General features: G+C 35.2%; 1 protein-coding gene across 1 annotated transcript; it reads right to left on the reverse strand.

Annotated features, from left to right (window-relative positions):
- Positions 1-16,042: 16,042 nt before the first annotated feature.
- On the reverse strand, positions 16,043-50,494 carry LOC128231062 (uncharacterized). The gene is made up of 6 exons (XM_052943483.1): positions 50,478-50,494; positions 48,395-48,496; positions 48,018-48,110; positions 35,196-35,354; positions 31,909-31,990; positions 16,043-16,311 (listed from the first exon to the last, which is right to left on the reverse strand). Exons 2-6 carry the CDS (start codon positions 48,491-48,493, stop codon positions 16,043-16,045), a joined length of 702 nt encoding a protein of 233 aa, XP_052799443.1. The 5' UTR covers positions 48,494-48,496; positions 50,478-50,494.
- Positions 50,495-54,540: the final 4,046 nt, after the last annotated feature.

Raw genomic sequence — 54,540 nt, forward strand, 5'->3', positions numbered from 1 at the left:
AGTCCAACTAATTCTGTAAACACTGAAAGTGCCATTCGCTCCCCTTGAATATAAAACAGGTTTGAAAACCAACCACAATTAAAACACAGACCTGTGGATAGGACATATTCCCGTTAATGGTGTCGGTAAACCCGTAACAATCGTTATCGATAGTGTACGGATAGTGGTTCAGTAGTTGATTAATTATATTTCCAACTGTAGGATCGGACGCATTCCCTTCATAAAAAATATATATTCATTGAATAAAAAAACAAAGAAACTACTTAAAACTACATTATGACATCCAGGTATGGCAGGACAGTAAATATTTCAGCTTTTAACGATTTGAAAAATGTATAGCTACAAATAAAAAATAAATAATATTTATTGTCAGATTACATTTATAATTTAGCTGACAACGCGACTGTCTGAACATGTACATTACGATTTTTACAATGTTTATCTGGTCCAAAAGCACAACTCAAACGCTGGGTGTTGTTAATATACAATGCAGAAACACACACACATCCATTTTGAACGATTCTTTAGTATATATTTAAAGTTACAGGTGTGAAGTTTCATTTGATATGTGAGTTTCATAGCAATGACTGTACGCAGTACGCAAAATCAAAATGTTTGGTATTCGGTACGCAATATTTTATATGATTTACTTCTTATTTGTATCCTATCCATGAACAAAAACATCGGTTTGAGTCCACTTTACATAACTGTTAACATTTTATTTCATATTTTCTCAAAGGTAGCAGCTGATGCAATCGTTTTGTTATTTGATTTTTAACCCAGAAGAGAACATTCTAAGACTAGTTATAAGAGAAGAAAAATGAGAACCGTTTTTCAATTTCGCATATATTTTTTTTATTTTATTGGTTTGAACGTGATGTGAGATCAAATCCTTCAGTATGCATGTATAGTGCTAAGGTTTAAGTTCTGAACGCGCACTATGTTTATTCATTTGATATACATGAGTTTCTATTTAAGACTCTTTTTACAAAATCACTCGGATATTGTTACATTTCATGGCGGATCCATGATTTGGCGTTAACGGCGGCGCACTCGAGGGCCCGCCATCCCCCTTCCCCTCAGATCCACTAGTGCAAAAAGAATAGAATCAGCTAAACAGTATAATCCGACATTTAAAATATTTTGTTAGATAAATATCCTATTCCTGGCAAAAATATTAGCAGCGTACCAAGTGGCTATTTAGTATCTTAAAATACCTACCGATGTTCGCCCTAGTTTTAAAGAGTTGTATAGCTGCAATCCTAGTTACAGTTGCAAGTAAGTTATTATAGAAAATATGGCTGCATATGGAAAATACTGTAAATAACATGGCATCATTGTCCATTTCCGTTTCCCATTCCCCCTGACCCCTACCCCGCTTCTTTGCTCACATACCTTGTCAATGCGCTATTATAAGTGCAAATTCCACACTTTGTCACCATAAACTAGGAGAACATCACGATGTTAAACTCATAAATAAAATAAAATACACATTTCAATTACACTAAACTGAGATGAAATTATGTATAAGTCCATCATATTTAATATAAGATTATGACCCGATTGTTCAGAACTTTGTTAAAGTTGACAACGTGATTAACGTCACCGTTGGTAACTTATAAAGTTGATAAAGTTTATGATATGCTCACGTATTTAAATAAAACAAAACATACAGCTGGAACAGTTGTCTCAAAGCTTGTAATGAATACTGCACATCATAAGTGCATCTGTAAAATTTCCAGAGCAAAATCGATTTGAAAGTGCACAACGATGGTAAATATGTATTTACTAAAGAGACAATGGTAGAGATACGATTGATATTTTTGTTGCATCAAATTGACGACTAAAGTAATTTAAGACATACCGGAAAGTACCTTACCACTAGGATTAGTATCTAGGGACGTCACTTAGCGATCGTTCAACCAGCCGAGTTTGATCTTTCCGTTTTGTTAATGGAAAGTCAAATATGAAATAATGAATACTAATATGTAAAATTGGTTCTTTCTGATAATTTTCCAGCGTTTGTTTCGAAAATGTTATGTTAATTAAAAACGAAATGACATTTACCGTAATTTAAAATGAATGCTACCTTGTGTATTTTACATTGTTTGAACCATTTCTTGAGAAGCTTCTTCGGCTACCAATTATTTAACATCACAGGAAATATCAATCTTGCGAGATGTTCAGAGCGGTATGTGTTTTTTTTAGTAATTGGCATGTCACGTAACAATTCTTTGACTATAAAAAGGCGTTTTACTAAGTATGAACCTTGGTAGTGAGTGTCAGTTTTAACGACGCTAATGCTTTCATCAAACAAATAACACATTCAAACCTTATTTTATATTTGTGTAGGTAATAGTGGTAGACATAGGCAGCAACCATCGCGAAGACGTTTAAATCGCTCTGACCGGTTGTGGAGCGTCTTCATGTGTCATACATTCTCCAGATCCGCCCTCGTCGACGATGGCAGCTGAGGTTTCTTCAAAAATGATTTAACTGATTCAACACATAACAATATAATGTACATGTGCGACAATAATGCTCAAATGTATGAATTGCAAAACGTTCACCTGGTACTCTCTTCATGCTGCAGGCATGCACTCTGTGTAGGTTTTTATAATAAATGAAATAGCGCATCTGGTGGGATATAAACATTAATATGGATCGACGTTGAACGTTATCAATGTCTGCGTCAACAGACGTGTTTTATGGAAACAAAACAAGTTTAATTTCTCCAAGCATAAACATTCCAGTCCATACTTACAGATACTTCAACTATTTAAAATAAACGAAGGTATTATTGAGATAAAGGAATGTTCATTTGTACTAGAGGTATCTTGAGAAAACAAAACAATATAACATATTTGATAAAGACAAAGGAACAGTTGAGTGCATACATGTATGTTTAGTTCTGGTCACTCAGTAAGATTTAAATAATTGATACAAATTTGAAAATTATGAAAATGCATGTACGAAGTATTAGAAGTATTGTTGATAGTGTATGAAATTTCGCGTCGATGTGATAAAACCATAGCCCTTCATGGTCGGTGGTGGTGGTATACGTACATGTTTTAGTTTAGCTTTTGTGTCAAGATATTAAAAACTCACAACTCGAAAAAAAGAAACGATATTTTCATTTAAATGCGTATCTGTCGGTTCCTTTTTTTCGTAAGCAGAATGATGTTAAATACGGAGCCATATACACTTTCTTCCAGAATGTTGTGAGCCAAACTTTCATATAACGTTCAGGAATTATGGTCAAGCAGTAACTCAACGATATGCATGACAGATGTTAGAGACCATTTTTCATTTTTCAACTTATCTTATTTAAAGTTTAAATCTTTGCAAAAAATCAGTTGCCGATGAATTATATACGAACATTTCTGGTCGACATTGTTATGGAATGGTAATTATGCCTTTACAAAATACATCATGACTAGTGTGTGATTCATCAACGTAAAACATATCAGAGCTAATTCATATGCACAAGCAAGCGAAATGTATCAGAACGACAGACAAATAAATCTTAAGAAATTCGTCTACAAACATTGGAGACAGTGTATGGTAAGTGACGGGCATTAGCTAGAACTCAATACAGATGACATTAAAAAGTGTGTTTTGTCAAAGTTGCAATAGTCCAGTCGATTATAAACTAAATGTTAGACAATATTAAAGAAAAAATAACTGATGTACTTATTCAGTTAATATTAAACGAACTGGCTGTCTAATAGCTTCGATAAGGCTATAATTACTTGAGTATACCTACATGTATTTGGATTCAAATGGTATAATCGGGTAGTGTATTAGTGAGGAATAACTATATAAGAAAAAGGGAGGATAAAGGGAAGAGTAAGGTGGGCTGTAAGGTTTAATCTTGGGGAAGCGAGTTCAAGAAAATGTAGAGTTGATGGTAGAGAGAGATGTTGTTACAGGAAGTACATTTTATATATTTGAGGAATTTCCCAGTGCTGGATAGCCGCTTGTTTCACCGACGCTGGTTGGTAAGGTACTTCGTTATTGAGTTAACGCGAATCCTTTTACCATTTTGAAGAATAAAATAAGTTTGTGTCCGCGTGTTTTCGAACGAAGCGATTGCCATCCAACTTTTGCATACAGGTAATCTTTAGAGACGAGCTGTACAGAAAATCCATGTTCCACAGACCGTTCCAATGCGGAAATCGCATCATGTAACTGAACGTAATTTTGATGAGGTTGTGGTTTGTTTGTTTGTTTGTGGTGTTTGTATTTGCGCATGCGGTGAAAGTTTTTTTTTTGGTATGTGTGTATGTAATGTAAATTTGTTTGTGTCTATAGTTCATTGTCGTTAGGGCCCTGGCCTTTTGCGACTAAATTGGATTAGTTTTAAATTTTCGAATATTGGGCTTATTCCTGTAGTAATCATTGTACTATTGTACATCCTGCTGCCTCATTTTTTCCTATCAAGGATAAGCTTGAGTATCCTTAGAACGTTTATTCTGGTCCAGGCGTGTAGTTTCCTGCAATTGATCAGCTCATGTCAACACCCATGGAGAGGAAGACATCAAGGTGTCTGTGGGTATTCACAATTGGAATTTGAACGCTAGAGGATGAATTGGTTTATTAACTTTACTTGAGATAAGAAGAGACTCTGATTTTGAGTGCTTGAACTTAATTAGCCATTTAGAAGCGCAACCTGAACTTTTATCAATATCTGACTGGCTTTGAGCCTCGATAATACCTGGTGATTTGACAACGAAGAGAACGCATTATATTAGCAAAAAGATTTATGTGATAATACATTTCGATCCGTTTGAGTGTAAAGCATGATTACAACACAGTTATTTTGACACATGATTGCATAAAGGTAATGATAACGGGTAAAATATTTATATTTAATTCACATAAAGCATTTTTCTAATCATAAATGTATTATACGTTTATGTACAATGCTTCGATGAAAAATAGAATTATACATAAACACAAAACATTTATCTTCAACATCTTGGTTATAATTTTAATATCCTCTTTAATTTATAGTTCACATAAAACAGCAATTTCTTAAATGCTAAAGTGATCTGATATAATACATTATTGGAGAAAACACTCGTTACGAAGTGCGTTCGAATGCCAGAAGTAATTAAACTTTGTATAATCTCCAGTACTATGATATCAGTTTTCTGTCCAACATTAGAACGATTAACAAAGGGCTTTATTTTACCCCGGTCATCAAGTTTTGCTTTTACATACAGAAAGCTTTTAGCGCATTCTGAGAGAAATATTGTAAATTATATCCGGCATTCATTTTTTGCAATATTACTTCCTTCAAAGAACAATTTTCGTAAAAGAAAATGATACTTGAGCTTCTTAAAGCTGGCAAGGTATGATGCAGGGAGGTTCGTGCTTTGATGCATAAAACAATGAGGGACCCGTTTCAACAAAGATCTTGGAGACGATTTTTATCGTCAGGTGGAATTATTTTTGTGTCATAACTTTTGGTTACATTGCTACATATATGTGATAATTTACCAATAGCCAGCATTTGAAATAAACTTAAAGTTGAAAAATTTACCAAAATGAGCTTTTTGACATTAGTGACGTTTGTACAGAATTAAGATTAGTGACATGACGACGAAGATTCTTTTGTGAAACTTGCTTTAGATCCTTTAGATTCAGTTTGGAAATTCGCTCATTTCTTGATCCACAGATAACATCCTTTAAGGGAAACGGTTATACTTGGGAACAATGAACCAAAGAGCTCAGTAAACTTGGAAAGTTCGTGAAATAATAAAATGCTGTCAATACTTAATATTTGGTTAAGGACGTGTATTCTTTTAAAGATGTTTTACAATTACTTGGACATGTCTAACAGTCGTTCTGCTATTATTGAATATGATGTTCGTAAATAAGTTCAAGACAAATAGTTCAAGAGTCAGCGTTCATAAAGCCGTTACTTTAGTTGCCACGTCCTGTCATACTACATGTATATACATATAATGAAAGTCATATGATTCGAAAGAAATATGTACACAACCTGGAAATTTGACATCTTGCTTGATGTGTTTTGTCCGACGGGGACTACGGATTGCCTTTCAATTTAAAATATTTTTTCTTCGCTTTTTCGAGAAACAATCGTTCGACAGAACCTCTATGCGATTGTGAGCAAGTATTACAGACCTCCAAAATGTCATTTCCATTAAATATATATTTATCCTGAGATTCTCATGCAATATCGAATAAAAGTAAAATTAAAAAACCGATCAATTAAAAAGTTTAAGATAGTTGGTACCCTACTTCTATAATTTTTACCAGTGGGCAAAATCCATGGATAAGCATTTTATGCATTTGAATTGTCAGTGGGCCCCTGAATAAAATCCAGGCATGCGTTTGTTGATATTAATTGAGAAATTGATAAATGGTGCTAACTTTCCTTCTTCAAGCACTATCAATGATGAACAGAATGTGTTTTTCTCTCTATGATATCTCAGTTGGCCTAGCTTGAATCCGATGTATCGATAGAAGATTGCTATTCGCTTGAATAAATATATTAAACATTTACGTGAATAAGTTAGCTGACCCTGTTGTAATGTTATATGTAATTGCTCACCTTAAATGATATTTCTTTGCCTTCAGCACCGCCACTGCATCCATACCATGCATTTTTTTCAGTATTTTTGTGAAACCACAGTCTGGTGGAATTTAATTGACTTTTTTTGCAGGTTGGTTGCAGTACCAATACGCCTCAACTGTTGCCTGCCGTCTTTTCCACTGCGCTAGCAAAATATCATAGTGGAAATTTTCTATTAGGAATATAAATTTTATTTTACAATTTTTACAATCTAAAGTGGTTTATGTTGACAATATCAAAAGACTGCATAATAACATCGAAGCATTATTGCTTTATAGAGAAAAATACAATTCAGTGTTAATGCTGGATGTTACCACAGTATAAAACAACGATTTGATATTACATGCAATATCTTTAACAATGGTGAGTGTTAATGAACGCTGAGATCGGGTATCTCCGTCAGCAGATAATCAAGTTACTTGTTTGCCTGATTGACTAATTTTATAATATGAGAAGTATCTGTCCATCCATTTATTGAATTACATTCGGAGAGGCAATCAATACTGGCGTTTATTTCAACATATCAGACATACCCACTCTAATCGAGATGATTCATATTCAGCTGTTTTCGAGGTTCCTTTTGTGATATAAATGGTTTTACTGTTTTATGAACTACGTAATATGAAAAAAGGCACTCAACAATGATGATGCTGGTGATGCTGTTTCTACTGCTGGTGGTGCTGATGATGATAATGATGCTGATGCTGCTGCTGCTGCTGCTGATGATGATGAACAAGATAAAAAAAAAACTACAAAGTACGGAAATACGCTGTGTACAGATTCGTTCTGGGTCGTGTGTAAAAATTATGGAATAAGAAACAAACTTATCATCTTTGTTAATTTTTTTTCAAACGGACTTCATACTATCAACGTTTATTCAGCCTAAACAATGTTCTTTCTTCTGTAAAATCTTATCGTTTTAATTCAAATTTGAAATGTTTATACGAAACCCATGTTTGAGCAAGAATAAACTGCATATAAGTAAAAGGGTAACATATATAAGCCGCTTTTCAGGTGGTGCTATGTATACATATCATTTAAATAATGTCTCATATTCATGACGTTTTATTCATTATATTATATTTATTCATTATAATATTGTTGAGATTGGCCTGTTATTGCAATAAAGAATAACGATTTATTTTGTATAGAAATAACATCACTAATATCAACAAGGAGTTAAAGTGCTAGAGAAGCAAAGGCAGGAGTAGACATAAAAGAAGTTTTTTAAGTAGGTTGGTTGTCCCCTGAAACAAAAGCCATTGCCACTGAGAGACGATGATCCAAGTGGAGTGAGATTATCGCAAGCACAAAATATGACATTCGGCACATTAAAACAGCATTATTTGTTTGATTGAAAATATCATTATTTGATAGGAGAAACAATATGCCCCTAAGCACAAGCCCCACTCAAACTCCTCAGAATATCATCCGTTACTTCAAACAGTTTATACTGGTCTTGACACTAGTTAACATAACTGTATTGCACTAAACAATTTACAAAAGACCTGACTTAAATATTTTCCATACGTTAGGTCCAACTCTTTAGAATGGAGACTAAACGGAAAAGTTTTACTGCGAATAAAAGGGACATTAATTGAGTATTCAAGGAAACTGTTTTACATCATATGAAGATGAAATTGTGTAATGCACTTGATCGCTTGCGTGACAGATCAGAAATAGGCGAGAAAAACATTCACGCAAGGAACTTAAACAGATGAAACAAACACGAAAAACATGATGACAAGGCAAAGACGAAAGAAAAGTGATATGATAAATATCACTCAAAATAATCAAACATTAAATGAATCTTTAACCTCAATGTATGAGGTTAAATGATACTTTATAACATTAGTCTGGCAGAGTTGGTAACGCGTGTCTATTACTAAACCCAAAGGAGCTGATCAGTAAAACTAATCAGACAATTATTCGACATACAGTCATGAAAGATTAGTATCAAAATACAGATATGCTTTATTTAGGAAAAAACGTGTTTATGATCTATGAAGGAAACAGGTCTAATGGGCATTGAATCAATGACGTTTATTTATGCCTTTATGTCAGACACAATTCCTATAAGCTTTCTGCTCGATTCTGTCAGTGACATATGCAAATTAGGATGCATTTTGTTAACCAGAATGTTGGATGATTGACAATTGTATGATGAAAATGTTTAATACACGTTATAATTACGTACATACATAAATATGTGATATGTTTTACCATTACTGTGTTTTAATTATGCTTCACACTCTGACTGACCCAAATACATTCTGCATAGACAAAGTTGCCATGGTTGTACCGAAAATGTTTTATAAAAAAGTACTTGTTAATCTATATGTAACTCGTGGGCTGTAGCATATGGTCTAATACCAAAGTATGCTTCTATTTTGAAGTTAATAGACGCCCTACTATTTGAAAGGACACCCGACACAGGTGTACGACCAAGTGCTGAAACATGAAGCATACGTTGACTGGTTATGTCTGTGAATTATTATAGACAACTTGTACACATATCCATGATGGAATACGTTATCGTAACTGGTTTCCAAGCGCTCAGTTATGTTCTCGGTTGACAGATATTGAATGGTCAATTCATATGCCGACTGTGACTATATTTACGATCGAACATTGTCTGCTATAACAGTGTGTATACCACGTGATAAATTGCGTCGTAAATGCTACGTCGGAAGGCAATATTTTGCTTCGAATGAAGACTTCAAACAAAGATAACTTTCCTATTTTCTCAACATTTTAAATGAAACATAGCACAGTCTATGACGCTTAGGGAGGCCCGCCTTCGGTCTTTTACCAGAGTTTGATTGAGAGTGTAGTTTTTTATAACACTTCGACTAATTTTTTCACAATACGGCCGTCTGACGGAGCACTGTCAAATCATTATTTATGAAACAGGATTGTCGAAGTGTTTGATGAAACTAATCCCCTTATCAAACTCCGGTAATAAAACGAAGGCGTGGCTCTTTAAGCGACATAGACTGCCATTTGTTTTATTTAAAATGGTGTAGTAAAGAAAGTTATCTTTGATTTAGGTATTTTTTAAGGAAATTATTGCCTTCCGACCTATCATATATGACGTAATTTTAAGTATTCACTTAGCTAAGTCCTTAGTCCATAATCACTTACAACTAAGTTCTGGGCCCATGTTAACTTAGAGCTAAGTCCTGAGCCCATTATCACTAAGAACTAAGTCCTGGGCACATATTCACTTAGAACTTAGTCCTGGGGGGCAATAATCACTAAGAACTAAGTCATGTGCCTATATTCACTCAGAACTAAGTCCTTGGTCCCATAATCACTTACAACTAAGTTCTGGACCAATATTCACTTAGAGCTAAGTCCTGGACCCATACTCACTTAGAACTGAGTCCTTGGCCCATATTCACTTAGAGTTAAGTCATGGGCCCATATTCATTTAAAGCTAAGTCCTAGGCCCATATTCACTTAGAGCTAAATCCTTGGCCTATATTCACTTATAGTTAAGTCATGGGCTCATATTCATTTAAAGCTTAGTCCTGGGCCCATATTCACTTAGAGCTAAGTCTTGGCTCATATTCACTTAGAGCTAAATCCTTGGCCCATTCCCGTCTAGAGCTACGTCCTGGGCCTATATTCACTCATGGCTAAGTCCTTGGCCCATAATCAGTTAGAGCCAAGTCCTTGGCCTATAATCACTTAGAGCTAAGTCCTTGGCTCATAATCTCTTAGAACTAAGTCAAGGGGCCATGATTACGAACAGTCTCAGGTCCAAGTCTAGACTCAGACTCAGAAAAGCATTTTTATAAAGGAACAAAAAAATCATATTTATTCCTTTTTGTGTCGCCTGAATGGGCGACATATAAGCGTTACTTTTGTCGGCGGCGTCGGCGGCGGCGGTCGCGTCCGGTTTTCACTTGCCCGGGGCATATCTCGTTAACTATTAGTGGTATCAATTTGAAATTTCATATGTAGTTAGATGTCTTTGAAAGCAAGCGCAGAGCACAAGAACTGTTACTCTTGTTTCGATAGTTTTAGAGTTATTGCCCTTTGTTATTTTCATGCTTAAAGTTTTGTCCGGTGCATATCTTAAGAATATAAGTGGTATCAACTTGAAACTTCATAGCTAGATAGATCTCATTGAGGGCAAGTGCAGCGCACAAGAACCGTTACTCTTGCTTCCATATTTTAGAGTTATTGCCCTTTGTTGGCGTCCACATCCCGTTTTCACTTGCCCGAGGCATATCTCGTCAACTATTAGTGATATGAGCTTGAAATTTCATATGTTGATAAATCTCATTGAGGGCAAGTGCAGGGCACAATAACAGTAACTCTTGCTTCCAAATTTTCAGAGTTATTGCCCTTTGTTAATGTTCATGCTTAAAGTTTTGTCCGGGGCATATCTTGTAGAATATAAAAGTTGTCAACTTCATATGTAGAAAGATCTCATGGAGGACAAGTGCAGTGCATAATAACAGTTACTCTTGCTTACTTAGTTTTAGAGTAATAGATCTTTGTAAATTTTCATGCTTAAAGTTTTGTCCGGGGCATATCTTGAAGAATGTAAGAGGTATCAACTTAAAACTTCATACATGTAGCTAGATAGATCTTATTAAGGGCAAGTGCAGTGCACAAGAACCGTAACTCTTGCGTCTATATGTTTAGAGTTATTGCCTTTTGTTAATTTCAAGCTTAAATTCTGTCAGGGGCATAAGAGGTATCAACCTGAAACTAAATAGGTATATAAATCTCATTGAGGGCAAGTGCAGTGCACAATAACCGTAACTCTTGCTTCCATATCTTAGAGTTATCGCCCTTTGTTAATTTTCCTTGTTATTTTTTGTCCTGTTTAACATTTTAACACTCAGTTCAAATGCCACCTACCCTTGACAGTTAAATGTTAACACCAGTGTCTATAAATGAATAAAATGCCAATCCAACAGCTATAATGCAGACAGAAAATAATTCGTCAGGCGACTCATCCGTCGCGGAGTTCTAGTCTTATACAAAAATGTACGTTAATAATAGTAAAACATTCAAATATTAATGTATTCCAGCAAATATTACAATCAATGCTCTAAAAGAATGAAAATTACAATGAAATGAAGTTTTTCTATAATGAGTCTTGAGTCTGAACTTTGACTTGAGACTGTTCGTAATCACTGACCCTGGGCGCATATTCACTTAGAGCTAAGTCCTGGGCCCATATTCACTTAGAGCTAAGTCCTGGGCTAATTCTCACTTAGAACTAAGTCCTAGGCCCTATAATTATTTAGAGCTACGTCATGGGCCCATAATCACTTAGAGCTAAGTCCTGGGCCCATATTCCCTTAGAACTCAGACCGTGGCCCATATTCACTTAGAGCTAAGTCCAGAGCCCATATTCATTTAGAACTAAGTCATTGGCCCATATTAACTTAGAGCTAAGTCCTGGGCCAATTCTCATTTAGAAGTAAGTCCTGGGCCCATACTCACTAAGAGCTAAGTCCTAGGCCCATAATCACTAAGCAATTAGCGCCAAAAATCGGCCCATAAAATGAGAGCTTCGAATTTTGTAACCCTTCTCACTTTATAGTTACATTGGTTACAGGCAAATAAATAGAGCATATTTGTTTATTTCAGTGTAAGATCGTATTTTATTTCACGAGTGTCATAGAAAAACATATTTTCACGAGAGGCGAAGCCACGAGTGAAAATGTAGTTTTTTATGATCACGAGTGAAATTAAATACGATCTTACACTGAAATAAAGACATTTTCTGTTTCTTTTATGCTTATTTTCGGAGTTTTATTTGCTTTTTATTTATTTCTGAATTACCCCCTTTTTTGAAAAGGGTAGGTTTTACGCCGCTACCTGTTGGGGCCCCTCATGCATAATTATAGCTGTCAACTTTTCTATTTTCGGTTTGCTGAGAAATAGTTCTCTTCTATTCATTCTTATAGCTTAATATTCGCTCGTTTTTTATGTCTAAACTTTATGAACAGTAAACATAGAAGTTTTATTAGTGCACATGATGTTCCAAAAAATAATGAAAACACTTTTATTTTAAGATGGGCATGAATACATAACCGAATTACTACGCCGCTATTTAAAGAATGAAAATTTGGAAGGTCAAATGTGTTAGCAAAACAAATGTGGATACTCATTGGATTTTAAACATTCTTCTTAGTTTAAGACTGCATGTGTTTCATAGTAAATTAATATTCAGTCATCTTACTGTCAGAGACCAGTCTGTTTCGCTTTAAAACATGTTTTTTTTCCAGATAAAAAGTAAATGCCACGCTAGTTTGTTGACACATTTTGAGGTGTGGGTGGGGTAAAAAAACATCGGATCTATCTGTAAATTGTTGTGTGAATTTTCCAGGAAGCTCATTTTACGTACTTCAACGGCAAACAGTTCAAAATACAATGAAAGATGATATAAATTTTTATTTATGTTCGAACAGTTGTTTTTGTCTGTAATGTGTTTGGAATGTTTGGTATGAAAGCAAATGTTCGAACATTCAGCTTCAAAGATCAGGAAAATGTTTGAAAAACGGGATAACCGGTAATAAACGGTAAATTGTTAATTTCCAATTATATATTTATTTAAATTTATAAAACATTTCTTTAATTTTTAAACATTTTTTGACATAATTTACTGAAGTCCAGTGTTCTGTTTTGATCAAGGCAAGTACATGTAACAGCAAAGGAATTTAAAAGTAGTTCTGAATGTTGATATTTTCATTCCTTATTTTGCAGTGAAAATATCAAATTTATATTTTCACTGTTGTTATTTCACTGTTAAAACCCCATATTTCATCGTAAAGCATGAAAGAAACAAAACATATTATATACAATGAAAACAAAGTCAAAGTTCAACCACAAAACATCGAGTTTTCAGGTCGACATATGATCAGAGTTATGCGGTTACAATAGTTACAAAGTTTTACAGCAAATTTTTTGAAAAAGTGTTTTTTTCTATCTCAAATAGCGGGTTACGCCGTTACATTGGTTAAAACCGGTTACATCTAACATTTTCATCCAAAATCGAGTTTTCAGGTCGACATATGATCAGAGTTATGCGGTTACATTAGTTACAATGAGTTACAGCACAGTTTTTTGAAAAGTTTGAAAACGTTTTTTTTTCTATCTCAAATAGCGGGTTACGCGGTTACATTGGTTACATCGGTTACATCGAACATTTTCAAAGTTCAACATCAAAAATCGAGTTTTCAGGTCGACATCTTATCAGAGTTATGCGGTTACATTAGTTACAATGAGTTACAGCACAGTTTTTGAAAAAAATGAAAAAGTGTTTTTTTTTCTATCTCAAATAGCGGGTTACGCGGTTACATTGGTTACAACCGGTTACATCGGTTGCATTGAAAATTTTCATCCAGAATCGAGTTTTCAGGTCGACATATGATCAGAGTTATGCGGTAACATTAGTTACAATGAGTTACAGCACAGTATTTGAAAAAGTGTTTTTTCTATCTCAAATAGAAGGTTACGCGGTTACATTTAGAACTAAGTCCTGGGTCCATATTCAATAAGGGCTAAGTCCTGGGCCCATTCCCATTGAGAGCTTAGGGCCCATAAACACTAAGAACTAAGTCATGGGCCAATATTCACCTAGAGCTAAGTCCTGGGCCCATATTCAATAAGAGCTAAGTCCTGGGCCAATACTCACTAAGAACTCAGTCCTAGGGCCAATATTCACTTAGAGCTAAGTCACGAGCCCATATTTAATAAGAGCTAAGTGATAGGCCCATAATCACTTAGAGCTAAGTCCTGGGGCCATATTAACTGAAAACTTAGGGGTCCATATTCACTTAGAACTAATGCCTGGGCCCATTTTCTCTTAGAACCAATTCCTCCGCCCGAATTTACTCAGAACTAAGTAACTGACTTAGAACTAAAACCGGGGAGCCCATTTTCACTAAGAACTAAATCCGGGGGGGGGGGGGGGGGGCAAAGTACTGCCTTAATCATAAATTAGCTCCATGTTTGTTATAATGTTGTCTTCTTCATACTCTCGATTTGTTTGGATTGCTGTGTTGTATATATGTGTAATATATTTTGGTTAAACAAAGAAACAAAGAAACTTCGTTCGTGCCGTTGTAGGAAGACATAACATAAAATGAATGACGTATATACGATTGACTTATTAATTATCTTTTGAACCTGATTAATGTCAGTTGTGTAATTTCGATTTTGCAAGGGGCAAGTATCGCAGAAGAAACTCAAGCGAGAGTTATGGAACCATGTGTTCAGTTTAAAAGTTGATTAATATCGACATAAGTGCGTTGTTTTAGTCTCAATGTTGAAGGAAAGTGTACATGTAGGCATCCCTAGAGAGCTGCAATGCTACAAAGAGACAGACATGTGTCTGCATCAAATAAATCAAAAAAATTAATTTGCTTCTGCCATCATTAAAAGATACGCAATTTAACCTGATTGTTACTGTTTCATTTCTGAAAAGCTCACTGTTTTCACTGAAAAGGCATTGAACAACAACTTCGAGACTGTTTTGTTAGGTTGATGCTTAAAGAATCCCTTTTACTTGATTCTGAAAAGTTTTTTTTCGCATCTGTAGCCTGAACGTGCAAAGCTTTTACAGAAAAAAAACCATTGACTAAGTACACGTGCAGCTGCTATACGTCACATACGAATTGGCCGCTGTCGAGCTTACTCTACAGCTGCTCGCCAACGATAATATATCTAGACTGTAGGGTCGACCACAAAACTCACACGTTCCTGAAGCGAATTGGTGTTCTCCACCCACCAAAACTTTTATGCTGCTTTACATTCTTCATAGCGTTGCACTTCAATTTGTTCGTATTTCAATGAAATGCTACATAAAGAATGAATCAAACAACCTTTTGAACATAATACCACCAGCTCAACTTAATAACGCAGGAAGCTGATAGCAAAAGTGTAACTGTTAGGTGTCGCGCCAAAGCAGTAGCCATTTTATTGCACGTGTTTGTATAACGTCACGGTGTACGCCGTCACATAAATATTGTCGTAGAAGCGAAGCTTATTTTTTTTGTTGAGACTATAAAAAATATTGCGTGCAGTCACTGGGTAAGTTATATTACAACAAACATTTATTAAAAACACCCCTATCTGTTGATGTGTATAACTTTACTTAGAACTGAACGATGCCAATATGCGTATTTATACGAGTGTGCATCTTCTGAAATTGTACATGAAATCAAAGTGTTGAAAATACATAATGGAGGTATATTTTTATTTTCAACCAACGCTAAAATCGAATGGTGGGAAAGAGGCTCGTGCTTTTTATTTTCTTAGCATCGCATGATGAATTCAATCAATATTAAACATTAGCCTAGAATCCTCTATTTCCAGTCTGGATAGACCCTGGCCGTACCTATGTTTTTAATTATCCATCGAATTCAATAGATTGATAACATATTCTTCAAACACTACACTTACTTTTTAAAGCTGAAATTTTCGTCCAACACTGTGGACATCATCAGAGCAACTGGCCTGACTATCGCTCACTCGCAGCTCTGACACTCGGGACTTCCCGCCGAATTTCCGTAATCCGGCGAAAAGTGGGTTGTAAATCCCAGAAAGGAAGGCCCCCTCGTCCCGGTTCATAACTGCCCCCTCAGTCTCGGAAGTCCCGAGTGTCAGAGCTGCGAGTGAGCGATAGTCAGGCCAGTTGCTCTGATGATGTCCACAGTGTTGGACGAAAATTTCAGCTTTAAAAAGTAAGTGTAGTGTTTGAAGAATATGTTATCAATCTGTTGGATTTACCTACACAATGAACTCATTCAAGAATATCCATCGAATTCAGCTGAAGATTATTATATTATAGGCTAACTTCACAGACATTGCTTTATGTATTGGTGTTGAGAGTCAACATGATATCAGGATAAAAACTACTAATTTTCCACATACATGTACTTCCAATTATCCCGACAGTTGCTGTTCGCATTTGAATTTAAGATGTTGTCTTATTTATAACATTAAATGAAACAACGCAGAAGATTCAGCAATCAATGAATCAAAAGCAGTCAAAATAAATATAATACATTGCTATTGACACACCAGCATCATACAACGCTTGCCCCAACCACATGAGGGTATTGACTCTAACGCCCGTCCACAAGATACACGCAATTGTAAAATAGTCTGATATATCTTATTAAAGAATACATCAAAATGTAAATTAATATGTCTCTTCGTTACATTAAATCAACAACTTAGTTGCTAAAGAACTGTTGTATATTTGCTAGAGGTTTCCTGGTCAGAGGCTCTGACACCACTTTCGATAAATGATGAAATGATGCGATAAAACTGCGACCTAAAATGATATTTTTCTATCTTATTACTATCGAAACATAGGGCAATTTAGACACGTCTCTTCGTAATATTATGAACTTATTTATTGATGATGCGTGTTTTCTTGCTATGGCTGTTTTTTTTTTTCATTCCCTAAAATCTTTCCAACCGATCCAGCCCACTGTAACCCGAATGATCTTAAGATCCTTATTATACGATCAATTCATTTTTAAGAATTTCACGATAATTTTTGTTTGTTTTGAAACATAAGTTTAAAATCTATCAAAATGAAATGAGATACCTAAGCCTGTTACGCCAAAGAATTTTCGAGAAATTGGACCCAGATGTGATCAATTGATGGCTGTTTAGGCGTTGCACTCTTGTAAGTCCGGAAGCGTCGTGAAATATTGCATCACTCATAGCGTGTCGTTGAATGTACGAGGGTTGTCCGGAAAGTTTTGAGACTGCGTTCATAAAAAAACATACGACTCATAGGATGCATTAAAAATCATCAGCTGTCAATTGTATCTAATATAAACAAATCCTGAAAGTTTTAACATTATACTACGAAGTGAACGTATACAACAAACATTACAAGAAAAAAACAGGTTACAAGCCACGGAGCACTTCGTTGTCTCATTGTGTAACGTCATTTACAGTTTCTCAAAATATGCTCCTTCTGCACGTACACACTTACGGTGACGTTCAATCCATTGCTTGAATATCTGTCCGTACCACTCTTTTATGATACCATGAACATCTGTCCTCGTAGTTATCATAAAGCAGAATTATTAACGGTCTAGCAAATTTAACGTTCGAGTACACCTCAGACATTAGATTTAGCTAATTGCTAAAAATATATAATAATAATTCTTTAAAGTAGATTTATATTAGTAATTTGTTACATATAGAAATTTTAATTCATAACCTTGAATATTAATCAAGGATCAGCTTCAGCTGTATTTCATACCGAATGCCTCATCGTAACAGTGTATATTCAGTTCACGATTAGCGAGAAAATGGAAGTATTGAAATAATATTTCACTTGACGGTTTTATTTCAGATTGAAATTATTTCAATAAATTGAGAACGAGTATAGTGTAACTATCTATGGGAACATTATTACAATTTCGATTGCTATATCAATTGCCTCCATACATTTCTTAATATTAATACAACACAAACTACTGGAGCATTTTCGAGCAATTTGTTCGTTTTTGTTTTGCCTATATGTAACATGTATGGTCATCATTTACACCTGAGATGCCTATATGTAACATGTATGGGCACTCATTTTACACCTGAGATGCCTATATGTAACATGTATGGGCCTCATTTTACACCTGAGATGCCTATATGTAACATGTATGGCACTTATTTACACCTGAGTGCATATGTAACATGTATGGGCACTCATTTTACACTTGAGATCATATAATGTAACATGTATGGGCACTCATTTTACACTTGAGATGCCATATATTATGTAACATGTATGGTCACTCATTTTACATTTCTGAGATATCAATATATGTAACCTGTATGGGCACTCATTTTACACTTGAGATGCCTATATAAGTAACATGTATGGGCACTCATTTTACACCTGAGATGCCTATATGTAACATGTATGGCACTCATTTTACACCTGAGATGCATATATTGTAACATGTAAGGCTCTCATTTTACACCTGAGATCCTATATGTAACATGTATGGTCACTCATTTTACACTTTGATATCATATATGTAACATGTATGGGCTCTCATTTTACACCTGAGATGCCTAATGTAACATGTATGGTCACTCATTTTACACTTGAGATGCCTATATGTAACATGTATGGTCACTCATTTTACACCTGAGATGCCTATATGTAACATGTATGGGCTCTCATTTTACACTGAGATGCCTATATGTAACATGTATGGGCTCTCATTTTACACCTGAGATGCCTATATGTAACATGTATGGCACTCATTTTACACCTGAGATGCCTATATGTAACATGTATGGGCAACTCATTTTACACTTGAGATCCATATATGTAACATGTATGGGCACTCATTTTACACCTGATCCTATATGTAACATGTATGGTCACTCATTTTACCATTTGGATATCAATATATGTAACATGTATAGGGCACTCATTTTACACCTGAGATGCCTATATGTAACATGTATGGGCTCTCATTTTACACTTGAGATGCCTATAAGTAACATGTATGGGCACTCATTTTACACTTGAGATGCCTATATGTAACATGTATGGGCACTCATTTTACACCTGAGATGCCTATATGTAACATGTAAAGGCTCTCATTTTACACCTGAGATCCCTATATGTAACATGTATGGGCACTCATTTTACACCTGAGATGCCTATATGTAACATGTATGGGCACTCATTTTACACCTGAGATGCCTATATGCAACATGTATGGGCACTCATTTTACACCTGAGATGCCTATATGCAACATGTATGGGCACTCATTTTACACCTGAGATGCCTATATGTAACATGTATGGGCTTTCATTTTACACCTGAGATGCCTATATGTAACATGAATGGGCACTCATTTTACACCTGAGATGCCTATATGTAACATGTATGGGCTCTCATTTTACACCTGAGATGCCTATATGTAACATGTATGGGCACTCATTTTACACTTGAGATCTATATATGTAACATGTATGGGCACTCATTTTACACCTGAGATCCATATATGTAACATGTATGGTCACTCATTTTACATTTGATATCAATATATGTAACATGTATGGGCACTCATTTTACACCTGAGATGCCTATATGTAACATGTATGGGCACTCATTTTACACTTGAGATCCATATAATTATGTAACATGTATGGTCACTCATTTTACATTTGATATCAATATATGTAACATGTATGGGCACTCATTTTACACTTGAGATGCCTATATGTAACATGTATGGGCACTCATTTTACACCTGAGATGCCTATATGTAACATGTATGGGCACTCATTTTACACCTGAGATGCCTATATGTAACATGTATGGTCACTCATTTTACACCTGAGATGCCTATATGTAACATGTATGGGCACTCATTTTACACCTGAGATGCCTATATGTAACATGAATGGGCACTCATTTTACACCTGAGATGCCTATATGTAACATGTATGGGCACTCATTTTACACCTGAGATGCCTATATGTAACATGTATGGGCACTCATTTTACACTTGAGATGCCTATATGTAACATGTATGGGCACTCATTTTACACCTGAGATGCCTATATGTAACATGTATGGTCACTCATTTTACACCTGAGATGCCTATATGTAACATGTATGGGCTCTCATTTTACACCTGAGATGCCTATATGTAACATGTATGGGCTCTCATTTTACACCTGAGATGCCTATATGTAACATGTATGGGCACTCATTTTACACCTGAGATGCCTATATGTAACATGTATGGGCACTCATTTTACACTTGAGATCCATATATGTAACATGTATGGGCACTCATTTTACACCTGAGATCCATATATGTAACATGTATGGTCACTCATTTTACATTTGATATCAATATATGTAACATGTATGGGCACTCATTTTACACCTGAGATGCCTATATGTAACATGTATGGGCACTCATTTTACACTTGAGATCCATATAATTATGTAACATGTATGGTCACTCATTTTACATTTGATATCAATATATGTAACATGTATGGGCACTCATTTTACACTTGAGATGCCTATAAGTAACATGTATGGGCACTCATTTTACACCTGAGATGCCTATATGTAACATGTATGGGCACTCATTTTACACCTGAGATGCCTATATGTAACATGTAAAGGCTCTCATTTTACACCTGAGATCCCTATATGTAACATGTATGGGCACTCATTTTACACCTGAGATGCCTATATGTAACATGTATGGGCACTCATTTTACACCTGAGATGCCTATATGTAACATGTATGGGCTTTCATTTTACACCTGAGATGCCTATATGTAACATGAATGGGCACTCATTTTACACCTGAGATGCCTATATGTAACATGTATGGGCTCTCATTTTACACCTAAGATGCCTATATGTAACATGTATGGGCACTCATTTTACACTTGAGATCTATATATGTAACATGTATGGGCACTCATTTTACACTTGAGATCCATATAATTATGTAACATGTATGGTCACTCATTTTACATTTGATATCAATATATGTAACATGTATGGGCACTCATTTTACACTTGAGATGCCTATAAGTAACATGTATGGGCACTCATTTTACACCTGAGATGCCTATATGTAACATGTATGGGCACTCATTTTACACCTGAGATGCCTATATGTAACATGTAAAGGCTCTCATTTTACACCTGAGATCCCTATATGTAACATGTATGGTCACTCATTTTACATTTGATATCAATATATGTAACATGTATGGGCTCTCATTTTACACCTGAGATGCCTATATGTAACATGTATGGTCACTCATTTTACACCTGAGATGCCTATATGTAACATGTATGGTCACTCATTTTACACCTGAGATGCCTATATGTAACATGTATGGGCTCTCATTTTACACCTGAGATGCCTATATGTAACATGTATGGGCTCTCATTTTACACCTGAGATGCCTATATGTAACATGTATGGGCACTCATTTTACACCTGAGATGCCTATATGTTACATGTATGGGCACTCATTTTACACTTGAGATCCATATATGTAACATGTATGGGCACTCATTTTACACCTGAGATCCATATATGTAACATGTATGGTCACTCATTTTACATTTGATATCAATATATGTAACATGTATGGGCACTCATTTTACACCTGAGATGCCTATATGTAACATGTATGGGCACTCATTTTACACTTGAGATCCATATAATTATGTAACATGTATGGTCACTCATTTTACATTTGATATCAATATATGTAACATGTATGGGCTCTCATTTTACACTTGAGATGCCTATAAGTAACATGTATGGGCACTCATTTTACACTTGAGATGCCTATATGTAACATGTATGGGCACTCATTTTACACCTGAGATGCCTATATGTAACATGTAAAGGCTCTCATTTTACACCTGAGATCCCTATATGTAACATGTATGGGCACTCATTTTACACCTGAGATGCCTATATGTAACATGTATGGGCACTCATTTTACACCTGAGATGCCTATATGCAACATGTATGGGCACTCATTTTACACCTGAGATGCCTATATGCAACATGTATGGGCACTCATTTTACACCTGAGATGCCTATATGTAACATGTATGGGCTTTCATTTTACACCTGAGATGCCTATATGTAACATGAATGGGCACTCATTTTACACCTGAGATGCCTATATGTAACATGTATGGGCTCTCATTTTACACCTGAGATGCCTATATGTAACATGTATGGGCACTCATTTTACACTTGAGATCTATATATGTAACATGTATGGGCACTCATTTTACACCTGAGATCCATATATGTAACATGTATGGTCACTCATTTTACATTTGATATCAATATATGTAACATGTATGGGCACTCATTTTACACCTGAGATGCCTATATGTAACATGTATGGGCACTCATTTTACACTTGAGATCCATATAATTATGTAACATGTATGGTCACTCATTTTACATTTGATATCAATATATGTAACATGTATGGGCACTCATTTTACACTTGAGATGCCTATATGTAACATGTATGGGCACTCATTTTACACCTGAGATGCCTATATGTAACATGTATGGGCACTCATTTTACACCTGAGATGCCTATATGTAACATGTATGGTCACTCATTTTACACCTGAGATGCCTATATGTAACATGTATGGGCACTCATTTTACACCTGAGATGCCTATATGTAACATGTATGGGCTCTCATTTTACACCTGAGATGCCTATATGTAACATGTATGGGCACTTATTTAACACCTGAGATGCCTATATGTAACATGTATGGGCACTCATTTTACACTTGAGATCTATATATGTAACATGTATGGGCACTCATTTTACACTTGAGATCCATATAATTATGTAACATGTATGGTCACTCATTTTACATTTGATATCAATATATGTAACATGTATGGGCACTCATTTTACACTTGAGATGCCTATAAGTAACATGTATGGGCACTCATTTTACACCTGAGATGCCTATATGTAACATGTATGGGCACTCATTTTACACCTGAGATGCCTATATGTAACATGTAAAGGCTCTCATTTTACACCTGAGATCCCTATATGTAACATGTATGGTCACTCATTTTACATTTGATATCAATATATGTAACATGTATGGGCTCTCATTTTACACCTGAGATGCCTATATGTAACATGTATGGTCACTCATTTTACACCTGAGATGCCTATATGTAACATGTATGGGCTCTCATTTTACACCTGAGATGCCTATATGTAACATGTATGGGCTCTCATTTTACACCTGAGATGCCTATATGTAACATGTATGGGCACTCATTTTACACCTGAGATGCCTATATGTAACATGTATGGGCACTCATTTTACACTTGAGATCCATATATGTAACATGTATGGGCACTCATTTTACACCTGAGATCCATATATGTAACATGTATGGTCACTCATTTTACATTTGATATCAATATATGTAACATGTATGGGCACTCATTTTACACCTGAGATGCCTATATGTAACATGTATGGGCACTCATTTTACACTTGAGATCCATATAATTATGTAACATGTATGGTCACTCATTTTACATTTGATATCAATATATGTAACATGTATGGGCTCTCATTTTACACTTGAGATGCCTATAAGTAACATGTATGGGCACTCATTTTACACTTGAGATGCCTATATGTAACATGTATGGGCACTCATTTTACACCTGAGATGCCTATATGTAACATGTAAAGGCTCTCATTTTACACCTGAGATCCCTATATGTAACATGTATGGGCACTCATTTTACACCTGAGATGCCTATATGTAACATGTATGGGCACTCATTTTACACCTGAGATGCCTATATGCAACATGTATGGGCACTCATTTTACACCTGAGATGCCTATATGCAACATGTATGGGCACTCATTTTACACCTGAGATGCCTATATGTAACATGTATGGGCTTTCATTTTACACCTGAGATGCCTATATGTAACATGAATGGGCACTCATTTTACACCTGAGATGCCTATATGTAACATGTATGGGCTCTCATTTTACACCTGAGATGCCTATATGTAACATGTATGGGCACTCATTTTACACTTGAGATCTATATATGTAACATGTATGGGCACTCATTTTACACCTGAGATCCATATATGTAACATGTATGGTCACTCATTTTACATTTGATATCAATATATGTAACATGTATGGGCACTCATTTTACACCTGAGATGCCTATATGTAACATGTATGGGCACTCATTTTACACTTGAGATCCATATAATTATGTAACATGTATGGTCACTCATTTTACATTTGATATCAATATATGTAACATGTATGGGCACTCATTTTACACTTGAGATGCCTATATGTAACATGTATGGGCACTCATTTTACACCTGAGATGCCTATATGTAACATGTATGGGCACTCATTTTACACCTGAGATGCCTATATGTAACATGTATGGTCACTCATTTTACACCTGAGATGCCTATATGTAACATGTATGGGCACTCATTTTACACCTGAGATGCCTATATGTAACATGTATGGGCTCTCATTTTACACCTGAGATGCCTATATGTAACATGTATGGGCACTTATTTAACACCTGAGATGCCTATATGAAACATGTAAGGGCTCTCATTTTACACCTGAGATCCCTATATGTAACATGTATGGGCTCTCATTTTACACCTGAGATGCCTATATGTAACATGTATGGTCACTCATTTTACACCTGAGATGCCTATATGTAACATGTATGGGCACTCATTTTACACCTGAGATGCCTATATGTAACATGTATGGGCTCTCATTTTACACCTGAGATGCCTATATGTAACATGTATGGGCTCTCATTTTACACCTGAGATGCCTATATGTAACATGTATGGGCACTCATTTTACACTTGAGATCCATATATGTAACATGTATGGGCACTCATTTTACACCTGAGATCCATATATGTAACATGTATGGGCACTCATTTTACATTTGATATCAATATATGTAACATGTATGGGCACTCATTTTACACCTGAGATGCCTATATGTAACATGTATGGGCACTCATTTTACACTTGAGATCCATATAATTATGTAACATGTATGGTCACTCATTTTACATTTGATATCAATATATGTAACATGTATGGGCACTCATTTTACACTTGAGATGCCTATAAGTAACATGTATGGGCACTCATTTTACACTTGAGATGCCTATATGTAACATGTATGGGCACTCATTTTACACCTGAGATGCCTATATGTAACATGTAAAGGCTCTCATTTTACACCTGAGATCCCTATATGTAACATGTATGGGCACTCATTTTACACCTGAGATGCCTATATGTAACATGTATGGGCACTCATTTTACACCTGAGATGCCTATATGTAACATGTATGGGCTTTCATTTTACACCTGAGATGCCTATATGTAACATGAATGGGCACTCATTTTACACCTGAGATGCCTATATGTAACATGTATGGGCTCTCATTTTACACCTGAGATGCCTATATGTAACATGTATGGGCACTCATTTTACACTTGAGATCTATATATGTAACATGTATGGGCACTCATTTTACACCTGAGATCCATATATGTAACATGTATGGTCACTCATTTTACATTTGATATCAATATATGTAACATGTATGGGCACTCATTTTACACCTGAGATGCCTATATGTAACATGTATGGTCACTCATTTTACATTTGATATCAATATATGTAATATGTATGGGCACTCATTTTACACCTGAGATGCCTATATGTAACATGTATGGGCACTCATTTTACACCTGAGATGCCTATATGTAACATGTATGGTCACTCATTTTACACCTGAGATGCCTATATGTAACATGTATGGGCACTCATTTTACACCTGAGATGCCTATATGTAACATGTATGGGCTCTCATTTTACACCTGAGATGCCTATATGTAACATGTATGGGCACTTATTTAACACCTGAGATGCCTATATGAAACATGTAAGGGCTCTCATTTTACACCTGAGATGCCTATATGTAACATGTATGGGCTCTCATTTTACACCTGAGATGCCTATATGTAACATGTATGGTCACTCATTTTACACCTGAGATGCCTATATGTAACATGTATGGGCACTCATTTTACACCTGAGATGCCTATATGTAACATGTATGGTCACTCATTTTACACCTGAGATGCCTATATGTAACATGTATGGGCTCTCATTTTACACCTGAGATGCCTATATGTAACATGTATGGGCTCTCATTTTACACCTGAGATGCCTATATGTAACATGTATGGGCACTCATTTTACACCTGAGATGCCTATATGTAACATGTATGGGCACTCATTTTACACCTGAGATGCCTATATGTAACATGTATGGGCACTCATTTTACACCTGAGATGCCTATATGTAACATGTATGGGCACTCATTTTACACCTGAGATCCATATATGTAACATGTATGGGCACTCATTTTACACCTGAGATCCATATATGTAACATGTATGGTCACTCATTTTACATTTGATATCAATATATGTAACATGTATGGGCACTCATTTTATACCTGAGATGCCTATATGTAACATGTATGGGCACTCATTTTACACTTGAGATCCATATAATTTTGTAACATGTATGGTCACTCATTTTACATTTGATATCAATATATGTAACATGTATGGGCACTCATTTTACACTTGAGATGCCTATAAGTAACATGTATGGGCACTCATTTTACAACTGAGATGCCTATATGTAACATGTATGGGCACTCATTTTACACCTGAGATGCCTATATGTAACATGTAAGGGCTCTCATTTTACACATGAGATGCCTATATGTAACATGTATGGGCTCTCATTTTACACCTGAGATGCCTATATGTAACATGTAAGGGCTCTCATTTTACACCTGAGATGCCTATATGTAACATGTATGGGCTCTCATTTTACACCTGAGATGCCTATATGTAACATGTATGGTCACTCATTTTACACCTGAGATGCATATATGTAACATGTATGGTCACTCATTTTACACCTGAGATGCCTATATGTAACATGTATGGTCACTCATTTTACACCTGAGATGCCTATATGTAACATGAATGGGCACTCATTTTACACCTGAGATGCCTATATGTAACATGTATGGGCTCTCATTTTACACCTGAGATGCCTATATGTAATAGTATGGGCACTCATTTTACACTTGAGATCCATATATGTAACATGTATGGGCACTCATTTTACACCTGAGATCCATATATGTAACATGTATGGTCACTCATTTTACATTTGATATCAATATATGTAACATGTATGGGCACTCATTTTACACCTGAGATGCCTATATGTAACATGTATGGGCACTCATTTTACACTTGAGATCCATATAATTATGTAACATGTATGGTCACTCATTTTACATTTGATATCAATATATGTAACATGTATGGGCTCTCATTTTACACCTGAGATGCCTATATGTAACATGTATGGGCACTCATTTTACACTTGAGATGCCTATATGTAACATGTATGGGCACTCATTTTACACCTGAGATGCCTATATGTAACATGTATGGTCACTCATTTTACACCTGAGATGCCTATATGTAACATGTATGGGCTCTCATTTTACACCTGAGATGCCTATATGTAACATGTATGGGCTCTCATTTTACACCTGAGATGCCTATATGTAACATGTATGGGCACTCATTTTACATTTGAGATGCCTATATGTAACATGTATGGGCACTCATTTTACACTTGAGATCCATATATGTAACATGTATGGGCACTCATTTTACACCTGAGATCCATATATGTAACATGTATGGTCACTCATTTTACATTTGATATCAATATATGTAACATGTATGGGCACTCATTTTACACCTGAGATGCCTATATGTAACATGTATGGGCACTCATTTTACACTTGAGATCCATATAATTATGTAACATGTATGGTCACTCATTTTACATTTGATATCAATATATGTAACATGTATGGGCACTCATTTTACACTTGAGATGCCTATAAGTAACATGTATGGGCACTCATTTTACACCTGAGATGCCTATATGTAACATGTATGGGCACTCATTTTACACCTGAGATGCCTATATGTAACATGTAAAGGCTCTCATTTTACACCTGAGATCCCTATATGTAACATGTATGGGCACTCATTTTACACCTGAGATGCCTATATGTAACATGTATGGGCACTCATTTTACACCTGAGATGCCTATATGTAACATGTATGGGCTTTCATTTTACACCTGAGATGCCTATATGTAACATGAATGGGCACTCATTTTACACCTGAGATGCCTATATGTAACATGTATGGGCTCTCATTTTACACCTGAGATGCCTATATGTAACATGTATGGGCACTCATTTTACACTTGAGATCTATATATGTAACATGTATGGGCACTCATTTTACACCTGAGATCCATATATGTAACATGTATGGGCACTCATTTTACATTTGATATCAATATATGTAACATGTATGGGCACTCATTTTACACCTGAGATGCCTATATGTAACATGTATGGGCACTCATTTTACACCTGAGATGCCTATATGTAACATGTATGGTCACTCATTTTACACCTGAGATGCCTATATGTAACATGTATGGGCACTCATTTTACACCTGAGATGCCTATATGTAACATGTATGGGCTCTCATTTTACACCTGAGATGCCTATATGTAACATGTATGGGCACTTATTTAACACCTGAGATGCCTATATGAAACATGTAAGGGCTCTCATTTTACACCTGAGATGCCTATATCAGGGATGATAACAGAGCCAAGTTGCCAATCCTGAAAATGTCTGCGTGGGGTTCAGGGGGCTGCTCAAGGCCCCCGATGGGTCCAGGGCAAAGCCCTGGTGGGGGGACATGGGGGGCAAAGCCCCCCGAAGCTTTCCGTATTTCAGGGATTCTAATACCCTTTTTTGCCTTAGAATAGTGTTCAAGGAGTACATCTTTCGGTTTGGTAGATAAAATTATGTTCAACAGGAGACATCCACAATCAGAACAATTATCAGGAATCTTAGCAGTGAAGTTTAACACAGTTGTCTTTAAACAAAGTTAAATTTACTCTTTTTTTACCCGAAGTCTCAGGCATTAGACATGTACCTGACATTTTTGTTCAGTTGTCCACTTCCCATAAAACTCAACTGGCTATGATCAAATGCCTGTGTATGAACAGTCTACACTGTGGGATGTTTGATTTATAATAATGAACAACATATCAAGTATCATGCTTGCAAATGTTTATTGTAAAAGTGTTATTTATTCAATTTCTATGTATCATAAGAGTATTTATTCCATTTTCTGCACATTTGATGAGAATATAATGTTATTAATTATTATATATATTATTACAAGTAATATCCAAACGGGACTTAAATGCTTTGGCAGCTAAGCCGTTGTAGACATGGTGGACTTTTGACGTATTCTGGTCCCCAAGCCAGATTTCAAGTCTCTCAAACAGGCTTTCAAATTCTATGTAAATTGATTCAGCCCTTGTGATTTTTAAGGAGGCCAAATGTCTCAACACTATTTCTTATTCTATGCCAGAAAAATAGCTGCAACAGTTTTCTCAGTGTTTGTTGACTTGTCTTAGTTGAAACAAAACCGAGATCCATTAACTCCTCCACATGTTCATCATTGAAATGGCTAGCCACTCTGTAAGTCATCTTGTATGATGCTGTACACCTTTGAATTTTAATTCGCTGAGAGCTTTTGTATCTTTGGCAATTGTCTTAAGTAAGACACACTACTGTGGTGCCAGGGAGCATGTTCAGCCATAAATCCAAGTATCATGGCCTCTGGATTGAATTGTCAGTCATTAACAGGAACAACTGGATGCACTGGCTGAGGTGTCTGTTCATCCCTGACTTTTGTAACCATACAGGTAAACATACCTGGAAATACAAATTACAACAAAAGAATTTAAATCTCACTCAAACTGGGTCCTCGAGAAGTTTTGTTGAACTGTCTCAAATAGATATTAAAATGACTGCCTCTAAGTAATATATATTACTACTACAAAATATTTATTCATTTTTTTTTTTAAATTTGAACCAAACCAATTTTCATTTGAACCTCCCATTACGGTCAACAATGCTTCAAACATTATGAGAATAATAAAAAAACGGTTTACAGCTTAAACTTCAATCGGCCAAATAAAATTTGTAAAATAAAAATCGATTATTATGACACAATCCGAATCGGGATGTGCGAAATAATGCTACATGCGCAAAATTCATTCTCAGTTTGATCAATTTCTATTAACTCAAAAAGAAACGTTTCGGGAATTTTTCTTAAAAATAAATGGCAAATATACCCTTAAAATCGATGAATCGATGTTTTTAGAAGTTGGTGGTGGTCGTTTTTTTTCAATTTTCCAATACCCGTTTATTCGTCTTCGTCGTCTGTCATATCCGGATACGAACATCCGGATACTGTCTTCTTGTCCCATCGGTAATTTCCGTAATCACCGGATGCTATCTTAACCAATCATATAGCTCGATTGCCAAGACGTAATTAGGTTCGTTAATTTCCGGCTTTACACTTCCGGAAAACTCACCTTTCGTACCCATATTGTTCGAACTGAGCTCGAATCGCTCCCTGTACCCCCCCCCCCCCCCCCTAGAAAAAACTCAACGGATTTACATTAATCTCAAAATCGATCCGTGAGGCCTTAAATCCGGAATTCCGGATTAATCCGGAATTTTATCATCCCTGCTATATGTAACATGTATGGGCTCTCATTTTACACCTGAGATGCCTATATGTAACATGTATGGTCACTCATTTTACACCTGAGATGCCTATATATGTAACATGAATGGGCACTCATTTTACACCTGAGATGCCTATATGTAACATGTATGGTCACTCATTTTACACCTGAGATGCCTATATGTAACATGTATGGGCTCTCATTTTACACCTGAGATGCCTATATGTAACATGTATGGTCACTCATTTTACACCTGAGATGCCTATATATGTAACATGTATGGGCACTCATTTTACACCTGAGATGCCTATATGTAACATGTATGGTCACTCATTTTACACCTGAGATCCATATATGTAACATGTATGGGCTCTCATTTTACACCTGAGATGCCTATATGTAACATGTATGGGCTCTCATTTTACACCTGAGATGCCTATATGTAACATGTATGGGCACTCATTTTACACCTGAGATGCCTATATGTAACACGTATGGGCACTCATTTTACACCTGAGATGCCTATATGTAACATGTATGGGCACTCATTTTACACCTGAGATGCCTATATGTAACATGTATGGGCACTCATTTTACACTTGAGATCCATATATGTAACATGTATGGGCACTCATTTTACACCTGAGATCCATATATGTAACATGTATGGGCACTCATTTTACACCTGAGATGCCTATATGTAACATGTATGGGCACTCATTTTACACCTGAGATGCCTATATGTAACATGTATGGGCACTCATTTTACACCTGAGATGCCTATATGTAACATGTATGGTCACTCATTTTACACCTGAGATGCCTATATGTAACATGTATGGTCACTCATTTTACATTTGATATCCATATATGTAACATGTATGGTCACTCATTTTACACCTGAGATGCGTATATGTAACATGTATGGGCATGTGTCACACCTTCGTGTCGGAGTTCTGCTTGGATGTCCTCAAACATGTCCAGCACCTGGTTGATATCTGTCCCCTCCAGTCCAGCACCACTCTGTAACAACAACAGCCTTATCATCATTACAGTTAACATAATTACATGGTTAATGTCTGCCTCTACAAAGTTGGTGTAGTTGCAATGTTTGAAATAGGCGGTATTCCGATAGCCCATGGCTACCAAAATTCAGCTTTGGCTACCAATTTTTCGCAAATACTAGCCTGACTGGGCTACTGCTTTTTTTTTTAAATGATTTTTTAAGAACATTCTAATTAAACGCAAGATTGTGGTATTACTTTTAATTGCTAATTGCTAACTGATATTAAACAGTGAGCATCTTACAATTTCATACGATTTTCATTTATAAATGCTTATTGTTGAATAATGCATGTTTTGTGCAAAATTGGATATTGGTGTTTAAGTTTGGGGAAGTGAAATTGGTGCCAGGCTATTAAAATTTCCTATCTGGTAGCCCGAATGGGCGAGGGGATTCAAATCCGAAATTCGTACACTGTAGTTGTACGCTGGCCCATTTTTTTATTCATACTTTAAGTGTATATCTATATGGCCAGCGCCTTAAACATGTGATGAACAGCAATTCCGGCTGTTAGTTTCATACCCTAGGGAGCCCTTAATATAATGTGATGTGTCCAGTTATTCTAACCTCATTGCAAGAAGGTTTCACTGCAATGTTTTAAAGACAAGCCATCATATTATCTAAACAAGTTTTAAATTTCAATTTAAGATTTTTGTACAATAAAGTGGACAATGACAGGACACTTGAGTGGTCATTGGTGTTGAGATTGGTGTAATCAATAGGGAGACAATGTCCGAGATATGATAAATGGTTCTGTCACAACACATCGAGATTTACTGCAATTTCCTAAGGTCAGTTGAACTCTGCAGCATTTGTTTTGTGAAAATATGACAATGTTGTTAAATAAATCATAAAAGAAATCAATGAATGACCACTTCACATACAATGCGGTATTTTTCAAGTCTGAAGCCAGAACAAAACGAGAAGAAAGCTGTAAAATTGATCTAAACTGCCAGCTTAATAACTATATTTTACTTTATTGATGATCAAACATTGCCCTTTGAAATAGCTTCTTAGCTATCATTGTTATTGGTTTGAAATGGGTACACAAAAGATTCAACTAAGATGATAATAATCAAACAATCTGAAATTGTACTTGCATACTTTAAGTTAATATAAATGCCTTCGAACAAAAATCTGAAGAAGAAAAAACAGTGCTCTGAAAGGTACTGTATATTCAGAGGTTTATATATTTATATATAATACTCCTAGAAAAATCATTGATCAAATGTCCAAATATCAATATCCAAATTTTGCCTCTCATTGAATAACTCCCTACAGCAGCCATTTCCAAAATTGGTATAAAAACAAATCAAATGGCCCAAGGATTGACAGCTGGTGTCCAGAGAATAGAATCCTGGGTTGTGGACCCCCATAGGAGCATTGTTAGGACCTAATATAGTACAAACTTACACCAGCAATCAATGGGCATTCTAAGGCCAGGATCATGGTCAGACAGAGAGGTGGGTTATTGCATGTGAAAGTCTAGGTCTAGAAAACCTATTAATGTTCTAAGAAATTAACTTTAATTGCCAATACAATGGCGTAAACGTGTCTCTGGTTGTAATTAAAACTTCATTTAGGCCTTTACAAGTCTATCACGGTGACAGCCAGCTTTCGTCATAGGAATAAAACATCGGCAAGAAATTTTTATCAAGAATGAGGTACAATTCAATAATAACGTAATAAGCCCTCGGTATTACAAACCATTACAGAAGGGCTGCGAATGCCGAATGCCGCTGTTTTAGCCTGAATGTAAAACTAAGTTTACAGGACAGTTTCCCAAGTTCAAGCGAATACTTGTATTTCTGGTAGTGGATTATAAGTATCTGCCATGGCTGAGAGTGTAAGATAGGTTCATCCCAACCTGAGTGTAGGGTGTTTTGCAGAAACAATGTTTACCCAGTTTCCCATGGGCAAGATAAGAATTTCCAGCATGACCAAATTTTTGGATCTACTTATATGAGGTGGGAGAAATATTCTATCTTTCAAAGCATGATATCTTCCAGGTCAACAGTTTTATGGCCAGAGGTTCACTAGCCTGTAATATGCTTTAACAACTATATGTCTTCCATGACAAAGATTTATTTGCTCCATTAAACAGATCAAATCTATTACTCTCGGGTCACTCTGAATCCCTGTATAGAATGTAGTTCCATAAAGAAGTAAACTTTTGCATGACAAACAGTTTGTGAAATCAATAGAAATAAGATAAAGAAATAATTAATGGGAACCAATTTCCATTTCCCTATAACTGCTATCTGGAGCATGTGAATCAAATTTAATTGTAATAATAAAACACTGATGTTATTCTTAATTAACTTTTTATTGCTACCAGGCTTGAGAAATACCATGAACATTTATTGCAAAAAAAATTGCACTGTTCTCACAAATTTATTCAGATATACCTATGGCAATGGAGGCCTGAATCCTAGTTTGTACAATCATATCTTGTACCAGGCAGAGTATTGCAGATCACACATATAACAAGGCAGAAATGAATGCAATTAACAGTTAACAATTAAAGAACCACCATGATAAGAAAATCAAAGGAAAACTGGGGCTAAAAAGTCTGAACTAAATCATTACATTACTTTACAATCAATATCACAGCTATAGCTTTGTCCAACCTCCCTCTAGGATGATCTGTATTAGATTAGAGAGAAAAAAGTAATTTGAAGAAAGCAGACTCTGACAAAAAATTCTCCATACTATAAGACACTTTAGGGAAAGGAAAATTAAGGTACCCTTACAGCAACCTTGAGATGAAAAGACTGAGAAGAAATACTTTTTAAAACATATTAAACAGGAGCGCAATGGAGCGAACACCAATGCCTGACTGGTTTATCAATCAAACAGAAGGCATCACTTGACAGAGTTATGGGCTTTGATATACGTGTGGGTAGGGTCTCTCAAAATATGTGTATCCTTTTTCATTTGCCTATCCTGAATTGTTTTTGAGTTATGAGTAATGTTAACCCTTTTTGCATTGCAACAACGACATTGACTTAGGCTATCACAATTCCTCAACTTTCTTTCCTAAAAAAAAAGTTAAACATGTAGGGTATTTATACCGGCACAAGATTTTATGCACAAGATGCATACTACCATTACTACCAATTTGATATTTATAGGAAAATGATATTTTTACTAATATATATGTACCTCTATGTCGAGTTGTGTGTCTGCACGTTCACGTCGCATGCATTCCCACTCCTGGCGCATGAGATCCTCGATGAAAATATCGTTGTCCTTCATGGCTGGCAGCTTACGAAACCGGTCTTGTAGCTTCCCGCGGCTCTCACGCAGACGCTCCAGGCAACGCTAAAAGACATAGGTTACAACGTTAATTTGTTTAACATGATGTGGCCTTAACAGCATGTCATACTAAAACATGACAACTGTGTTCAAATCATGTGTTTATACATATATCATGTGTACAAATCGAGTGTTGTTACACGCAGCATGTGTTAAAGTCATGTGAAGTTACATCTGAAATGTGAACAAGTCATGTCTGTAACACAAAACATGCCTACAAGTCGTGTGTCTTTAAGCGTAACATGTGTACAGGCCATGTGTCGTTACAGGCCATGTGTTGCTACACTTAGCACGCATACAGGCCATGTGTTGCTACACGTAGCACGCATACAGGCCATGTGTTGCTACACGTAGCACGCATACAGGCCATGTGTTGCTACACGTAGCACGCATACAGGCCATGTGTTGCTACACGTAGCACGCATACAGGCCATGTGTTGCTACACTTAGCACGCATACAGGCCATGTGTTGCTACACGTAGCACGCATACAGGCCATGTGTTGCTACACGTAGCACGCATACAGGCCATGTGTTGCTACACATAGCCAGCGTACAGGTCATGTGTTGCTACACGTAGCCAGCGTACAGGCCATGTGTTGCTACACGTAGCCAGCGTACAGGTCATGTGTAGCTACACGTAGCCAGCGTACAGGTCATGTGTTGCTACACGTAGCCAGCGTACAGGTCATGTGTTGCTACACGTAGCCAGCGTACAGGTCATGTGTTGCTACACGTAGCCAGCGTACAGGTCATGTGTTGCTACACGTAGCCAGCGTACAGGTCATGTGTTGCTACACGTAGCACGCATACAAGTCATGTGTTGTAACAACTTAACAAAGCCTTTTCAGAAGTTATAAATATCTTATAGTCCCATCAAGAAGCGTATACTTTACTTGATGTCATCTTTAATTTACGGTACTTGTATGTCACCATTAGATTTATTGCACATTTAAGCTCAGGAAGTGGTTAAATGGAATATTTACTTAAATACACCATGCAAAAATCTGTGAATATCAAACAGCAAAGAAAGTTGAGAGTCTGCAGCCAGAGAGGTGTGGGCTGTGTAATGATATTCCTCGAATATGTCTGCTAATTCTCAACTCCATTCAAACCAGATCTCAGTAAAATACCAATCAGTTTTACACATGTGAGAAATATATATATGTACAATGATATCTGTATATCTCTTTAGAATACAACCTATATTTCCAGCCAATGAAATTGCAGATAGGCAATAACTAAGCTTATTCAGAAAGAATATCAATATCGCAGGTGCTTTAAGTTCAACCTACAGCCACTTATGCCATACACACTTCCTGTGTCAAATTCTGTGTTGATAATGTGTCAGCCAATGAGTTTGTATTTTTAAGTTAGTTAGATGACCTGGAGTAATATCTTAATGACTAAGATTGGCTCCAAAGCAGACAATATATACAAGTACAATATACAACTCATGTAATGAAATGGAAAACAGCTATAAAGAATAGAATGATCCAGAAAAGAAAAAAATGACACTAAAACATGTTATTAAGAAAGAAAGTGTTTTTACAAAATAAAATTATGATATTATATAAAATAGCAGCTATACTTGTCATCTTACAATGATATGTACCAATACTATAAATATGTTATTCCTTACTATTATCATTATCAGTATTACTTTATCATTACCTGTCCAGTATTACTTTTATTATTGTTATAATTATTACAACTATTATTATTATTATTATTATTTTTATTATTATTATTATTATTATTATTATTATTATTATTATTATTATTGCCTATTATTTTTTTATTATTATTAATATTTTATTATTAATATTAAAGTATTGTTCCTGTACATTGTATTTGCAAAATACATTAATATTGATTATGATTTATTCCATTGTTGCATAAAAGTATGAAACCTGATAAAACTCCCTTGTGTCCCATTCCATTTTAAATCAAGAAATATTACACCCTTCTTAGAAAACTTAAAACATTAAGAAAATTGTTTACTCTATCAACAGAACTTAATCTCATTTTCACCAGCAATAAAATATTTAAGATTCAATTACCAGTATCTATGATGAAAGCATTTACTCAGCAATCTATGTTTTTATTCATAATAAATCACCATCAATAACATTCTCTCAATTTATCAAGTTTAACATTAACGATATGTCAATACCAGTCTTACAATATTTAAGATAAATGAAATCCCTGAGTACTCCTAATCATACATAATAGTTCCCTACAAATTAAACCATTCTCAAAACTCTGCAGAACATGGGATAAGATTATGTAGGAAAATAAAGGAAAGTCAGTACTTCATTTGGTAACAGGTGATGTGGATAAAATACCATGTGCAGCTATTGCAATTAAAAGCTTTTAGTCAAAGATTATTACAAATGACTTTTTACAGTTCTAGTGGTTTCGGACAAGAATATTTTCAAAGATTTTCATATATAAGTCCAAAGGAAACTTGTGAACCTCAGGGTGTGGCCAGTTTTGACCCAAGGGGCCTAATTTTATGTTCACAAGCAATTGCGTACAGACAGACACATGAATGACAGACACTGCGCCATCCCATAGCTCTTCTGGCCTTTAGCCATTTATTCAAATTCAATTGTCTGCACACTGACAAGACTTCGTTCAGTTGCTTGCACACTGACAGGATTTAATACAGATGTCTGCACACTGACAAGACTTTGTTCAGCTGCCTGCACACTGACAGGATTTAATACAGATGTGTGCACACTGACAGGATTTAATACAGATGTGTGCACACTGACAGGATTTAATTCAATTGCTTCACACTGAAAAGACTTTTTTCAGTTGCCTGCACACTGACAGGATTTAATACAGATGCCTGCACACTGACAGGATTTAATACAGATGCCTGCACACTGACAAGACTTGATAGAGTTGCATGCACACTGAAGCACATGGTTGCTAAAGATGGCATCACTGTAATTGAATTTCATTGCTGTGCAGCTTAAACAAGAATATCGAGTTTAATCAAGTTTTCTTTACATAAATCTATTGGAAACTCAAAAAATTTCATCTAACAACAATATTGATTTTATGTTTCCAAAATTGTACAAATGGTAATAATATCAAAGTAAAAAAATACAATAAAGTCAAATCATCATCTTCAAAATATGCTATTAAAAATGAATAAGAACCAAGACACTTCAGATTTACAAAAATAGATAAGTCACTCTACCTCCAATATACACAACATAGCTTTCCTTCAAAACACATTCATTAAATTCATGTTTATTAGACGCAGCCTGGAGGCCGCGTCTATAGGGATACATGTTTGCAATTGTCAATGGGGAAGTGTATAATATAAAATAAATAAATTTTGGTTATGAAAAAAAAAGATTTGTTAATGATATCAACTCTTATTCAACTTTACTTAAAATTTGTCGTCAATAACCGTTTTGATGCGTGTAAAACTTCCAAAACGTCATATAAAACGAATAAGCCTAATGTTTAATTCAGGAAATTAAAAAAAAGTTATTCTCTCTGTTTTTGTATTGACTGGTCGCCGGTCATACGAGTTCGTTATTTCAGAAATTTACTTTCTGTGAAAACGATTTATATACACACTGTGGTAGTATATAAGCATGTGAGAATTTACGGGCATATTGTAAATAATAGTTTGAATTATGCATTTGATAACAAATATAAGTGCCTTAACACGACATTAATTGACTAAATTTAAGTGATATAAAATGGAAGTACAAAGCTTAATTCACACGATTCAAAACAAACAGTAAATGATATCTCGGCCGAATCAACCCGACACCAATAATTTTATCGGTGATAATGCAAGGTACCAGTCTAAATAATTTACGCATGCCGGAGACGACCAAGTAACTACGATCTAGAAAGTTGATTAAACCGTCATAGTTCTTAGTTTTTAAAAATAGACTATATTTCCAGAAGTATTCCCAATAGCAAGGGAGACAATACAGCAAGGTTTGCTGCCCTTGCTTCAAGAGTAAACTTAACATAACTACATGAGTGAAAGTTTGAATTTTCAAAATACTGAAAATAGAGTGTTTACATAGGGAAATGCCATTTTTACAATACATTATATAGGATAAATGATTTCCAAAATACTGAATTCAGTATCAATACTGAAAACTTTCACCCATGTAACTATCAGATTTAAGGAAACTTGTAACCCACGGGGTGAAGCTAGTTTTGACACACAGGCCAAGATTTGAACAAACTTGAATGAGGACCACTATATGATGATACATGCAAAATATTAAGGACCTACGCCCAACACTCTCAGACAAAAAGATTTAAAAGATTTCCCTATATTAGTTTGTGAGAAAGTTGTGATTCCCATGACGGGGCCACTTCAATCCCAGGGGCATAATTTTAACAAACTTGGTAGACAACCACTAGACAATGTAAGATGCCAAATTCAGACATAGACCGATCAGAATAAGTCACCTTGAGCACTTCATGAGAGCTAAAAATGACCTACCCGTTTCACCTGCTCTAGTGATAAGCCGAATACCACAAAGCAATACCATTTCAAGTGCTACATGCTTTGCAAAAATGCTGTAACCAGAATAATTTACAAACAGGAACCTCTTCCTATATACCAAGTTTGGTCGAAATATGTCAACCCTAACTAAAGTTATTCAGTATCAACAGTTTATCTACTTTTAGTAACATTGACCTTGATATTGACTCTAGGGGCCCCAACCCCAATCTCATTAAAGGTCTCCATAAACTCTTCCTATATACCAAGTTTGGTCACTATTTGTCAAACCTTACTAAAATTATCAGAAACTATAGGTTTGACACCGCCCTCCCACCTCCCGAACAACAATGTATGTCATAAAAATATTCAGGTTTCAATTTGTAAAAGCCAGGGTTAATAAACCACGTGTAATCTTGAACTTTTAGACAAGGCCATGGGTCTTGCATGCAACACATCACTGGAACACATGAATGAATTTACCCAACACATGACGAGGTTACACCCTAGACACAACCTACTATTCTTAATATGCATAATATATGCAGCATTTCATAATGATAAACCCTAAGTGTGACCTTGACCTTTAAGGAAAGGACATGGGTCTTGCACGCAACATGTCATCTATACAAATACCAAATAGTTTTAAAATCCCTCTCTGCATGACAAAGTTACTGCCCATACACACAAAACTGGAAAGACAGAGCTGTATTTAAAAGACCTGATCAAATGCTGTTTTTTATTTGATACTATGACACCTTAAAACATTCTTTATAAATCATTTTAAATGGTTGTTTAAATAAACTTGTTTAATCATCCAAAACATAATTCAGTCTCTTCCCAAAGTCTTGATAGACAATTATCTGGTTTATTACTTGCTTTCAATATGGTGCAAGCATTTCTCAATGGTACTCAAGTTGCTAGAAATACCAGCCGAGAACATCCTACAGACTTTGATGATTTTCTGGCTGGCGGAAGTCAACGTTCCCTAGAATCCCCGGACAAACAGCGGGGACAATCACACATCAGACCAATCAAATCCCCAATCACGCAGTAAATCTCTCAATCAGCCTACAATCCCTGTTTGGGTCATTAGCACAATGAGAAAGTATTGAACAGCAAATCAGCTTGAAAAATGTAATAATGGTTCAAGTATTGTCAAGTGGCGGTGATTGGCACTGGAACCCTAACTGTCTCATTATCTTCTTGTATAACAGACAAACACATCACAGATATCCCCATCCGTCCAGCTCTGTCCACTTACAGAGAAGCTCACGACATCACACCAGTGACAAGGCCCACAATCACCCTGGGAATACAGTTAACAGACCAGATATCACACTGCTACAAAAGAGCTGCTGGTCATTAGCAACAATTAAATAAAAAAATGTTGACCAAGAAAAACATCATTCAAGGTAATTGGCATTAATAAGTAAAGGCAGATCACAGTAATAGGTTTGGTCACACAACTTTGATCATGAAATGAAATTACAGTTCACTTTCAAAGCCAAAAGATATCAACATTCTTCGATGTATTTTGACATGCATATAAACAATTAAAATGCCAAGAGAAAATAGTTTAGAAGTACAGGTTAAAAGCAAAAAAAAAAGTTTGAACAAATGCCCTTTCAGATTAACAGCCTTCTCATAACTGTAACACTAAACGATTTTGTGATCCAAAGGTGTCTTTAGATCATGGTGCATTAGCAGATCTACAGTGTGTAACAGTGCAAGCCATATTGGCCTCATGCATTAGCAGATCTACAGTGTGTAACAGTGCAAGCCATATTGGCCTCATGCATTAGCAGATATACAGTGTGTAGCAGTGCAAGTCATATTGGCCTCATGCATTAGCAGACCTACATTGTGTAGCAGTGCAAGTCATATTGGCCTTATGCATTAGCAGATCTACAGTGTGTAACAGTGCAAGCCATATTGGCCTCATGCATTAGCAGATATACAGTGTGTAGCAGTGCAAGTCATACCGGTATTGGTCCCATGCATTAGCAGATCTACAGTGTGTAACAGTGCAAGTCGTGCGAGTCATATTGGCCTCATGCATTAGCAGATCTACAGTGTGTAGCAGTGCAAGTCATATTGGCCTCATGCATTAGCAGATCTACAGTGTGTAACAGTGCAAGTCATATTGGCCCCATGCACAGCTGCTATCAGGGCAGTATTTGCAGGGAATCTTCCAGACCAAACTGATAATAGAACAATATAGATAATTTTCTGTATTTTCATATCATTTATATCTTGAATACCCATGTGTATGCCATACAATCAAGGGGTCTGTCAGAATGTACATATTTGAATTGTTTTAAATTATCAGAAAGATACCGTGAAGAAGGCTAATTTGATACGTAGATATTCCTGTGGGAGAAGCTGGCAGAGTCACTTGTTTGTCTTATAGACAGGTTACCTAATTAGCCTGGTATGGATTAGAGAGAAGGGTGCTGGAATAATTTATCAGTCAATCACAGACACTTGTGTGATGGTCTCACAGGACAACATTAACAGAATTCCAATCTTAACACTTACGTCCTATTCCCCTTACTTAAAATCTAAAGAAACTAGATGTTATATGTTAATTGGATTCACCTATCTAAATGTAACTGCAGTTTCATAAAAATAATGGCTCCTAAGTCTGTTAAGTAATGTTAAACTATCAAAACTAACGCTGATATTGTAGACAAGGCTACCAGGTAGTCTAATATCTTTACAAAGAGTTGTGTGACTGGGAAAATCTCACCATCTCATGGGAAACCATTTCCTGGGAATCTGAGTTTCAATTATCACAATGGCCAATGTTTCAGACGGAGTAAATTGGACAAGAGAAAGTATGTAATTCTGCAAACATCTATATTCTCCCCTGGTAGTTCCCTACACCAGGCACGTTTTGAGGATGCCAGGATGGGAAGATTAACATTTGATAAATCCTCTCTGGCAACAATGAGAAGACTTTAATTTAATCATACTTATTACAATACTGTTCATTAATTTAAATAGACCACACTTCTGTATTTACAAGAATCAGAGACCTCCAACAATCCATGACTGTCTAACTTACTATGCGTTATTTGTGACAACCACAAACCTGTTATTGAAGATTCTGGAGAAGCTTTTTATGTGCAAAATGGAAAATACCGGACCTATTTCATTTAAGTTGCATTCTTGAATAAAGTCAACTAACACTCACCACAAAATTCCACTAATTCAAAGGATCAAAGAAATTTTGCTGCAATTCAAATAATAAAAGAATGTTTCCTTGCATTACAAATCAATAGTTACCAAAGTGGACCTTAAACAGAGCAATTAGTTGGCAAGTTTTCCAAGCAGTCTGTTTGGATATCATTTATTTTTCATATAATGAACCAAATTAGCCATTCACTACAATGAGAAAATATAATCAACAAAATTGTAAAGGCCAATACATCAGTCTGGCCACTAGCAAACCATAGCTGTATGAATTGTTTTGACAACTTGCTTCCAAGCATGAAATAAAATGCTATAATAATAATAATTCACAAGAGCAGACAAATGCCACATCTGAGGATGAAATAGAATTTATTCATTTACAGAGGCCTTCTGTTTGATGTGCCGAAACTCCAACATTTATAAAACATTGTCCACAATCATGCAACACACTCTGTTAACACTACACAAGTACTGTGGGATAATGAACTAACAAAGGGAATAATGAATATTCTTTTAGTAGCTATTGTTATAGTGGAAGGACACCAACATTACTTGCCCTCACAGCCTCAAGTTCTAACACCAGTTACTGCAGTCTTCATCGTAACTGGGCTGCCCGAAGCCCGGGACAAGTAAATACTAATTCGGGCAAGTCAAAATTCCCAGGTGGGAGCCCGAATGGGCAAGTGCATTTTTTCGAAAATTAGATCCCTCTGTTTGCATAATTTCTTCAGCAACAATTCACAAATCCTGATTGAATGTTATTATTATATTGAAATATTGGCATACATTTACACATGAATTGGTTATTTTGGGCAAGTAAAACTGTTTTTGGGCAAGTAGTTTTCTTTAATTACTTGCCCGAAAGGACAAGTGCTGAAATTTTTTTAAGGCAAAGACGGTAACTGTATTTATTGCCGATTACATCATTTAATACAGTAACCGTTTTAAGATTTAAAAGCTCAATATTTTAACTTCCTTTTTTTCTTTGCTCGAAATGAGATTTTTCCGACATCCTACTTACATTAATTATGAAGCTGTTAAAAAAATATACAAAATAAAAATTTCTGTATATATATAAAGAATAACAACAAGTGAACTAAATATAAGTTCTTCCCACAGACAGAGGCAGTATAAGGGTTTTAGGAACTAACTAATGCCTTTTATTTACAACATGATGGTCCTTTGAGTATAGCTATAAAGATCACATCACTCTGTATGTACAGTGATGCAGTGTTGTTTAATACTCCTAGTTTAAGCATTATATACATTTTACACATGATTGTGTAGAAAGTTATGATAACTAATATTAAGTCACTCCGGTTGGCACAATGTTGCAATAGAGTGTGGTCTTGTTAAGGGGGAAACCAGAGTGCTGGAGAAAACCCACTTGTCCGGCTTGGTGAACACTAATCACGCGCCCAGGTCAAGTCAGCTTGGTGAGAAGACAGTGCGCTCAAGACAGCCCTAGCCGGACAAATATTTATCAATGCTCTTTAATACACTTATTTGACCTGTTCAGGTATAAGAGTTTTGGAGGGTTATCCAATTCATGTAAGTCTTTGAGTAGAACAGTTTTGTCTAACTAAACTTTAAGTAAGTTCAGTTTAAAAAACACTCAATTTTAACTTGCTTTTGACAATGATTTTTAGACAACAAGAATCTTTGGAAAAAAGACCAGATAGTTAAAGGCTCCAGGTGAAAAATTCAATTGATGGTATTACCCACGCTTTCTCCTTGCAATTGGGTTACGGCTGTCAAATTATTATTTTTTCTTACCCGGTGAATTGGAAGCAATCTGGTAGAAAGGAAAACTTCCCTGTTTTATAAAATATATTAAATCTGTATATGAAACTATTTTAAACACATATGTGCATTGATTCCTGCGATAAACTGGAGACTAGAAATGTATCCATAGGACACAAATGCCCCTGTATGCCAGGTTTGTCACAAGGCAAGGGCCATAATTTTCTGGATATATTACACGCAGTGGCAAACAAAACCCCAGGTGCACAACTTAATCACCCTATTAACATTCCCTTAAGTTTCATGATTTTAGGTAGTATAGTTTTTGAGTTTTGAGCGACACAAATGCAGAAATGCCAATTTTTGATAATTCAAGGGCCATTACTCTGAATTTGCTAAGTGCAGCAGGAAAAGAAGGTGCAAAACTACATCACCTAAAAAACATTCCACAGTGGTTTCTTGACTATAGGTGTAATATTTTTTGGAGTTTTGAGCAACACAAGTTCCCATAATACTAAGAGGAATGACACACAGATGGACAAGGGTAAATCCATAATTTACATCATGTAATTGATTAGGATGTTGGAAATGAACTAGTGCAGGTTAATAGACTTCCATCCGAGTAGCTTGCAGAGTTGTTATTTTTCCTTCTGCCCTCGGTGCTTTTTTGATGAATTTTTACTAATATTTAACTGCTTGATTCCGTACATGATTGATGCTCTTCATTTGCCTATTTGACTTAAATTAACTGACGCTTGATTTGGAATAATTAATTTTTAATTAGACTAAATTTAGCACTACAATGATTGTTTTAACCCATAACATAATAAAATACAATTATCACTATGCTCCAGAACTCCTGCTAATATAAATGTATGAATTTCTTTAACATATAAATATGCTATGTTGTTACATAAATTGCATAACCAACCATTTTATATGTATTTTGTACGTTTGAAATAAATGAGATAGCCTTTCTGTAATTATAATGGTGTAATAATGCAACTATGCAGCTTATCTGGAGCTCTGGCTAGTTCATTTTTTACCTGATTTAGACCCAGGAGCCTGATCCAGTAAAGATTTTTGTCAAAAACTGGAATTACCTTAGGGTCATATTTTTGTTATTTTGGTACATATTTGTAAAATGTGAGCTCACCATTAGCCAGGAGTATTGTTGAAAAAAGAAGTATAAAAACGAAAATAATTAACTTGTTTCCAACTGTGATGTTACTCTAGATTTTAGATTTTTGAAGAAACCACAGAGATTTTTTATTGAAACAGGACCCTTGGCTGGTATTCATAAAACATTTGAAGTCATTTCCTAACATTAAGTCAAGTTAAAGATGCCCTCTTACTCCCAAATAAGATGTACAATGTACCACAAAACGATTGTTTTGATTTACCGTAAAGGATGAATAAATATTGAAAACAATGGTTCTTATAAAGGATACAATGTTTAATTTGATCAACTATTGTCTCATAAGGTAGAAATACCGTGTTTTCGGCACCATTCTTTCAAATTAAACAGGGTATATTAAACAGGGTATCCTTTATAGTTTAATAGTTTATTCATGTCTCATATATATGTCAACAACATGAGCAAGCATAAAATACAAATATCTAAGAGTTCAGCGCACATCCATTCATAAAATTGAATTACAGGAGACTAAAAAAAAACATATCTGGACATTGTTGATAAAGGATAAAAACAATTAAGTTTTCTCTAAAAAAAAACCCAACTTAATCTTATTTACATGACTCATTTAAGCTAAGAAACTATTTTACATCTAAAAGGATTATCTCTTAACTACTTGTACAAAGCATTGAAACAGATTTCAAGTATATTAAAACAGGTTTTGGCGGTTAATTTATATATATCTGCATTGGAGAGTAAAAATATACACTTATGTACCTCATTCATGTTAACAAACTCAACATTGATATCCTTAGCTTTATCACATAGAGCATTTCTAAGTGGTTGGTAAGCAGAGCATTTAGTTAACACATGTAATTCTGACTCAACATCTTGTTTACATATAGGACAGATTCCATCATTCACCGCCAGATTTTTATATCTGCCAGTCTCCAGACGAAGAGGTGCTACCCCGAACCTAAACTTAGCAAGTGCTGGGCATTGGAATTGATACATAGGACTCAGTTTCAAATTGAGATTTTAATTGTTGATATGTTCTCAACTTAATTATGCCACGTCCACAAGGACCAGTTGCACTGGTTATACAGTTTTTCCATGTATTAACATATAAATCCATACTATTATTTTCAACAAAATCACAAAATCTTTTCGATGAGAACTGAGAATGTGTAATAAGCAGATTTGACAAATCTGTTTTTTCTAAAATTTTGTTGTACAAAAATATATTGCCAGTTTTTGCATCTAGGACTTGCTTTTTTATTATAGTATTCATATATTTTATAGTTCAATCTAGTTCTTTTCATATTATTAAATCTATGCCATGGTCTAGCTACAGATCTCAACTGTTTCACAAAAGCTGGTCGCCAACTAAGTTCACCATATAGAGCCGCAGTTGGAGTATATTTTCCCAGACCTAGATAAAAGCGCATAGCCCTATTTTGCACCGCATTTATAATGGAGTAGGACTTAGTACCCCATATAGAAGCACCATAAGCAACGATGGGCAACACCAAGCTTTCATATAGTTTCGTGAAAACATTATATGGCATGCCACCCAGGCTTTTTGATTTTGCTATCAGGGGCCCTAGACTAATTGCTCTTATAAGAACCATTGTTTTCGGTGAAAACTCATATGTGCATCAATTGCAGCAATTAGCTGGAAACTGTTTCACAGAAAACAATGGTTCTTATAAAGGATACCCTGTTTAATTAGGACCCACCAGTCATTTAATAGTTGTGGTTTCAGCTATTAAATACACAGTTACAATCTTGTTACCAGTTATTAATATTTTTCATAAATGCATTATTTAATAAGTAGTCAAAGGTTTATCACTCGAAATTAATGTTTGTTTGTGTATGAATTGATTTTAAATACAAGTATCATCTTTTAAGTATCTCTCTTAAGTTATTGTACGATCTATTAACTTAATGATTTCTGAATTACTTTTTCATTTTCTTTATTGAAAATGCATACTTTTATGTGAAAAACACTATCTTTTTCTTTAAATTTGATTTTGAAAATTTTAGGAAATTGACTTCGCGATTTTTAATAATACCGACCTTTAAGTAATAAGTGTTTACCTTCCTGTATGTCTCCTTCCATGGGGGTGTCCTGGCCTTGTACAGGTCACGGTGGGACCTCTGCACCCTTTCACTGCTCATACCTGTGTACACCTGTAACACAACAACATCTGCTTACACATTTTACCTGCAAACAGTGCAGGCTGCTTAAATAAATATGTATTATAGTTACTTGATACTATTTACTACGTTCATCAAAATCATCATCATTTTCAGTGTAAGAACTGCCTATAAACTGTTTCAATCTAGCTTACAAATAAATAGTTATTCTTGAAAAATCATGATATTCTTCAGGCAGACCAACACAAATGTCAAAATAATAAAGATGTTAACTGCAATCAAAGCATTGGACCAATGGTTATTACTATTTTACTTACTGGCTTGATGCATATCTTGGCTGTAATCATAGCGCTCCGATACAAGCAGCACATCATATTTGAGGGGTAATCAAATAAACTTCCTGGCATTGTCAACATTAACTTAATTAGGGAAATCATAAGAAGCTTCATCATCCATGTGCCAAGAATATCCTAATTTATCATCTTCTTTAACAAAATCATATCATCAGGAACACACACACTGAGTTTTCAACAATTGCAACAAGACAAAATTGAATAATTTCTATCATTTCTAGCTAAACAATAACTATTTAACACATTACATGTGTCAGATGTATGGAAAAACCCAATATCACTAACAGAATAAATGAAAGATGCCAATTATACAGACAGACAAGAATGAAAAACTTCTCATGTCCAGTGAATGTAAACATATAGCTTTTGACAATGAACTATTTTGTGAATGTTCTCTGTGAGGTTGAATGCCACTTGTGAAGTCATCACCTTGTAAATTCTGCGTTACATAATACTTGGGTCTCTGTGTCATGGTTGTTCTTTCTAAGCTAACAAGGTCCTCCAGATACACTTGTTTGCTTCTCCTGTAGCAGAACACTGCTGCGTTGAGTGGGCAAGTTATTTCCACATCCGCGTAAGTAAGCTGGATTGTTCCTCGTTCAGGACACTGCAGCCAGTTGTTGTCCCCGACTTCCACCCATATGTCATTGTGGCCGAGACACTTGACAGTGAAGCACCGGCCAACACCGGCCTGCGGTGATGACTCCTGCAGGCATCGTCGCAACTTTCCTGGCTGAGCTTCTGTAGAGGTATCACAATTATGTGCATGGTCTGAGGTATCACTTCCAGCTTGTGAACAGTTAACTATAGTTGTTGAGAACCAACTATCACAGACACTTTTATATGAATATGAACATAAATTAAGTGAATCACTCTCTCTATCAGTGTTTAAATTACAACCTGAACCTTTTCCATATGGGTAAGAGTCTGCATTTGAAAAATTAACTTTGTACCATCCCATGTCACTAAATACAGCCAATGTGATGGGATCAATAAAAGTGTTTTCAGGTTCCTCTAGTGCTGGAGTCATTATGGAACCCCTTAATACCTGTGGGTCCCAGTGGGATTGTAGTTGACCATGCCTGCTTATTAACGGTCCACCAAAATCTGCTTTGTTACATGCAAAATGTTCTTGCATTTTTTCAACTACAGTTGGAGTTAACAATAAATGATTTTGTCCACTTTGACGCAAAATTGGAAACCCCCATACAGGGCAATCATCATTGATACCGGGAAACTTTGAACAATCTTTATATTTCAAAATCAAGTCTTTAGAAAATCCTAGAGCATGAAACAGTTCATGTAGAACTGTTAAAAGTAATTTTTCTTTGTTGTGCTTAGTGCTTCGTAATTCTGATGGACAAAAGTTAATGTAACCAGCTAGTGGTCTTCCAGATTCACCAAGTTTACAATATGAAGCATATGCAATGGTTTTATGACCTGGTGTCCTCTGAAAATTTGAAAGGCAAGATTTAGTTGTTGAAGACTGAACATAAAGTATAAAGTCAGTATTTCTAACACCATTTCCATCAGTGTACCAGGTTTTATCGGGTAATGGCTTGTTCGTCCATGTATAAAATGCTTCTAAATGATCATCTGGTATTGCAAAGTTGTCTTGGCACAATTCTCCAACATAGTCTTTTTTAATATGTGCACACTTTCCTGCATTTCTTCCATTTGTCCATGCGCTTCTGCACGCACCTCTTTCCAAAAGCAGGGGACCTTTCACAGGTACAACAGAAAACAATCTTTTAATATATAAAACTATATTGTTTACTGTTTCTTTTAATAATTCTCTTTCACCCTTTTCAAGTTCATTATTTATATTAGCAAAGTAAGGATAAATACGTATTGGCTGAAGACCATCTTCTCCACCGGAACATTTTGGCAGCACTCCAATGCTTAACACAATGCATTTAATAAAAATAATTTTTATAATATATCTATAACTTTCCATGTTTTAAGCGCATATTCAGCAACAATTACAACAACACTCCCTCAACAACATTCTCTGAACAACGCGCCACATGGTACTTATATCACACACTCATTCTAAGCACTGATCCTATCAGAGGTAACGATCCGCCACAAATGAAAATAGCTTCAGATGTTGAACAGAAAACTTTGATGAAAGAAAGACAATTCAAATAGGATGTTGATGATTTGACACAGACCTGACCGTGTTCGTTCCCTTGACAAACTACATCGGCGTTTAGAATTTAAAACTGCATCAATGAACAGATTATAGCCGAATCGAAATATATATATAATCTAAAAATTTAATTACCTTATAAAATACGTGTATACAGAGAAATTATTCAACTTATTCCCGCGTTTCTGTTTTAATGTTTACATGTTGTACACATTTAACTCCCTTTAATCCGGTGCGGGGTGATACAGGAACCACGTGAAATCCACTCAAAACGTGAAATCCACTCAGAACTCAGTTATTTTAATTAATAATTTATTTATTTTTGTATACATATTGGAAAGTGCCTCATGAAGGGTTTATATTTCAAATTTTATTGAAATTGGTCAAAAAATAAAGAAGTTAGAGCAATTTTTTCCAAAAATAGATCGGAAATCGAGGTAAAATCCAGATTCCGATAAGTGAAATCCACTCATAACTCATTAATTTTAATAAATAATTTTCTGTTTTTGTAAATTTATTAGAAAGTGCCTCATAAAGGGTTTATATTTCAAATTTTATTGAAATTGGTCAAAAAATGAAGAAGTTAGAGCAATTTTTCGAAAATAGATCGGAAATCGAGGTGAAATCCAGTTTTCGAGAAGTGAAATCCACTCTTAACTCAGTTTTAATAATTAGTATTTTTTGTATACATTTTGGAAAGTGCCTAATGAAGGGTTTACATTTCAAATTTTATTGAAATATATCAAGAAATGAAGAAGTTAGAGCAATTTTTCGGAAATCGAAGTGAAATCCACATTTTGACAAGTGAAATCCACTTTTTCAGACGTGAAATCCACTCATAACTCATTTATTTTTAACATTTTTTTTTTGTTAAACAAATAATTGAAAGGGCTTCATAATGGGTTAATATTACAAATTTTATCCTAATTGATCCAAAAATAAGAAAGTTGTAGACCTATTTTGAAAAAAGATCGGAAATCGAAGTGAAATCCACATTTTGACAAGTGAAATCCACTTTTTGAGACGTGAAATCCACCCATAACTTGTAAGTTGTGGTGCCATCGTACATGTTGTCAAATGGGCAAGCTTGAGCTTAAGTCTTGAGCCCAACGTCATCTCAAGTTTGCGTGTATAAAATGTGCTTGTGTCGGGGATGAGTACAACTACACAGCAGCACTGAATCGGTAAGTGTAATATATACTTAGCATATTTTATAATATGCTTATTATTGAAAACGGAGACGTTTTATATGAGTTAATGCAATATTTATTCATTTCAAAAATATATTTCATAATAAGTTTAAAAGTACATTAACAATCATGAATAGATATTACTACATCTTTAAATGAATGAATGAAGCACATTTGAAAACATAAATAACAACAACTGTATAACAACAATAAATTAAAAACTACGTGTTTTTATAAGCACATTTGCGAACTACTACTACTATTACTACAACAATAAGCATATTTATAACTAACATCACAATAATTGCTTTTAGCTCGTATTAATCTGTGAAATTACGTAATATGTTTCCTGATGGCGTGAAAGTATTTAATGTGTCCTTTGTTGTTGTAGTGCACCATGTCACTGTGATAGTCCTTATGAAATCGTATATTTCATAGTTTATTTCAGTCTCGTCAATACATATATAATACATTTCTAATGTAAAAACGGTAATAAAAAGTATTGCCACTCACATAGGAGTTATAAGAGACTATTATCTTTCTTTTACATAAAATAAAGCTACATTCTTTTACACTATATACAAATGTATAACATCAGTAAAGTGGTGGATATGTGAACATAAGGCTGAAAATAGTTATTTGTTCTATTATATGCAGCTCGTATGTCCTTCATTTCAATGCATTGTACACTTTTTCGAACAAGATTATTGATGCGTTTTCTCTGTGCGTTGAAACTTTTTTTGCTTAGAAATTTGTCTTTGAAGTTTCCCCTTTCTGGTGTGCGCACGCCGAGAATCACTATTGAAGCCCAGCACGGGTGGCAGTGCACACCCTCACGAATTATTCCATTTTAAATTTTTCACATGTTCAAAGTTTACCTGTGTATATTTTTTCATATTTTGCTATTGTTTATTTTGTGTAATTATTTTCCTTCACTGTTTGTTCTGTTGTATTTGTTTGTTTCTTTTTTTTTTTATGATCATGTATATCAACCAGTGTACATGTATAAATAACCATAAATAAATGTCTGGCATAAACAAATAATACAAAACAATTTTCGGATTATTTATTAAATTTTTAATATTTTCAAAATTCGAAAGTGAATTCACGTGAAATCCACTGGATTCCTGTATCACCCCACACCCCTTAATCAGACTGGTTTCTGAATTAGGCTGCATACTACTATTCTCGTTGGTGACTGGCCTCTGACGCAGTGATTTCTCTTTTCTGTTTTGCCATATATTGTTACCTCTCATCATGACTCATGTCCATGTTGGCAACGATTATAACAAGAAGCAGATATTTCAAACATATGTTTTTTTTTATAATACCAAAAAAGTCCATACTGCAGTACTATACATTCAACATTTTAGATATATTGCACCAATCAGAAAATGCTAACATACCGACGCTTACATATAGCTTCATGCATGTAAGATAAGTTAAAGTAAGATTGTTTAAAATCAACAAAGTAAGAACAATAAGGATAAGCTCGTAGAGCTTTTTAACTGACTCCAAACATTTTGTATAGAAACAACAAATGTATAATGTCAACAGCATGTAAAATGGAATCTGAAACATTTAAATATAGATCTATACTGTATAAAATTATTTTAAAACTTGCCAAAGATCAAATGCACCTGGGACCAATAACAATCCTACTCCCATTATGATTTTACTGGACAACGAAGAAGAAGAAGAAGAAGAAGAAGAAGAAGAAGAAGAAGAAGAAGAAGAAGAAGAATTCTTGAAGCCAAATGTACCAACCAGAGACAGTTTTGGGCGGTATATTGATAGTGAGTAGTATCATCTAATGATTCAGTGTCGGTCATATACTGGAGTAGTCCTCACCAGACAAGGCCGAGGAGTTCCGAATGTAATGCTACATGTATTGTTATTAATGGGTCCGTGCCGCTGCGTGGAGTTTGTACACATATTAGGGCGATACTATTTCCCGGTCTCTCCTCGTAAAATCCGGGCTCATCCGGTCTCATAATTCCGGTTCATAACTTATGGCCCCAGGCAACGCATTGTATTGCCGATGTTTGTTAAACTACTTTGACAACATTATTTGCTTTTGTATGTAACAAAATGGGATAAAATATATAATCATTATGTCTTAATTTATGCAATTTGTTATATGTGTAAACTATTTATGCAATTTGTTAAATGTGTAGAAAAAGATGCGATGACAATAAAAATTATCATGTTTATTTTTAATATGGAGTAACTTAAAATTGCACTTTTAAAAATATGTTATGTCAAATTTAACTTTAAGTTGAACCTTGATATAATAAAAGAAATGAGTTCAGTGAGTAAAGTAAGGAACTCATTACGTCTCCTTTTATTTTTATATTTTCCGTGCTATTCGCTTACATTAAATTAATTCGAAATCGAATTTTTAATTCGAATTTCGTCATTATAACACAACTTTAGCAGAATATATTTTAATTGTCCAGTGGAACTTTGCAATGAATCTTTGACTGTTTAAGAAATCCGATGCCTACCATAAATTATTATTTATTTTTAAATTTGGTTATATGTTATTATCGTATTATTTCTAAACCCTATTACAGCCTTTGCACCACAATTATTCTATAACATTGCCTTTATACACACATATATATACAACAATATTTTTTTGTACTGAACATGAATTTGAGAAAATAAAGGTATAGACATAACTAAATGTGTGAACCGAACAGTAGCGTGTAGTTTGTAATAAAACTAGCTAATCAGTTGATCATGTCATAAACGAGGGAAAGGCG

Source organism: Mya arenaria, chromosome 4 (assembly GCF_026914265.1).
Source record: "Mya arenaria isolate MELC-2E11 chromosome 4, ASM2691426v1".
Classification (NCBI taxonomy): domain Eukaryota; kingdom Metazoa; phylum Mollusca; class Bivalvia; order Myida; family Myidae; genus Mya; species Mya arenaria.

Bases quoted from the DNA above. Each gene is read 5' to 3' on its own strand.
- LOC128231062 (XM_052943483.1), bottom strand. From the start codon at position 48,493: ATGTTGACAATGCCAGGAAGTTTATTTGATTACCCCTCAAATATGATG. The intron at 48,111-48,394 runs GTAAGTAAAATA...GTTGTGTTACAG, and splicing joins CCAAGATATGCATCAAGCCA to GTGTACACAGGTATGAGCAG. The intron at 35,355-48,017 runs GTAAACACTTAT...TATGTCTTTTAG, and splicing joins GGAAGGAGACATACAGGAAG to CGTTGCCTGGAGCGTCTGCG.